We start from the raw sequence: 72089 nt of genomic DNA, 5'->3' as shown, positions 1-72089 counted from the left end.
CAGAACCTCTTTGATTTGTGAAAAAAAAAAACAACAAGCAAACACAAAACCTCCGCGTTTCTTTGAAAATCAGCATAAGGCAATACTGTCTATAGAAATCTGCTTCCTGTCCTTTCAGGTTCTCACTTTTCAGACATATCCATTTGCTGGTATGTAAAACACATGTAAGCCTCCCAGTAACAACTATGCTTTTAGACCTTTATCAATCAGTAGAACCGGGAAATTGGCATATCACAGATCTGAAGGAGGAGGACGGGGAAAAGGTCTTAGGAGCTCCATGAGCTCCAAACCAAGATTTGGAATATCATTCAGGATTTCTTGCAAATGTTGACCAGTTGACCTGCCCATTGGACATGTGCCAGGCTGTAGCCTCATTAAGAGATTCCAGATTAATCATACGCCTCTTAGAAAGGCATCTTAGCGAGCTTTTTCTGCAAAGACTATTGACATGGTTCCAGTTATGTTGGACTCGAGTAAATACAATGGCAGGATTTTAAGCATGTGTGTTACAGAAAGAGGTGAAGAGATATGTCAGGCTAGTTTAAGCACAATTTCAGCACCAGTCTGTCTAAATCTGTTTCTAAATCAATCTAATTCTGCTGCCTCTGTGACCAAACCACACACAGAAAGGCCTTAAGAACTGAAATGATAAAACCCCAAGGAACAGCAGTTTATAACGAAAAGAACAGGGCTGATAATTAAACCTCTACCAACGGTTAGAGTTGGCAGTCAGCTCAGTCAGCAAACAGTAATAGAGAGAGACAGTCCAAATTCTTTACAGTCTGTCTGTGGCACTTATCAGCCTTGACAGTGTTTCACCCTGCCTCTCTAAAATGGGGTGAAAGACTCTATTCAGGCAACAGGCAAAGTTGTTTCCACCTGGTATACTCCTTTCTCCTGAGTTTCCCCCTACTGATTTTTAAGGAGCTGTTTTATGTAAAACCCCCCACCCCATTTGCCTCTGGATTCCCAGCTCATTCCTGTCTCATTACTTCAGTTTTGATGTCCACAAGACATTTTAATAAGTGTTAATTTCCTACCTGAGAAAGCCCTAATACACACTGCACAGTAATGCTAACAAAAAACAATAGGTGTTGTAGCATCTGATTTCTGGGATTTTGTGATTAATCGTGACAGCAGCACTAACAGTAAAAGCAATTATTTTATGTCAGATGCTGATTGACAAAATATTCATCTGTTATATTCCAGTATAGGCCATATGTATAAATCCTCAGGTGAATTGAAAAGTGGCTTCTCTAGCCTACAATTTCTACATGATAAAGTATTCCCATGATTCATTTTTTAAGATATATCCTGTGAACTTCCAAGGTATTTTTGCAGAAAAATTTATTGCATGCTCTGTGTTTCACGGCTCTGCTTAGCAGGCTAGCATTAGTGGCAATTTTTTTTTTGTGACTGGCATTTGCATAACTTGGATGCTGTGACCTCTGTAAAAGTTCTGTATTTCCAAAGCTCTTCTTACCATAGGGATCTAGTATAAAATGTATTGACGCTCTGTGCTTATTAACACCCTTTTAACTTACTGTTTGAGCTTCTTGCAATTCGTAATGTGTTTTATCCTGACAAAATGATAAAGAGGTAGAGAGCAGAAAGGGAGGAACTGAATCAACAAGAGACAAAGTGACTTATAAGTTGCCCAAATAATCAAGCCATATAGCTGACAACCAAGGACAAGTTGCCTTGTGGCCTACGTTGCTGCTCTCCGAGCACTGCACCTTCTTTCCAGTTTCTGTCACAGGGAAAGAATTCTTCATGTGAATAATTTTGGATTTAATAACAGGTTTTTAATAGTTTTTAGCATCCATATTCAGTTTCACTTTTTCTCTTCCCTTTGCAAAATGCCCTTCAAAAAGGGAAGTGCATTAAGATTTCTCCTTCAGTGTCCATTGCAAATAAGGACCTGAACCAAAGACCTGGTTTGATTCTGGAAAGAACCATTTTTGGATAAAGGCAAAGACAATTACTCAAAACATTCTGAGTTGTAAAAAAACCCAAACCAACCAAACAAAAAAATGCTCTCCAGTTTCTTCAGTTCAAGGGGTTTTACATATTTGTGATTTTTCTAAAGCATTATTTTCCTCCACTGTCATTGTCTAAAACACCGGACTCATAACTGTCATTGTGCATTTACATTCTTCTTTGTCGCTGAGCACAGCCAGCTTGAATTAGAAGCTGTTCAGAGCCAAACTCTGAAGTATGAGGACATTAGCTCAGATGCGGCAACGGATCAAAGCAGGGCTGCTCCACCCCTTCTCCTGCTCTCACAGGGGAGGGGTTGAAGGGCCACGCAGCAGGTCCTGAACTGTCACCGCTTCCGACTGACATATTCTTTGCTTTACTGTAACACGTCAAGCTGTCTGTACCCCTCTGTCAGCTCCAGGCAAGGATGCCAGTCTCTAAGATAAGGGCAGCATGATCAGGCAAGGTTGGCAGTTGTGTCAGCCACCCCAGCTTAATCTGCTGCTGCGTGGGTCTGTACACCGCCAAAACTCTGTCATTCCTGTCTCATGGGCAGCAATTGTTTGTAAAACCAGTCTACTGCTTTAGAAGAGTCGCTTCTTCACTCCAGCTTGGGGATTTGTCAAGGTCCTGAGTCACTGAGTCACTAAAAGGCCCCAGAGAGACTTCCTGACTTGGATTGTGGTCCTGCAACCCTTGCCGACAAGCAGCCCTGACTCACGATGTTTGTATGAACAGGAGTGTTTCCTTCACTGAACAGCACTCCTAAAAACAAGGCAAAGGATCAGGTGGGGAATTTAATATTAAGTGCAGAACACCAAATATTACCATTCAATCTAACTCACTGCTCCTCAAAATCTATTTGAAATTTCACTAAAATAGATCATTTTCTGCACAATGCAAGTCAGTGCTCTTAATTGGGATTACATCTGTTATTGCCTAGTACTGTACTGAAAAAACTTTGATTTTAATACACTCTGCAACATTTGTAAAGGCTTAGGAACTAATGTCAGCTGAATATATTCATACTGGATGTTCAATCACTACACCAATTATACTCTGCAAACTAGTTACCTTTAAAATATTAGTGGCACCTTGTTGAATCATTCGCTACCACCAGATTGCATCTACTTTGGGTCCTCTTGAAAGTTGAAAAGGATGGACAAGAACATGATATCATGACAGCAATGCTGAAGTGATTTAATTCAATGTTATTACTATACATTTGGAATTTTTCCCCCCATGTTTTTAAATTTCATCAGGGAACTTTCCTAAATTCCTGCATTCTTCTGTTGGCATTTCTTTCAGTCTTTCGTTTTCTTTCGCTTTCCTTTGTCCCTCTCCTCTCCTTTTCCTCTTTCCTTTTTCCATTCTTTTCCTTTTCCCTGTTTTTCTGTTCTACTCTATTCTGTACTACATTTTGGGTTTACTAATTATTTCAAGAAAATGCTAGACACATGATACAGTTCTGCATGCTTTTGCTCCTAATAATACTTATGGGTCAAATTTTGCACCCTATAAATTTGGGTGGATAAATTTGGTGTAATTCCTCTGATATTAATGGAATTTAAACTGACATCAGACTCTAAACCTACATTTTAATGATTGATTTGCATGGTCTCAGCTGTGAGACAATTTGTCTTAAGCCCCTATTAAATCAGAAAACGAGTGTTTCTGACTGAATATGCCAATCATTCTAGCTTATCTAGTGAGAGATGCCACATGCTTTCTCCTGCTCTAGCCTTATTTTTTGACAGCTACTTATGCTACTTATTGTCTAATTGGGCCTGCCAATCCTCTCTGTACGTCCCAATCTGTCCAGCCCAGACAAGAGTCTGAAACATTTTTAAAATCTGCATACGGTTGTTGATATCAAGAGGTGGGGAAAAAAAAATACAGCCTAGATGTGACAGCATGCTTACTTCTACATGAAACTTAAAAGAAGAAATTATATCTGAGCATTTGGGTTTTCTGACTACAAGGGAAAGAAGGGTACTATAGACAGGACAAAAGCCACATTTTCTTCTGAGGCTTTCACACTTGCAAGGCAATAAGGGCTAAATCCTGCCATTTGTTGCTTGCTGTGCTGTAAAAGAGGAGGCAGCAAGAGCTATTCCCATGTAGTACCAAATGGTAGGAGATACAGCGTGCCAATGTGCCTCAATGGACAGCGTAGGGTTTCTGGAGGAAGGGGATGTCCTCACACATAGCAATGGCTGGGAGGTTAGGACCTGCTTTGCCTCCATGCAGAGAAATAAGAAGTCCCCCGAGCTGGGTCCTGCTGTGAAATCCTGCTCATCAACACCAGGATTCCACCCATGGAGGGTACATCTGCCAACCTCTGCTTAACCTTACGGTTGCAACTCGCCAAACAGCACGCCAGCATTTGGAGTACAGTTTCTCAGTGGGGCTGGCAGAGCTCTGACATCCGCCGGGACCCGATCCAAAGCTCCTGGGATTCAATGGGAAAAAAGAGTCCATTGATCTCAGTGGCTTTGGATCTGTCCTTTTGCTCGTTTCCTTTGATGATTTATACAACACTGACATGCATATCTCACTTCTGAAGCACACAGAGCACATGGTTTTAATCTCACCATTTCCCTGGTGACAGGGAAGGAAGTGTGCTGCCAGCTAAAACACTGAAAAACACTCATTATTCTGTACATTATTATTACTTCTCGCTTCCCCATGGAAGGTAGAAATTACAATAAAAAATCACAAATATTTTGTTTTACAGTCTTTGCCCTTAAAGTTACAGTAAAACATTACAAAGTGAAAATTTTTGTGTGTGTATAAAAATGATGAGAATGTTTATGTATCAAAATGGGGAGTAAGAGAACATCAACAACTAAAAGTCACTACTAAACAAATGACCCCCTTTTTTTAGGAAAAGCTCAGAGAGTGAATCTTTCTGATGTACCATGGAATTCTGTTCTCAGATTACTGGGCGATTGGCAGCAATGCTCTACTAGTTACGCTGCTCAAGACCAAGTTCTACAGTAACAGTGCCTACAAACCAAACTTAAAATAAGTCACAACTCAAGATTCCTCATGTCCTGAAGAGCAGATTTCAGGGGAGCCAGAGGTTGCTATGCTGAGTATCTGGCTGTCAGACCTGGTACCTTGTGCAGTTCTCCAACGGATGGCCCCATAGCACCCAAGTTCGTGCAGCCAGAGCACCTCCTGCCCACTGGAGAGATCCACAAACCAACAGTCACTTTCATAATGCAGGTGGGATGCTTTGCTATATTTTTAGATTTTCATTCCAGTCCAAAACCTTTTTCCTTCTTTGTTTCCTACTGTCTAGTGCAATTTTTTCAGCACTAGATGTCAGTGTGGACTTGCAATACCAGATTGCTCTGCGTTTTTCCTTTAACAAGTGAAGAATTGCCATCCAGGATGAAAACATGTCTCTCCAGCCTCATGATTTGCTTGCTACAGAACAGGCCTTTTCTTTACTGTTCAGACTCCACACGGAAAGTGTAGAACCGCATTCTGACGTTAATTTGGATTAATATGGCTGTTAAAGTGCCCTACACATTTTGCGATCATATCACATCTGCGTTAAAGAGGAGCTACCATGACTTCAGAGGAAAAACTTTGTTTAGCAAATAACAGAGAAAAATAAATGGTTCTGAATTATCTCGATAAGTTGTGACCCTGCTAAGGTAGCGTTGCACAGGTGCTCCACAGGGATGTTTAATCCTGTAACTAACCGTACTCATCTCAACAAGAACCTACTGACAAGCCTGAGTCTTTACATTCCTACAGTCTACAAAGACATCGCATCACCTAGAAATGTTTTGCTACGCCAGGCTGTTACAAGGACTGTTCTAACTCAAACCTGATTTATTATTCACCCAGCATTTTCTGAATACTGAACTGAAACCAGCTTGGGGCAGAGCAACCCATCCAGGAAGTGTATGCTGGCTTTCTGAAGTGGTGAAATGACTGGTGTCTAGCATTCTTCAGGAAATGTTTGGTTTCTTTAAGAAATTTAAGTCTCTCAGTCTAAATTGTGAGTGGACCCTGTGCTGTTATGGGAGGGCTGAGGAAGATGCAAGAAGCCCCCCAACTTCCCTCATTTTCCAAGCAGCAATCTAGAACAAGACACTGCTCCTCTTGCTCCTGGAGAAGAACGAACTGGGGAAGGTCAGAGCGGGGAGAGGAGGAAGCATGTTCACAGTTCTGATTTCTCATCTCTTATTTTCATGGGTTCCGGCTTCTGTCAAGTGGATCTGAGCCAACATGACAGATGGAGCCTTTTACACCACCCTCGTGCTTGGTTTACACCAGGCGTGATGCACAGAAGCCAAGGCAGAAAATGCTTCTGGCAGAGAACGCGAAGTGGAGCGCTCTGACATTCCTCCAAACTCGGTATAGTTGTGGCTGCGATCTAGGCCTTCAGAAAAATCCAGGTTTTGTATTCTTCACTATGCATTAGTTAACACAGTATCACCCTGACGCATACACTGATACACCTTGCTTTTATTATACTTTAAGGTTGTTACTGTCCCTTTGACTTCTGTTGCACAAAGTCACTGCAACACATGCATGACTGCCCAAGCAGCTGTGCTTAAAAGCCCTATGTAACTACCTAGTGTGGTTTTGTTTCTCATTATTTGGCTTATCAGCAGCAGACTGTAAGTAGGAGGCTACAGAATATCAAAAGAATATGGCTTAAAACTATCAATTTAAAATATTAGCAAATACTGTACAAAAATAAGGACAAAGGTATTTTTTCTCCTGGATTCTGAGAAGCTAAGGTAATATTTGGCAGATAATACAGAACCTGAGAGAATACAAATTGTATTTGGCAAATCTAATGTCACATGGCTCTACCACCTGCTGTCATTCCTACATATTTCACTTTGTTATTGTTTCTGTAATACTATGTTCCATTTGCTCATCTCTTTCTATAGATGTCTAGCATTCAAGCAATTAGTACTGCTAATGAAAGATGTATCCTGTAAAAGAGCTTGTCTGCAATCAGCTTCTCAAGACTGATTTATCTGTGTAATACCCACTGTGTCAAGACTTGAAGTGCCTACTTCATTAACTGCCATGAATTGTTCAGCTAAGGCTCTCTGCAAAGCCGGCTGTCTCTCTAGGTGCAGAAGGGCTTCACGGTCTCACGCCCTACATTGCAAGGCAAAACAGTGTAATTCAGGAATATACCTTGAAAGACTATCATTACTTCCCTCTGAGAAATAAAGGGAGCTGAGGCGATCAACAGTCCTCCCCCGACTCCTGAATCCACACTCAGCTGGCATTGCTGGGTGCTGATACAGGAGATCTGAAAACATGAGAGAGTAAACATAGTTCCCATCTGTTAGTTTGTCCTCCACCCCCTCTTCTTAGAAATCACAGAAACAGAAAAATTAGCTGGATGGGACCTTCATATGTCAACTCATCTACCCCGGGCTCCCATATCCACAGATCTGTGTTTCATGCCTTGCCCAGATAAACACGTATTGATGTCACTTCATTTATGAATTGGTGCAAATGCCTTCTGTGTAGATAGGGGCATGGTCTAAACAACTACTTGTCTTCTGTTATTTCTTGAGCATATAATAAAAATGGTCTGCACAGTAGCTTCTGCAGAAAGACAGCGTTGGGGGGGGGGGTACAGCTGCATGAAAGGTCAGGAAGCTAAGCAATGGGATAATTCACGCAAAGCTGCTAACAGAAAAAACACCAGGTAAAACTAACAGAGTTTATTGGAGAATCAGTAACAACATTGGCCTGATTTCACACTAAAATGGCAAATTCATATGAATGGCATTCGGTATTGCATATGGTTACCTACAAAGGTACTCAGAGGCTATTATAATACAACTGTGAATGTGGAACAGCTTAGAAATTACTACGGTGAATACTCTTTCCTATTAAAATTGTTAGCTAAAGTACACTTCTTATGGTACTACTTTATAGCACAAGGTAATGGAGTGCACAGCACAAATTATCATTTCTTCAGGTAAGTTATTTCCAAGTATTTCTTCCTGTACAAAATGTTCAATCAGTAAATCCAATCAAAATGTCAGTTTATTTTTAAGACTATGCTCTCTTTTCTGTGAACATCAGTTCTCTACGGGTAACTCCAGTGTACAAAATACAGCAGAGTGTTTACAGTGTGATAGAAACTTCAGAGAAGCATAAACTTCCAACAAAAGATAGATGGTTTTAAACAGAATTTTTACAAAGCAAGGATCAACGTCCTTATCCTTGTAAGCATCACCACACATTTCCAGAAGAATTTTAGGACTCAAACCTCGAGCTTTACGAGCTGCTTATTTTGTTTTATTCCATGAAGACTGATGACAACGTTGCAGGACTGGTTTTCATACATCAGTGTAAGCATATGCGTAAATCTTCATAGGATTAAAGTCAATATGTACAAAGAGTTATTCAATGCAAATAAAACCCCAAGATACTGGATAATAGGGTCTCCTACATCTCTCGAAATACCAGTTACCATCCAGAGATACACTGATACCAAAATATATCTAAAAAAGGTGCCTATGATAGGTTTGTGTATAATTCGTAGTCACACTGACAGAGATAATACGGGACCTCTTTCCCTTTGCTTACAGATGCGAACATGTAACAGTCTCGTCCGCTGGATGGCTTGCTCTAGCTGCAGATGTAAAGCACGTGTATTTTACTCATCTTATTTTAGAGGGATAAAACAGTTCCCTTTTGCTTTCTCTATGAACAACCAAACACTTCAGAAGTCTCTGTTTTCAGTATCTTTGAAGAAGTGGTGTGCAGCACTACTTATTTTAAAGAGCTGAAATACACAGTAATGTAAAAACTGCATTGATCTCTTCCAGCCACAACGTGCACCTCTAGTTTGTCATCTGCTCAGAAAATCTAGTTGCCTAAACCCTGTTAGGAGCCCACACTAGCTATTATAAAATTAGGCTGTATGTTATGAGTGTGTCCTATTACTTTTTAAACCTCTCTCTTTTAGAAAGGAGTGCCTGATGGTTCTGAACAGCATGTAAACCTCTGGCTGGCTTTATTAATTCAGGGTCAGGTGCTTTCCTCAGAAATGAAACCTTGTTTCAGCATTCCTGTAAAAGCCACCAAAGAAGGTGGCAGGAGGGGAGAGTGAGGGTGATCTGTCTGCATAGCTCGCTGTTGAGCAAAATTCAGACTCCTGTTCCATTTATCAGCACACGTTTTCCCAAACGTGCAATATTACAAGTTTACAGCTAATTTTGCCTGCTTAGGGCACACCTGCCACCTGCTATTTTCAAGGAGACTGGTCAAGAAACAAGTTCATTATTTTCTCTTGCTGATAGACAAGGTAGTGTAACCAGAACCGAAGAGCGGGTACGCAGCTTATAACAAAGAACAGCAAGTATATTTGCCTGTCTAAACCACATTTTTTCCACTATCCTGGACAAGGGACAAGAAGGTTAGTTCCTAATTCGTGCTTATTTAAGTATGACTAAGATTCCCTAGATATGTTTCTACAGGAATAATAACAGCATTCACCCATATCGGCCTATAGAAGCCAATTTTTATGTAACTACCTACTTTCCACTGAGTGCTTGAGATCTGTGGAAATACAGTCAGCAGCAACATGTTATGCTTTCTTCTTGTCACTGGCTATTTTCTGTGCTGGGTAGGAAATTGAAATTTTTATGCAAAGTACTTCTGCAGTGTATTAATGAACAAATGGGTGGAGGTTACAGTGCCAGGTACTTGTCTCTACATGACTTAACGGCTAGTAGACAGCCATTTTTTACAAAAAATGTTAGCTTAAAACCTAACTGTACTGTTGGCTATATAAAGCAAATTTCCACATATAGAAAAATTTCTATTCAACCATTTTTAAGAGGGACCAGGAAGGAGGGAGGGGAGAAAGCTGGCTCAGAAGCATGTCACATTGCTATTCTGAAGATGTAGGTATTCTCTGAGGTACATGTCCTGTTTAGACTAGCACTTGACAGTGAGAGACCTGCAAATTTATGTCCTAGATGCAAAACAAAACCTGAAGTGTCTCCCCCACCTCTCCCCCAAAAAAGAAAATCCCATCACACTGGAACAGCCACATTCTGAGAATGGAAAACAGGCTGTCCTGTTGTCGTGACTTCTTTTCTGTGAAATACTCTGTGCTGTTAAAGGTAATTTTCTGATTGTAAGACTGAGTAACTGTTTGGATGTCTTGAGGGTTTTATTTTTCCTCATAGACTTTATCATTGAATACTAAATTGAACAAAAGGTTATTCACAGTCAAATATAATCTATATTTAGCACCTGCTCAACTCCTAGATCTACTGTAATAAACTACAGAACGTACTGTGGTGCTGAGTAGCAATGCAGTATTTTCAAAACGCCGTTTATTCTAGCAGCTGACCAGCACCACTAGTACTCAGTAGTGGAAATTTTAAAAACTCCCTAATACTCAGAGCATGCTGTCCTCTAAACCTGCTCCAATAGGGCTGAACATGCCACAGGCATTCTGTGAACAGCAGAAATTATGAGTCATGTTTGCAACATCCTTTGCCCATGCAGATTCTTGGAATCTAGCATGATAGGAACTCCTATGGTAGCTTTCCCTTCTGTGGGAACATTAATAGGATCTCTGTCTTCTACACAACCACTTATTTTCTATACTGCTAGTGTCTCTGGGAGATTTGGCTGAAGCTGGCCAAGGGTTTCACAAGTAACTGGTGGTACAGCAGACAGTGTATTCACACTGACATTCTTTCCATAGGAAACTGAACTAGAAAGCTGCTGCCTTGGGGTATCTACCACTGGTAGCAGAGACCATATCTTATAATTCACAAGTGGGGATGGCATAGCTTGGGACGGCAGATTATCCACCCCAGCTGTCTGCCCGGCACCCAGCACACAAAAGACCAAGCTGTTCACAAGACAGCTGTGGAATCACTGCCTCTTACTGAAACTGGCAACAGCTTACAGCAGCATCCTCTAAACGAAGTTCAGATTATTCACAGAGCGTCTCAGCTACCCAGAAAAGCAGTGTCGGAACGAGTTAGGGCTGGTAACCTCCTCAGCCATCCCCAGCTATGGCACCTCTTCTTGCAAATTGAACCAGATGCCAGAAAGAAACCACATGCAGTTATAAAGGAGATGGCAAAAGGAAGGGAAAAGGGAGGCCTTTGTACCTCTTCATTCACATCTGAGGATAAGCATCAAAGATACCACACATGTACATTTGTACATTACATGTACGTAGTACATACAGTAATGTACATGTAATAATTACATGTACATGTAATATGTGTATAGCACAAATGTTACATTATGCTTTGTGTATTAATTAAGGGTTTGATCTGGTTTATTGTAATAATTGTAGAATAGTTTGAGTACTATGCCATTGTGACACAGGCATGAGTGTAGTTGGAGTCCCTGCCTAGATGGTATGAGATGGTATATAGCACTGCTTCATGGTGACATGCTTTATTTTAGAGCAGAGGATAATCCATAAAAACAAGCAGTTTACCTTGGAGGACCGATTGTAGGAATCACAGTTATATAAATTCAATGTACATGACATTCAGTATCACATACCATTAAAGAACAAAATAATTTTATGTCTCTGATCCTTTTGCCATGAGCAAACTGAGCCTGTTACCCACATAATCCACAGGTTCAAAACTTTTGGCTATTAGTCAGTCTTTGTGTAAAGCTCCCATCAATAACAACGGGAGTTTTTCTCAGAGTGGCACACTGTATCGCCTAAGAACCAAAGACACGAGATTTCCATCCTTCTTGTCCAGCCTCTCCCCCGTATATACCACGAGAGCCGAGACTCACGGCAAACGGCCCGGTCGGAAATCCCCAACCCGGGAAAGCTCCCGCCGCGGGTAAGCGGCCCTCACGCCAGCCGCCCGCCAACCCAGGCGCGGGGGACGGCGGGCTGGGCCCCGGGCCCCTCGCTCCTCAGCCGCCGCGCGGCCCAGCCGAGCGGCGGGGAGCCGCGCCCGCCCGGCGGAGCCTGGGGCGCGGACGCCGGGCATCCGGGCGCTCTGCTGGAGGCTGCCACGGCAAACCGGGAAGCGGCGCGGCGGGAGGGCACCCGCCGCCTTGGTCCTGCCCGCTCCGCCGAGCTGCCCTCCGCGGCAGCCGCTCCTCTCCTTCACCTGGCAGGACTCGGCCCCGAGGGCCGCCACCGCCTCCCGCCCCGCGGGCACCGCCAACAGCCGCCCTTAACGGCCCGGCCCGCCAGCACCACAGCTCGCCTTCTGCCGGCGGCAGCGTGGCTTTTAACTCCTTCCTCGTCGGGGCGGCCGCTCCGGCACCCTGCGGGCCTCCCCTTCGGGCAAGCAGACAGACGACACCCCCTGCCCCCCCGGCAGGTTCTCGCCTCAGCCCCGCGCTCCAAACGGCCCCTTCTCGGGGACTCTCCCTTCCCAGCGGAGCGGGGCTGGCAGCCCCAGGGGCGGCCTCGCCCAACGCCCGCCCACCTGGCGCGGCCCCGCACCTTGCGTGAGGAGCGGGGCGGGAGGCGGGGTGAGGCGGCGGGCCCGGCCCGTCTCGGCCTGACCCGTCGCGCCGCGCCGCCGGGGGCCGGTCCCTTGCCAGCGGGGGGGTGGGAAGGAGAGGCGGCTGCCGCCGCCGTAACCGCTCCCCATCCCGCCCGCTGGTGCCGCCCCCAGTATGGCGACACGGTAGAGGAGCGGCTGCGCCGGGGTGACCACCCCCTCCCGCCTCCCTCAGCACAGGGACGGCGCGCCGCGGGCGAGAGAGCGGCCTCGGCGGCGCTGCTGCCGCCGTTGCCCCCCACAGGGCTCAGCGGCGGCGGAGGAGGAGGGCGATGGCGGCGGCGGGCTCGGCGGCGGCGGGCATAGCAGCAGCAGCAGCAGCAGCGGCGGCAGGGCCGAGCGGCCGCGCGGCGGGAGCCAGCACCGTCCCGAGCAGCTCATGGTGGCGCCCCAGACCCGCGAGCAGCGGCCGCGCCGGGGCCGCCAGCTGAGCCGGATCCCGGCGGGCGGCTCTCCCCTCTCAACACCGACCCACCGAGCGACCCGTTCCCCTCCCCCGGCGCGCCCTCTCCCCCCTCCCCGGCGCGACCCGCGCCTCGGATCGCCCCTGCCGGGGCCGGACTCCCGCCACCCCCGGGCGCCGCCGGGAAGGCGGCGGCGAAGGGCAACGGGCAGCGCCAGGCGGCGGCGGGACCATGGGCGCGAAGCAGAGCAGCCCCACCGCCGCCAATGGCCGCACCCGGGCGTACTCGGGCGGGGACTTACCCTCCTCCAGCAGCAGCAGCAGCGGCGGCGGCGCTAACGGGACCGGCGGGCGCTCGGCAGGCGGTGGCGGGCGGTACGCGCACCTGGCGGCGGCGCCTCATCCCGCTCCCGGCGGCGCGGCGGCGACGGCGGCAGGAGGAGCGGCGGCGGCGGGGGGTGCCGCGGGGTCGGCGCCCCGCAGCAGGTCCTTAGGAGGGGCCACCGCCTCCGGGGCCCGGGCCGCGCAGTCCGCCTTCAACATCCCCCACAGCAGCGGCCCCTACGGCTCGCAGGACTCGGTCAACAGCACCCCGGAGGAGGGCGGCCGGGAGCGGCCCGCCGGGGGCGGTGGCGGCGGCTCCTCCGGCGGGCCCCGGCTAGTGATCGGCTCGCTGCCCGCTCACCTCTCGCCGCACCTGTTCGGAGGTAAGGGCCGGCCCGCGGGGCGGGCGCGGCGGGGGGGTTTAGCTGCCGCTGTTGCGGGGCTGGGGGCTCGGGGGCCCGGGCGGGGTGGGGGGATTCCTTCCCCGGCCCGAGGTGGGACGGGTCATGAATCATCACTTTGGGGACAGCGGCGGCTCTTCCAGGCTGGCGTCCGCCGGAGGGGGCATGGTTTGGAGACGGGGTGCTCGGGCCAGCGTCTCCTATTGTTTGTAACGAGAGGGGAGGAAGGGGGAGGTTAAAAACGAAACGAATCCCGCGGCGGTGCGGCGAAGAGGAAGCAGAGCCCCTCCGGCCGGCGACTTTAGACTCTAATAGCTGTAATCAGTGCCTGTGTAAATACTCTTGCCTACTACTTACATAATTAGAATTTAATTGGATCATGTGTCTCCGCCGTTTATTTTAAAATCGGACCAAAACCCTCTTTAGGTACTGATTAATATGTGGCTGATGCTTGTTCCTCTTTCTAAGTGCTCGGGTTCTCGGTTCTGAAAGTCGATTAAGAAAAGCAGAAGTTAAAGTAAGTTTCTTTGTTTATTTTCCCCCTGTATTTTTCTATTTTTACATTCCCCCGGATGCGAGAAGCCGGGTAGCTGTGCGTGCCGCTGAAGTACAGGCTTGCAGCACCGGTACCGTATGGTTTTGACGATGGCCCCATGTGCTCTTGGGGCAGGACAAACACTCAGCTAAACTCTGAATTAACCAGGAAGCTGAGGCCCTTTAAGAGGCATATTAAACGTGGAGAAAGTTGTCGTAGTTTTTTTCTCTGGTGTGATACTGAGATAATAGGGCTGGTACAGGACTTGCGTTTTACTGCCTGTGTTCTTTACCTTAAAGTTAAAAATCTGCCACTAAGTTGCTAACTGCTTTCAAAGTTGCTGACTGATTTCAGTACTACTTATTCTAAAGGTCGTTGTTCGTTTCAGTCAAACGTTAAGGTGCAAGGTGACTTTTAAAATGGATTTATTTTCTTGGTAATTCTAATATATATATGTATTATAACTTGTCTCAATACTAACCAACTTCCCCAAAAGCTTTCTTTTGGGAAAGAGGAGGCTAATGTAAAATTCCTGTCTTTCTGTATTCTAGTTAATTGTTTTGTGAATACTATTTGTAGCAGGCTGGGTTTCTTTTTTGTAATACAAACTGTTTTTACCCGAAGCAGAGCTCTCTTCAAGCCCAGCCCTCGTAGGGTGCGCAAGGTTTCTGTCACATGGCCTGCCACCATATGTTGGTGTGTTGACCTGAAGACTGCATAGCTGTTATTTCCTAGATCTAAAACTGCCTCCTCCCAGCACAGTGGTTGAACATTAACGGAAAGCAGTCAAAGTGTATTGTAACAGGAATATTTGCCCTTATGAAAGAAAACCTGACTATTCTCATTGTACCAAGCTGCTCAATAGGGAGCGCTTTGTTGCAAGGATGCTCATTATACTGTCAGGGTAGCTTAGGGGGGGTGGGGGGGTGGGGGGGGGGTGTGCAGGGAAGAGAAGGTCTATGCGTTTCTTTTAGTGATGAAAGGATGCCCCACCACGGAATACTGTGCAGTTTGTGCTGAGCACAAGGGAATCATTAAAACGTGTAGCTCGTTGTTGCTCAAAGGTAAAACTTTCTTTTTTTTTTCCCCCTCCTTGCTTAAACATTGCCTTGCAACCTGCCTTGCTGCCAGGAGGGACTGGATTAAACGTAAATGCAGTGATGAGGATAATAACCTAGGAAACTGTTTATTCAGATGCAGGAAGGTCTCTTCAGAATAACTGTGAACTTGATCATAATTTTCTATGGCATGTAATAATCTATTAACTGCTGTACCATACCATATTTTGTCTTTTGCAAATCTCTGAAATTGGCATATTAAAGAGGATATAGGCTGAAATGATGCAAAACTTGTTGCTTTTCCCAGTGAGGAAGAGCACCAGGAGGGGTATGCTCTCCTCATCTACTGATGCCGTATGTTAGGGATTTGAGTAGCAAGTTTCAAAATACACTGCCCTTATGTGGTCACAAGATGGTCATGAAGCTACTTGCTTTTTCTCATCTAAAAATCTTAGAATTTCTTACCAGGATGAATAACTGTTTAATCATAATACTACAATGCTTGTGAAGAAGGCCTCACTTGAAACATTATTCTTTTTTTGCAATTTAAATATTCTGTGATATCAGTGATACATTGTACCACATCACATTGAATGTTGACGTCCTTATTTAGTTGGATGCTTTGTGTTTTCTTGATTCCTTGTAATAACTAGATGCTTGGAATGAGTAGCCCCACTGGCGATCACACATTAGTAGCTTCAGCATGGTGAAAAATAACTTGAAGCATTGTTTCTGTCCTGATGGTAGCGAGCTTAAGCTTGTCTAGGTGTGGTGTCTGGCATTTACCTTGTGTATCGTAAGCATGCTTGAAGTCCACTCCCTTGTTTTGTAACTTGCAAATTAGCCGAATTGTTTATTTTTATCTGCAAACTACTGAAATTAATTTTGAGGATTAGCATAGCAATTCTATGAAAATTAAAATAAAAAAGAACAAGAATAACTTACATAAATTGAACTGAATCTCCAACTATTTATGTTTTTAGTTATACTGCTTGGCTTCATCAATCAGTGACATGTGGGTGTTGCATTTGTTAAATTACTGTAATTAATTTGCCATTAGTGAATTACACTCTATTGTCACTTTTACTGAGCAGCTTTCCATGCTTATAGTGTGTAAGTATTAACTCTCTAATGTAACATAGTTAAATCCATACTATGCTTGTTAATACACCATTTGAACGAGAATATAAGAAGTATTATGTTATTGTATGTTAACATATTGGAAAGTATGATTGGTTATTTTCTGTGTTCCTTCAGTAGGAACTGCAGTAACAGCAGCCTTTCCTGACTGTGAGGGTCTGATGTTCCTGTCTGACCTCAGCCTAGCGCACCTTTATGATCAAAGTATACTGACCTAAATACTGCTATGTAACCTTGTGCCTTGCGTCTCATCTCAGGGAGGGTTCAATTCACTGAATAACTGGGGACTTGGTCTCGCCAAAAAAAAAAAAAAAAAAGTTCATGCTGCAAGCATGTTTGGAGTAGGCTTAGAGTATTAAGCAGAGTGAGACCCAAATTCCATAACTGGTGGTGGCACTCCCAGATGCAGAGGCCAAACCTGCGCGTGACGTTCAAGCACCTTCTTGCAACACAGTGCCAAGTTCCAGCTTCCTTTAAGGTGATAACACTGTTATTGGAAATTTTGACCAGTAGTTTCCCGCTCTGTTCCTCAGTGAATGGGACTTCAGCTCTCTCCCAGCCCCAAAGTAAATATTCTTACTTTCTGTTAAGAACAGCATGTAGAAAAGATGGTCCAGAGATCCACGGTTAGTTTTTCAAAACACAGTGGTTTTAGGCAGTAAATATTCCTACCTAGACTTTCAGCACTGCAGCAAAGCTACTGCTGTAGTTACAATATACCTCGTTTTTGTCCATGATGCTTGCAGCAATTGGTTCAGCTAAAAATGGATGATGTTTCAGAATTTTCTTTGCTTTGGGTAACTGCTGATGTGTTACCTCTGTCACTTAACATGTTTACAGCTTCTCAGAACCCACTACATGTTTATGATCCTCTTTCTGTGTGGTCACAACAGGGAGAATCCTTGGTGGAAACACCTAGTATAAATATCCTTCTGGTGTTCAAATTCAAGTCTCTTCTTGGGAATGTTGTTGTAAAACAATAACAAAGCTTTTAAATTTTTTTTTTTTTTTTGGTCTTTAAAAGTCTCTTAGGGAAGAATTTGTAAAAATTCAATTGAAGATAGCAGAAATGTTACATATTGAGTCTTTTAAATTTCCACATCAGTTCTTCATTCAAGTTGATTGAGCAGAGACCATACAAGTATTACACAAAATCTCAGATTGTGTTTTATACAGTCATATACAATTTTATATGACGTACTTGTAGACAGGTTTTTAAATACATAGTGTTGTCAGATACAACTGTTGACAGCTTTCAGGCCTATGTCAGGACTTGGAGTAATAGTTTGGAGATTAACTTCTGTCTATTCAACTTTATTAGGAGAAGGAAGTTTGTTACATTCTTCTCAAGCCAAATAATTATCAGGCTTTTTTCTGAAGTACTTTACAGTGCAGGATTCATTGCCAGCCATTGAATGTATATAACACAGTATGGGTAGAACCTTATAGGTGTGTTATACTAGCGTTTGTTTGTAACAATAGCTGTAGAAGTAATGAATGAATTCTTCATTCTACAGAAAAAAGTTCACGGAAGTGTCATGTTATAACCTGAATTGCTTGTTGGATTGTGGGAAGCAGATATCAGTAGAAGAATGTTGTGAAATCTCAGAGAAGTTTTTTAAATGTCTTCCAAACTGCCTAAAAAGGTGCATCTGATCTGTTTAGTTATATTGTACATTTGAGTATGTTCTTGAGGTTCTCTTCATCTTTCTCACACCTTTTCTTGGAGCATATGACTCTTTTGGTTGCTTTCTTGACCTTCTCTCCCAGTATCACACAAGTACTATTGCTTTGAGAAATCGTGAAACTCTTAAACACTTCAGACTTCAATGCTGCTCCTGTTTTGGCAGACAAAGTTGTAGCTCTGGGTTCTTTGCCCCCTGACTTGGGAGAAGTGTTGGGAAGTGTGCTTTGCAGTGAGACTGTTGGGATATCCTCTGTATCTGAATCATGTTAGAAGCGGTGAAACTTGCTATTGCAGTTTCAGCCTGTATGCCTTGGTACCCCTTGACATACCTTCTCTTCCGGGCCGTTGGAAATGTTTTCTGTCATTTGAAGAAGGCCAGTGAATCTTCGATACAGTACGTGCTTCTTCAAATTACTTCCTAACCATTCAGAATGGGGAAAGAGTGTCAGGATTTAGTCTAATAAAAGCTGTAACTTTTCCATAGAAATACTTCCTTTTTTTTAGAGGTATAACAACACTGCTATGTGCTGCTGTTGTGAACACAAAATATCCCATGTGCATTTTCAGATAGTTCTGCTGTTGCAGTTCATAGGTCTTACAAGGTGCAGGACAGTGAAAGCTAAGAGGCTATTTCTGCTTTGGTGTTTTGATTTGTTTCTATTCACTTGGCTACACCAGCAAAATGTGATCATATCTGTGTTTGTCCACTTTGGAAAAATTAGAGCAATAACAATGAGAGGCTGGCTGAAGTGTGCTAATTGCAGAAGGTTAAAATGGAGACCAGTCTGAAAGCTGAGAGAAATACAAACATGCCTGTACGCACGCACGTAACTTCACAACCACCACAGATTGGGGGGGAGATAGATGTGTGCCTCATTTTCTCTTCAGTTATACGAATGAGTTGACTCCAAAGTGAGAGGGAAGAGTCACTTCTGCAGTCCCTGAAGATATGGGAGGTTTTGAAAATGTATTTGCACTCCATTAACCAAAATACAGATTGAAAAATCCAGTGTGCTAGGAAAGCAGTCCAAGGATAAGTCTGTTGATAAGGAGTTTCAGAAGAGCTGTTCTGACAGATGGGTTTGAGGAATCTGATCCCTTTTGAGGGTCTCACTGTTCCTGTGTTTAGTGGGCTGTTGTTCCTGCATACATACAGTGGGCAGCATACAGTTCCTGGTTGGCAGCAGAGATGTAAATTCCCCTAAGGAGGGGACAGGAAAAAGTAGCAAAAAGTCCAATGCCGCTACCCACTTGCTCCAGCTCAGTCAGGAGTGTGCTTTTCGTCTCAGATGGGCTAAAATAACTGTTTGGATCTTCTGGTAGTGAAGCCCCCAGGAGCCATTTCATTTACTTCGGTTGGAGACAGGACTCTGTGATGATGGGAGGCTTGGGGCACTGGAGTAAAGACTGAGGTGAGCGATAGGGGATCTTTGATTGGCTTCTTTTTCTTCTCCTCCTGCCTAGTAAACAGAAGGGGTTAGGACAAGACAAATAACAAAAATGGCAGCATGGCATTTGAGGGAGAAATGTAGATAGTTAATGGTCTGAAAAAAATTAAACAGCCTCATTGTAATGGCATATATAAATATTTCTTTTGGCTATCAAGACAGTGATAATACCTGATTGAGCCTTTGCAGTGCCAGTTCAAACAAAGGCCTTCCTCTTTAATGTCTTCTGAATACCTATCCAACCCTGATTTTCTGACAGTGTGTCTCCTCATGTTCTCTCACATAATTGCAGCCTAGTCTCCAGCAACCTCCCAACTAATTTCTTTGTCTTATAAAGAAAGCCTTTTTTCGCTGCTAGAAATTCAAAACTATTTTAAAAACACGTTGCCTGCCCATCTGTTCAGGTAAGTTCTCCTCTCCTGTTCTCGCCAGCTGCTCATGGAAAACTTTATCATCTAAATGGTCTTGATTTACTGTCTTGGTCTTGCGTGAAACTTTTAAGTTTTAAATAATGTTATGAAGATTTTTTGGATACATTTTCCCTGCTATTTGCAGATGCATGAACCAGATTTTTAATATTTTCAGGATTTTTCTGCAATGTGTCTACCGCTTATTAATGGTTTGATTAGTTTCAGGACAGACGTATGGTCACTTCCACAAGTTGTGTTCATTTACTCTTGTAATGCAACATGTTCTTGCAGATGTTTAACCTGTGAAAAGAAACAGTGAGAAACCTTTGAGTGCTCCAAGTTTCCATTTTGGAATATCTTTAAAGACATGCATCTTGTCAATCAAAAGAAAACAATTTGTATAAAACCCGCAATTGCCTGAGTAAAACCAGAACAGCACTTCTTAAGCATCCAGGAAAGTGTTTTTGCTCTCCACTCTCTGGTTAGGTATTTCCTAAACAAGTGCTACCTTTCCCAAGGCCACCGTTCTGTTGTAAATTATCATTGTGACTTTCATAAGGTCATCTTGGTGTGCATCCAGAGCTTTTTGACGTCTGTTGTTTGGTAGGCTTGCAAAAATGGAAGGGTAAGCCATAGAAAGAATGAGGCTGGGTCTCACTTTCACTCAGGACATGCTTTGGTTTTCTGCATGGAAGTTGCACAGTATTGACCTGGAGAGATCAGGAAGCACGCAGGAAAATCTCATAGGGCTCAGGATGTCTGACTGCCTGCCAAACAGAATTTGACTCTGTTACACTTAGTCATCTTTAGGAACTGACCTACCTGGGTGTTTTGTTCTTCCTTGTCTGCTCTGTTTAGAAATCAGACCACCACAGCCTGTGAATAGTCCCCAAAGGGTGGGTATGCTGCATACCATTGTGGATATTTTTAGTAGATTCTGTTTGCTGACTGACTTAGTGTGCTATAAATACAGAGTTCTCATCTGGCATGCACTTTGCATGTCTTCTAGTAACTTACAATAAATTCACCTAATGGCAAGAAAAAATGAGCTGTTACAATTTATTTGGCTTTCCATACAAAGTGTCATTTATATAAAGCAGTTATTTAGCAACATTTTAACTGTAAATGGCTTTTAAAACTAGTGATGTTCCAAAACAATTCCTGGTTGGGCTGCCATGGTTAGCGCCTATGTCAGATTGATTTATACTGCAATTTCATTACAGTTTTAAAAATTAAAGGTGGAGTTTTTAGATATGAGGGGTTAGTTGAGCATCTGGAGTAGTATCAATACTAGTAGATTACATTCCTTGTTATGTCAGTACTAGCACGTTGCCTGAACATGCTTAAAGGTTATTCTGGGGGAAAAAATGAAGCTTTAGTTACGATTCTCCTGGAAATTTTTTTCATAAAGTGTAGATGCATATACATTTGCTTGAGTTGAAATATGGTTAAGGCACCACAGTTTTAAAATTATTAGGACTCAATGCAAAAAATGGAGGGACCCACATCTTTTTAAAATACAGATGCATCTGTCTTTGAGTATTGAATTTGACACAAAACTGAAGGGTGGGTTCTTGCTGAATTGTGCTAAACATAACCTAAATGCAGTTCTGTACTGCTAAAATAAAAACTGTCATAGTGTACACTAACAGATGTGGCCTTCATCAAAGAAATTTAAAACTGGTGAAGTTTTCCATGTGCTGCAAAACAAAGGTCTGCTTAGAAGTTCTTGCTGTGGATTGCCTGAACACACAGACAGTATTTTGAGAATCTTTAAAAAAATTTCTTTTCTAATGAAATCTGGACCGATCTGGTAATAGTCTTTCAGAAAACTTACAAAATAAGATGTCTCCCTGCCAGGAATCCTAGATAGTTCCCTGAAAATCGTGTCGCTTTTAAGCCCTAACTTCCTGCAGTTATTGGGAGTTTTACTTCTTGTGGACTGAAGAACATCACTCCTCCTTGATTCTTGAGCATGAATATGGATTGAAGTTCAAGTATGGGGAAAGATCTTGCCTGTCTTGGGAAAATGCTGTGGCCCTACCAAATAGAGCAGAGCATCATCTGTTAAGCAAACTTCAGAGAGATAATGGTGGACGATCTCCAGAATATAGTGTCAAATACTGTGCAACGGTAAAATGCAGTTATCTCTGGTCATTTGACTGCTTTCACCACGAGGCAGTCTTCTTTCTTCTCATTGCCTTTGCTGCATCAGCAACGATGACTAGCGTGGCCTAAAGCAAGGATGACTGAAGTAGCCCGAGATGCCAGACTTGAGGATTTGCTGTCCTTTGGGACGAATGAGTTTAAAATCACACTCCTGCATTCTGATTGTAGGAAGGCACGTTATGCTTGTGCAGCAAGTGGCTCAGGGCTCCTATAGTCTCTTAAACTGGATTGGCATGATTCATCTTTAGAGGTGATTTTGATGAAGTGTCCTGAAAGGTAGTGCTACTGAGTTAGGGTAGGAGGTGCCCAAATACAGAGTTAGCGATGCAACTTTCTTCTAGAGCTTTTTAATTTTCCAGTGTTGTGATTTTGCAACCCTAATGATCAGTCAGGGTTCGTTTGAGCGTTTTGGATTGGTTTTTTTCCCCCCATTGTTTATGTGGATGTAGTTGTTAGAGGTAGTCCAATCAGTGTGGATAGATACTTGTTTTATATCTATATTAAGAGTAATACTAAATATATGACAAGTAGATTATTAGAGTTCAGAATAAAAAAGACCCGACTTTTTGTTAAAGCTCTATCAATCTATTAACGAATTACAATTCCAAAATAATAAAACATAATTGTAAAACTGCTTCCATATTTTTAAAGTGCTGCATAAAGAATTAAAATACTTGCTCCACTCATGCAATAGAGCCATAAGGCTGTTGCTGGCTGAAGAGAAATGGTCTGTTAGAACAGCACGTGAATAAAAACAGCATGAAATTCACATATGTAAAAGACTGCATGCTATCAAAGAAACACCCTTTGAATATCTAATTCAGCTGTCCTGACATTTGGATACTGGGTGGCTAACATTCAGATACTAGATGACAAGTGTACAGGCATTGCCTCGCTTCTTAAAGACTGAATTATATTACTTTTCAGTTAGCTTCAATTGTATGTTTGCTACAGCTCAGCCTTGGATTAGCTTGTGTCTGAATGTCTCATATTCGTGTATTTGTGTTTTGTAAGTGATAAACATTTTCAAAGACAGATGATACAGGGCTTCTTTGTAACCACAGTTATGAAAAACTGAAGTGCTTTTGAAGTACAATACAGTACTGAAGTAGCTTCTAGTTTGGTGGAAATACCGATTCCATTGCTAGCATAATAAACCGTGTACTAAAATAAACTTTGTTTTTCATGTGCTTGGTAAGATCAAGATCCAGTGACAGCATACAACTAGGGAGTGGAGGAAATGTTCCTTGCAAATGTGGGACTAGTTCTGCTGCAAACAAACGAGAATGCCAATGCAAATAATGTATTTTATGTTGTGCAAGTGATGTTCAGTCCAGATTATTCACCTTTGTGCCTTCACTGTGCCTCTCCAGTTGTAAAGCACGCAGTTGTGTTCAGCTGATGAAGTCAAAAGGAAATGATGGACACATTTGGAGCTGGAGGGCAAGAGTTCCTTCTAGTGGGCTGGGTGGGTATATATGACTTCCCTCCACAGGTTTGCAGGCAACCAACCCTTAAATGTATTTAGTGATTGTACATTTTGCTTTAAAGCTTTATTCAGAAGAAATGATCAAAAGAGCTTTAAGCTCGGATGATGTAATTTGTTGATGTGAAACAGTTTAATATGTTGAGGAAATCTGCTGGTTTGTGAAACAAAAAGTGGGCTAGAATTAGGCTTTATGAAGACCACTTGCGCTGACAGTGATGTTGAGATTGTTTGTTTCTATCCACACAGATAAAGCAAGTTTATGCTGTCTTGGAACCTGAGGTCATGGAGTGGTTGCCAAAAGCATTCTATTTTTAAAATTCTGGCCAGTATTCTTTTAGAGATTGGCTCGCTCTAGTCTTTGATCAAGGTAATTTTGACCACTGGCTAAATAATTTTTTAAAAAACTTGTTAAATATTTGACTATTTATTTATTATGAAGTGACAGAGGACAAAATTTCCAGGACCTCTGCTGCAGTCCTTGCTTTTGGTAGTGCTAGAAAAGTCAGTAGGAATTAATTTCTATACTTTCTTACAACTCTTGGGAAAGAAAATACTCTGAACAGTCTTTAGCAATGCTAAGTATGACTTGCCTTGTATTTGTTGTCACAGACATGGCAGTCTTTCTCTGCAAAATGCTCATTTATGGCTGTTGTCTGATTTTTTTTTTTTTTTTTTTTAATAGTGGGTTAATGATACTGACCTCCATTTTGGCTGAATTTTAATTTACTGATGAAAACACTGGCATACAGATTTTGTATGTTATCCTGGTATTTTATTGATGAAAAACATGTACTTAGCAGCAAAGCTAGAAGTAGCTGAAAGCATCCAAAAATGAAGTGGATCCCTGTTGAAGTGTACTGGAGAAATGTTTTTTTGTATTTTGCTATTCACAGGTTGTCCCTTCCATCTCTGCCATCCCAGCAATTGTTCGTTAGTTAACTGATGAAAATGGCAGGTGTAGTGTGTAGGGCGTAGTGTGGTATTGAATGAGGGTGTAGCATGGTGTTGATGAATTTCGGTGGCTTTTTGAGTCTGAAAGGCTGTACAGCCATGTTGGTTTGGTGGTGCGTCCAGATTGATAACTATGAGGAGAAACAGGGTGCTGGGCTGATGTAGCTATACTACCTTTTAATAATGGAAATTACTCTTACCTACAGCTCTGATATAATGAGCTGGGAATGGGAGACTTGAAGGTATTCTGGCCTAGATGAGATTATATCAGTTTGGGGATTATTCTCATCTTCCTCTTGTTTTGCTCAACAAATACCTTAGCTTGCAGGTTAAGTATGCAGAAGGGATGCATAATTTATTAACATGAGGAAGGCTCTCAAATGCTTGCAAGTAGTCAAACACCTCTACTTTTATTTAGCTGTAATATTTGTAAAATGTTCTGCATTTTACAAAATGCTGCAAAACACTAATTATAAGATGCACCTCTAGGGAGTCTTATTTTTCTTCCTTTTCCCATCGTGGATTTGGACTGTTTCTGGCTTGTTTAACAGCTGTGTCCCGTGGCAGCCTATTCTTAATTGAAAAACTTTGTTAGCTGTAGCATGCAAGCATTCTTTGAAAGATGTTTAAAAACAGATGTTTGTATTCATCATGTGGCTGGCCTGACACTATCCACAAAGATGCAGAATTAAAATGAGTGAAAAACACAAGCACCCCAGGAGATGTTAACCCCAAAGGAAATCCTCTGAAAAGGCTGCCAAACTTGTGAGCAAGAGAGAGGAGGGGGAAGAGTCTGTATGGACTGGTGGTGGTTGTTACATTACTCCTCCTTAGAGGGAATCGGGATGCACGGACATGTGTGCCGATACAGTTGTTTTCTAGTCTCTTAAACGGCGATCCTGTGACACACTAAAGCTGTGTGCGTATAGCTTATTGACAGCCTCTCTGCTTTTCTTCCTTTTCTCTGCCCTGTCGCTGTTTTCTGTGTGAATGAGTCATCTTACTCACAACACCTGTATTAGTAACTGAAGTGCTCTTGGAAACAAAAATAAATCTGCAGAAATACTTATTTAGCTGGATCTTAAAAATATCCCGTTTAAATAAATAATCAGTGTCGTGTCTTAGTTTAGGACTTATTTTTTCCTAGAAAGATGTAATTTTGGGTGTTATATTTAATTTGGATTATAACATAGTTATCCTCATTTTACCTAGCAATAGTTATATCTGTAATGTTAATGGAGGAGTAATGCTGAAGAGAAATACACTGAGATAAATAATTAGTTCTATATCAAAGAGAAGAGAGGCCATTTTGGTGAAATTAATGTAAGGTATCCATTTTTAGGTATTTTCTTGTCTCGAATTTTTCTAACTTGCATTTCCCCAAACTTGAAAATTGTGATGGAAATTTTTCTTTCCATTAGCAGTGTTTTGAAGAACACACAAGTTAAAAGTGATTAAGTGCACAAGTTAAAACTTGCTTCCTCAAAGATCCGGGCAAATGTGCTGTATGTATAGCAGAAGACATTAAAGCCTGGAACTTAGACATCAACATATTAAATGCTAATCCTATCAGTTTTCTGTTTATGACTTACAGATTTGTAATTTTACAGAATTACACACTTCTAATTCAATTTCAGACATGAAATTTTCATATAGAAATAGGAGAGGAAGAAAAGCTTTGGATCAGTACCGTGTTTTTCTTGCCTAAAACAAAAACTGTAGTATCCCTCTTGTCGTATTTAGCCTTGTGCTCCTTCAGGCAGTGATGATAATGTACTAGGTACAATGTTTTTAAGCTACTGGTACAGCTAAAACACTATGAGGGCAGCTTTACTCAAGTCAGTGAGTCTTGCGCGTGCAGAACTTCTGATATCCTCGCACATCTGCCTTGAAGAGCATAATGCCATTTGTTGGGATTGTTGTATATAACTGACAAGGATTCCTTCCTCTGCTGAAGGAAGGGAGCTCTTTCTGTAATCTCAGTATTCACATCTTTAAATTGTTAGATTTATAGCCCTCTGCAGAAACTCCTAAACTGCAAGCTAATTTTAATGGTATTCAGCTTGAAAATCAGCGAATGGTATGACAGTTGAACCGTATAATTGAGGATTAGGAATATCACCACAAATACTTGTCCATAGAGGGGTAAGGATAGAGGAAAGATACTTTGTCAGCTATTACAGTCAGTTATTGTTGTATGCAGTGCTTAAACATTGAGTTTTCCTTTCTCCCTTAGTGTGTTGGAAAACAATAGGCCTTGCTCTTGACATTATAAATGAAGTGTCATGTTTATTTTTAGGTTAGTAGGCAGGCAATGTCTTTTTCCCCAAAACTTTACACAAAAGGGATTACAAGAACAGATTTAGTTCTAATGAGTGATGTGTGGGTGAAAGTCTCTTTGATGATCATAGCATTTGAAGGCACCTTGAGGTTAACAGTTCCTTCCTGGCACTGGAATGTGGGATCAGCTAGGTTTAGCCCATTCTGAGCAGGTGATGTTCATCTATTCTTTCTTGATTTCTTAATGGAAAAACATCTATTTCCTTGAGTATTTTATTTTGACAACTAATTTTACCATTGGAAATCTTCCTGCTAAGCAAATTACTCTTGCTATTTCAAACTGGTTCCCAATTTTGAATGCAGAAATTTGCGATTGATGCATTTTTATTAATGGGTAGTTCTTTCTTCACTGCAAATGTGAAGGACTTTCCCCCCCCCCCCCCCTTTTTAATTGTACTTGAGTCTTTCAAGCTATTAGATACAATCTCAGCAATGTCTATAGCCTTGAAACATAACTGAAAGGGCATTTATTGCACTGTTTTGGTTTAATATCTCTCAATTTTTGTATCCACTTACTTTGAATTTGTCTTGTAGAAAGCTCTAATTTGCTAGATGTGCCTGACAAAAAAGGACCCGTGTGGCAGTGAAGCAGACAACATTTAACAATAAAGTAACTGTCTTAAACTTAAGTTGATGTTTCTGTCAGTGACTGTCTGCCTAGCCATATTCAGGAGGATAGAAGGCTAAGAGAATTCATTAAAACCAGAGTTATGTAGAAAGTTATGTGGTATTAGTATTTGTGTTAGCTAGTAAACTTGAAGCTACTGCTTCCTTCATAAACAAGAAAGCCGGCTGCAATTATTCTTTAAAACTGAAAGCGTCTGATTGGGCTGTGAAAAGCCTTTCCGTAACAGACAAAAGTACAGTTGTGCCTGTGTATACAAATTGGCACTAGCGCTGTATAGATAGAGGGAGATTTCAGTTATGCCTCAGCATCCTTTACCCAAACTGAGGTTGGCATCTTTGCGTCTTTAAGCCCTGAATCTCGCCTAAAGGCCGCGAGTAAACCCCGTGAAGGGGCTCACTCCTGGCCCGGCTGCAGAAGGCAGCCCTCGTGCGCTCGCAGACCTGTCCGTGTGCCCGCGGTGCGCTCGGCTGACCGCACGCCGTGGCGGGACGAGCGGCAGGCTGGGCACCGGGGGCAGTCGCCGAGGTTCCGCGCGGGCTCTGCAGGAGCCCCAGGGGCGAGGCCGAGCCCGAGCCCGAGCCCGAGCCCGGCCCGTTCAGCACCCGCGGCCGGACAGCGCAGGCGGGGCCGCGCCGGGCGCCCGCTGCCCCGCGCCGGGGGCTCGCTGCGGCCCGCGCGGCGCTGGGCCGGGCCGGGCCGGGCCGGGCCGGGGCCTTCCGGCGGGCGGCCGAGCTGCGGGGGGGGCGGCCGCGGGGCCCTCGTGTGCCCCAGGGGTGCGGCGAGCAGCTTGGGCAGCCGTGGGAGCAGGCCGGGCAGGCTTCCCCCGGAAGGCTCTCTGTAACCCTTTCTGACTCGCGTACCTACGGTTTCTGTGTGTCGGGTCTGTTCTGTTCTCTCTCTTTTTTTTTTTTTTTTAAATCATGTTTGGGTTTACAGAAGTTCAGTCTTAATCTACTTTATCCTAGAAAACACATTTCTTGTCACAGCTTTCCCAAACACTGGTCAGCTAGCTTCCTTGTTCTTAGTTTCGTCTCTGTTTTTCACGTGGTTTGAGGACTTCCCGGAGCTAGTTCTCATTTTCTGCTAAAAGTTTTGTTAGTCTTGTAGTTTCAACTGGACTTCTCAGCTTGGTTCCTTCCAGTAAGTGGAAGCAGAAGAAGAAAAAGCAGGCTGTACAGATCCTTTCTGTTATCATTCTGTCTGTTCAGTTTTCTTGGATGCTATGTGACACCACTCTTTTAAAAAAGAGATGATTAAAATATTTGACCTTAAATGTTTAAAAACCCGGAGAAACTTCTGATATGTTTTGAATTAGTATTAGAAAGACGCCTTAAGCGGTAGGAGGCTCACTGAAAGATTAACCTTTCAAAATAACATTAGTTTTTCTTGACAAGAGGTTAAAATCTAGAAGGTGGTATTCTGAAATATTTACTTTCAAAAAGGGATAGTTTTGCATCCAGTAATGCTGAGGTAACAAGATAAGATCCATCTTTTGTGTGGAGGAAAAAGAACAAAACATGTAAATATTTAATTTCACTTAATGGCTTTCAAAGCCAAGATGGAAAACAGAGTAATACTTTGACTCATGTGTGAAAACAGCGTTTGTAAATACTTCAGTGACCTTTTCCCTTTCTTTTTATGACCCTGCTGCAGAGTGCTATGTGGTTTGAATATTATTTTCCCTATTGTTAAGTGCAGTTTATTTAAGATAGTATGTGCTTTTTTTCCTACTTACTGTTATCTTTTTACAAATGTCTTGCAGGATTTTCCTTAGGGGTGGAAATCCTAAGTAAATATTATTTCCTTTTTATGCTGAAGATCTTTCAGTGTATCATACCGTTTGCTAGCTTCTGTAAGAACATCGGCAGCTTTATTCAGTTCGCTACTAAACAAGTAAAAAAGGAAGCCACGTGCATTTCTTACTCTCCCTCCCTACTGGAAAAACTAAAGTGAATTTCAGGAGGAAAAGAAAATAAACTGGTTTTGCTATTTCAGTTGTTGGAGTACAAACATTTAAACTTCTAAATGAAAAATGGAATTACCATCATTAAACAAAATTAATATTAGAGTTTGCTCAGTGTTGTGGAAAAGCTGTGTTTCCAAATCAGTGGTCCCTAATTTATGGGTAACTTTGCTTTGTTTAGATTGGACTTCTGCCATATATCTGGGAACTGTAGCAAGCTTTTGGGTAATTTGCAGGGTTGCATTCCGCTTTTCAGTATTTTTTTTCCTCCCCTTAAACTTGCTTCATTGAAGAGATGATATATAACATGATTTTGTTTATAAGTCAAAGGTTTTTATTGAAGTCTCATTCTAGAAGTTACTTCCCTGGTATTCTGATTTCTTAGGTTTGGTATAAGAACAGTTTGTTCCCTGAGCAGTTACAGAAACATATGGTGATTTGATAGTGATTGAAAAACTATGTATGTTTGCTTGGATGAGGGGGACATGGTCGGGGGTGGAACCCACCATGTACATTTACATTTAAATAAATTTAAAACCTACTTTAACAGATTAGCCAGTGTAAAACAAAAGCTAGTAGCTTTATAAGAGGGTTTTTTTTCCCTTGCCTCACTTTCAATTTCTTTCTGTAAAACCGTCCCTGAGGGAATAGGAATTGGGATAGATAACAAAAGTTGTCATAACTGGTACTTTAAAAGTTGTTCCTGTATCTTTTATAAATGGCTTGTGTACAAGCAGTTTGTCTATTAAAAATAAGAAAAAAGCTTTGTAGCTGTCCATATGAATACATTTGAGATCAGAATTTTTGTCTAAATTGATTTTAAAGGCCAGCTTCTGGACAGTTTTGATACAGTTTTAGGTAAGGACTGGTTTTACACCAAGATCAGGATTTCAGTCTGTCCTACCATGTTCTGTGGAAAGTACGAGAGAGACAGTGTTAGGCTGAAGTCTTCTGCTCACAGAACAAGTTCAGCATTCACTCATTTTTTCAACCTAGAGCTGCAGGTTCTCCCTGAAAGATTAGACAGCTGTTAGTCTTCTGTAGCATGCCTACTGTCCTGTGGAGACTTCTTCCAAACCAGAAACTGTTGTAGATTATAGGATTAATAGAATGGATGGTACAATGTACACAGTTCTGGAAAGCAAAGTTTAGATGTTTAAATGCCATTCTCACTGCACAAAGCCAGGAATTGTATTGAGTATTGCTTCTTCTCAAGGAAAAACCAATAAAAGTAGGTTTCTTTTACTGGCATATCTCCCAGTTTACTGATTTCTGATTTGCTACAGCTGCTATAAAGGATAAGTATGGCAATACCTCTGCTAGAGAGTGGAAAGAGTGTGATTTTGTATGACCGACAGGAATGTCAGGCTTTCTTTGGGAGCTGTTATTAGGTGTTCCTGAAAATGGTAGTTAAAGGCAAATTTAAAAAAACCCAACAAACAGTTACTTGATAGAACAACAAAGCCTAGAGGCAGAGGCTGTCCTTTACATTCCTGTCGCTTACTTCGCGGTAGTCTTTAATATGAAGAGAGTTTACTGTGGAAGAACTGGAACAAGTCTGTCTTTTCACCAGAGCTGGTGACTTAGGCCTGGCTTAATCTTGCTAATTTGTTGGTGGCCATACTGTGAAATTTATCACAGTTGCTGTTACTGCATTGACCTGTGTGTAATGGACTTGCCTTCTGAGGGCTGCTTCTTCAGTGAAAGGAGTGGATTTAAGCTGATGTCCATGTGGGAAACAGCTACTTTGACGTCTCCTAAAATCCAGAATAAGAAAGCCTTCTAGCAAACTGGTAACAAGGTTGAAGTGCGAGAGGGTGCCGTGGTTTAAGCCAGGTAGCAACCAAATGCCACGCAGCCGCTTGCTCGCTCCTTACCCCTCCCAGTGCAATGGGGAGGACAATCAAAAAAAAAAAGTAAAACTCACGGGTTGAGATAAGAACAGTTTATAACTAAGAGAAAATATAATAACAATAATAAGAAAATATAATAATAATAGTAATGAAAAGGAATATAACAAGAAGAGAGACAGAAAGAAAAGACAAGTGATGCACAATGCAATTGCTCACCACCCACTGGCTGATGCCTGAGCAGCAATCCATGCCTCCTGGCCAACTCCTCCCAGTTTATATACTGGGCATCTTGTTCTGTGGTGTGGAATATCCATTTGATTAGTTCGAGCCAGATCTCCTGGCCATGCTCCCTCCCAGCTTCTTATGTGTCTGCTTGCTGGCAGAGCATGGGAAACTGAAAAATCCTGAACTTAGGACAAGTGCTGCTGAACACACTAATGTTTTAGTTGTTGCTGTCAACATTATTCTCACACTAAATGCAAAACACAGCACTGTACCAGCTACTAGGATAAAAACTAGCTCTATCCCAGCTGAAACCAGGACATAGAGTTATACTTCAGGATCATAATGGAGGTTTTTATTTTCTAAGATGTTGAAAGTACATCTTCCGTCTACTGAAACAGAAGTCTGTTTGAGGGACTAGTGTTCCTCTTAAATAAAGGAGGAGATCTAATTTGTAACAGAAAAACGCCTATAAATGAAGTTAGCTCTTTGCAGTTCTTAAAACCTGTTCTGTGAAAAGTAACAATGTGATCATGCAGTACCCAAATACTTCGCAGTATAAAATCTTTCTTGCTTGGAGAATGGTTGGTTTAACTGAAAGTGCCTTTTAAGAACTATTGTGTCTTTCACGGAAGATTTTGGGAAGTTCTGATTTTTTTTTTTTTTTTTTTTCAACCTAGAATGAAAGGCTACAATGGGAAAATAGATATAAATCTGTGTCTCTGATCATTTTGGCATTGGAGTAGTAGTAGTAGCCCTGAGTAGTCTTACCTCAGGACTCCAGATGTCTAAAGTGATGGAAGATTCATAAATTGTTTTTTTTTTTAATGAGTGCCTTACATTTCGAAGAAGTGGGAATCGGAAGAGAATTAAATCGTAGTTGTTCGAGAAGGGCTAGGTGTTGGTTATTTAACATGCATCATGAAAGTTGGTTGTTTTTTTTTTTCTTTAAATAAGTTGTTTGCTGCTGAATTATGTATATAGTACACATTTGGGGTTCATCTTTCATTAGCTTGTCTCTTGTTCTGGAAGTCCACAGTTTTTTGATGTGGGGTTTTTTTGGATTTTTTTTTTTTAATTTTGGTTGTTTTGTTTATATCATGGAAGGGTTTACTTAAATGCATCTTACTGGTCTTTGCCCTTTAGCTCCTGTTTTGATCCTATCGGTTTCTGAATTGTTTTATACGCTGCTGGCAGGCTGGCTAATGCAGCAAGATGCAGTAGGCTGCTCCAGTGTACCACTGGGAAAGCTCAGAGTCCTGCTTGCTTGGGCTGGTCCCCACCAGTTGACACGCACATGCAGGAAGGGACAGCAAGAGCAAAGGAGGTAGCGCTGCCAAGAGGCAGAAGGAAGGTGAAGGGATGAACATGTAAACGAGCAGAGAGGAGTGCAGGCTCAAACTCTGGCATTCTTTATGCTGCCCTCAAGAACTGTTCTAAAGAGCTTTTTTCTTCTCTCAAAGCTAGTTTTTTTTTTTCTGTTTGAGCATTTTATTTATATTTTAATGCTCAGTCATGGGTTTTAGGGATATGTGGTAGATAGAGCCTTGCTAACTCATTAGGTAAGGCTCTGGTTAACAAGGTAGTGCTACAGGGAAAGGCAGACCAAATTTATGTCATGATTTACTTTTTCTGTGACCCTTGTCTCAATGTCATTGTGGGCAAATAGGCATTTTTTACATAAGGTGACACCTAGAGACTCATGAGAATTGTTTAACTTTCTGTGTAAGCTAGGGCGTTTCTTAACTGCCTTTCTAAAGTATATAAATGGAGACGTTGGTCCCACTGTAACAATTGCTTTTTCTTGTCTATTTTAGAGTGTAAGCTCTTTGGAGGAGGGGCTAATACATATATGCAAACAACTATGATCACTCTTCAGTCGGTTTTTAAAAACCAAACAACCCCCCCTCCCGAAAGCCTCCACAAAACCCAATGTCCCTTACTCATTAAAATATAATTTATTAGCATGTTGCAGTTTCATGCTATCTCAGTATTCAGACAAACTAAAGACAGTGTCTCCTTTTTTATGTATAATGATCATATATATCCAATGACAGATCATGATTTTGTTTGAACAGTGAAGAATGAAACATACTTTTTAAACAGTTGCAGGTTCTCTTACCTTCAGTAGCGTTACGGATGACTAAAGCAATGAAAGCATATGCTTCTTTACATAAAAGCTGTAATTCAGTAAGTAAAAGCATTTGAGTTACGATGTCATTTTTCAAACTGCTGAAAAATCAAAATATCATTAACTAATTTGTTCCAACTGCACATACCTGTTAAAACTTATTTACGGTCTATGCTGTGTGTGTATGCGTGCGTATGTGTGTCTTATTAGCATGACCTGCTTAATGTAAACAAGATGTTTCTCTTCTAAGTGTAGATGTTTAAAATAGGTAACTAGTCAAATTTATCAACAATTTCACTGATAGAGCAATGCTGCTGTTGTAAACAGTGAAAAATAGAAAATGCTTAGTAGCATTCCCTACAAAGATCATTTTAAATGTGAGTGATACACAAAATATTTTTTAATAGTTTGTTCAGTCAGTGGCATCTTAACAATGAAAAAACAAGAATTATATTGCTGACAGTTGCTGTGGTAGGAATGATGTGGCATGTCCTTTGGAAGTTTGGTTGGTTTGATTTATGGATGTTCTGTAAGATTTTGCAGAATATATGTGTGCTGTATACTCCTAATAGAGGTAAAAGACTAAATACAGATGAGTCTGTCGTGATTGATATGTTGTAAGTCAATAGCTTGATTTTCTTCAGCTTTTACTGACAATAGTTAAGAAAACTTGGTTGGGGGATTATCTCTTTATGGGTTCAGTTCTATCTTTTTCTGAACTAATTATGCATCTTCTTTACTATTCCTCTTATTAGGCATTTTGCATGCTTTCTTCACTGTGGCACATCCCCAAATGTTATTGAAAGATTCTGTCTTAAAAATAGGAAGTTTTGCAAACCCTAGTCATTATAATACATAAATGTGTATCATTCGAACTTAAGAAACTGCTCTCACATTTTACCAAAATTTGTACGTAACAGAATTTAAGTGTTTAACATGAATTAATACTGAAAGATTTAATGATCTAATTCCAAGGTACACCTTTCTGAAATTATGCGGTTTGTAACCCTCAGTCTTCTCCCCGTTTTGTAAGATTCTCTTTAATTATTCTGTTAAAAGTCTGGCTTCTTATGAACCTACATCCTAGTTTCTGCAATAGTCCATATACTAAGGTAAATATTTTCCAAGCTGGTAGAATAGAGGTATCAACGCAGAGTTAATTTCACATAGTTGAATTTTCCATTTAAAAACAAAAGGCTGCTGTATGATAAGCAGAGATGTCAGTACTTTTTAAAAGTTATTCCTTAAACAAAATGCCTTAAACAGAATTCAAAAAAATCCATCCAGAGGTTGAATTATATTTTTCAGCTTGGACTTTTCTAAGCTCAGTCCTTATTCATAAGTTGTATCTTTACTCTGGAAAAGACAACCAAACCCAAACAACCAACTAACCATAGTTATTCTACTCTCACTAGTTTAAAGGGAGTGAAAGTAAATTAGTCCATAGGTTAGATATTTCCCTGCAGAATTAAGAAATTGGTGTCCTCTATGGAGGACTGCTAATTTGAGAGCTGAAGAGCTAAAATATAGAATAGAATAATTCAGGAAACTGCTGTTGTGCTTAGGTAGTAAAAATTCTTGTATATGCAATTGAAAAATGAGATGAAAAGTATGCTTTGAAACATTTGTCCTTGACTTTCTTGAAACTGTACTTTTAATGGGTATAATTTTTCTGTTACACTGAATGATAAATGTAAGTAGAACTACTTTTGATATATAATTTAATGTTGCTGTTGAAAAATGAAACATTATGTTTAGAATTTTAAATCCTGAGAACATCCCACATAATAATTTAACTTTTAATTTACATATAGTCTTCCCAATTGTAATCTTTAGTATTTTGTACTCTTGACTTTTTTGTCATTGATTGGTTTTCCCCTTTTTTCTTTGTCACTGCTACCTCTATTTCTGCAGGAACAAGTAGGTTACTGGTAAGTATTTCAACTAAATCAGACTTTACAAAGTTTTACCTTAGTGAGGACTTCTTTTTTTACCCTCACTTACTTTGGTAAAAACTTTGTAGACAACAGACCAATTGTCTGTAAATGCTGTGCTTTCTCAGGTCTCCATTATCGCCTTGTTTGTGTAGTAGAGTAATAGTTTTCAGATTCTCTGAGAGACTTTGTCTTCTGCATGCTTTCAAGCAGCATCATTATCTGTGCTGTCTTCTAAGATGCTGCCTTCTCCTGGGGCTTGCTCCTTTGTTCCTGTCTGCTGCGTTTCAAGTGCAGTGTTTACTTTGTCTCTCCCATTTCTTTTTTTCGTAAGACCTCGTATGCATTTTGGCCAGTTTGCTCAGAAGACTTCTCTGCGTCCAACAAGATGCTCTGTTTCACATGTTCAGTTTAGTCATCCTTGTCAACCATTATTCAGCCGTTTTCACATCATACCTCTTCCCTTTTAGCTATCATTAAATATACTCTCAGCATGGTATAGCCACCTCTCCTCTCTTATTATCATGCTTCATGTAATTTAAATCAGATTTGTTGCATTATACAGTACAAGTTTTCAAGATATTGATGTCTGTGCATTTTCCAAAAGTAGGAATTCATTCTTTCTTCTGATCTTGGAGCAGCTCTTCCTATACTTCCTTTTAAATGACATGACTTCTAATGGAAACTTTTTCTTTGACCCTGATATATTTTTGAAAGTAATGACTTCACTGGCAGTGTGAAGAAGGGGAGGGGAATGTAGACAGACTGGTCCCCTTATTAAAATTTTGTAGTTGTCTTTCCAAATTACTCAGTTACTCCAGAAGAGCCTACTTCTGGCAATAGAACACCATTACCCTGTCTGTCTTCCCCAACTTTCATTGTGAAATGATGAGTGGAAAGACCTTTTTCAGGTGTTTGAGGAAAATATTGCTCCAGGCAATAAGAGAAAATTGGGGGAGCAGGGAAATTAAGGAAGAAAGAAAAAAATAACTTTATACGTTCAGGAGATACTAGGAATGAGAGAGAAGAATTCTTCTTCCTTGAACTGTGATAGGTGAGTTAAGAAGGAAAAAGCAATGGGAATATGTAATATCTCTAAAGTAAGAGTTTTAAGGCCTTTGTTTTGCATAAAGTTTTCAGACCTCCAAGCTGACTTGCAGTGAGTTATTTGTCATCATCTGGTAATGCAAGAACTAAGCTTTTTTTGACAGGTTAATCTTGCCTGCTGTGTGTAAATAAAGTACATTTGTGCCCCAAAGCATTGACCGTGCTTTCTGGCTACTTGCTTTCTGAATAAGGTAGTTGACTGGGCTCCAAAATGTGTCCAACCTGGCCTAACTGCATATTCAGACAACTTTGCTGTCCTCCACACAGTTAATTCCACAAGACTTCTCCAAAGTGGCAAGAGCCCCACTTGTGAACAGAAGCCTCTGAAATAGTGATAGGGCTAGTTTCTTCCCATACTACTAGTGTTACTCTGCCAGTGTGGCTAGAAGGGTGCCTTGCTTGCCAGAGGTCTGACAATGAACAGACATGAGAGAGAAAAGTTTCTTTCCTTTTATGCCCTTTATTCAGATTTTGGAAGGGAGTCATCACATCTATATGAAAGAGAGAAAGTGTGTTCCCTTGGGTTCTCTCACCTGCCTCCTTCCCTTGCAAAAGATGCTGTGGAAATTAACAATATTCTTCTGGAGAAAGTCTTGTTTATAAGTGGAGTTTTTGGTTGCTAGTTGAAAATATACTTCTCAAACGTAGCAAGCTAAAATCATCTGGATTTAGGGTGTGGGTGGAGCCTTTATTACAATAAAACTGAGGCTTGCTTTTTACCTTTAAATCTAATCTAACAAATGCAACTCCCACAGAAGTTTATCTTCACAGTCATCTGTCTTCAGCTGCTTCTGTTCCATTGAGAAACTTGTGGTATGGATCTGTGCTGAGGGGGGTGACATGTCTGAAATGCAGTTAATAAAGTAGTAAGTTAAAGAATGAATTAATAGCTTACAAGTCACTTAAACAACTGTTCTTTTTTGTGTGCTTGTCAGTTTGGAAGTGCAAAGAATCTAGGGGTTTGGACGAAGGAGACTTGGGCGGTCTTGTCTACCTTGACTACAGATCCGTATGAATGAAAGGGGGTGGGGGGATAACACCCAGCCACAAATACAGGTGGAGCTAAGAAGGTCTTTCCTCCTCCCTTTGTCTGGATGCTTTCATCAGTCTAAAATGTCCCTCTTAAAAAGCTGTTCCTCTAATAACAGCTGTTCTTTTTTTTGTATTAAGAGGAAAAAGCAATCTTTCCACAGGTCTTTACCTCCTGTAATTTCATCTTTTGGTTTGCAAGATATTTTAGCATGGGGCTTTTTTTCTCACTTTTAATGGTTGTATTTATTGTTCTTCAGTTTCTAAAAATGTGCAGCTGTCGATTATAATCATCATCACACGTTACTTTTACATTGATATTAGACATCTGAAGTTGTGCAGTTGATAAAGGCTTTACTTATGAATAAAAATGTGTCTTGTTCAATTTATCTTCTTCATTCTGTACTGCGTTATTTTTCAGTGATTGCTACTGAAGATCTCACTTTCCCAATTACCAAGATGAAGGGAGCTAAAGAAGTTATGTAGTAACAGTCTGTCTTTCATTAAGTTTTTGCTTAGGAGATGAAGTATTATCCAAACATATCTTCTCTAATTATTCCATGGGCTCCTTAACTGAAATAAGTTCCAGGTTTTTTCTTGTTCCCCGTTTCATATGTTCGCCTTTCCCACTGAGTGCTGTGGGAGCTTTAAATTGGAAAATACAAGAGAGAATCCCTTGTTTTCCTCAAGGAATTCACAAGTGTGTTTACTTCACTTTTGTGGCACGGAAGTGGGGAAGAAGACCCCTTTAGATAATGAGCATGAAATCTGTAAGTGCTGACAAAAAGAAATTATTTGTGCTTATCCTGGTTCAGTTTTTTAGAAAAGACAGGATTTGGAATGTTTGTATTGTGTTTCTTATTTCTATTTGATTTCCTAGTCTCTCCCAAGTTGGGAGGAGTATTTCTTTACTCCTTTTCATCTCTAGAAGTCTTTCCAGATGGTGCTGTGTTCTCCTGGCTTAGGCCATTGACAGCATAAGGAAGGATGGAAAATAGAGAACTAGCTGTATCTTTCACCGGGACATTTTCTTCCCTAATAAAAAACTTCTGTACCTAAAATGGCAGACTTTCTCTGAGTAGCCTAGAAATTCTTTGGTAGAGCATTCCCTGGGAATCGGTGGTACTCTTTTTTTTTTTTTTTTTCTTTTACCTTCTAACTTAAACACATTTTTAAGTGTCAGTTCACTGTTCTTGAATTTAGCATGAAGTAATCTTCTTACTCTTTTTGATGGTAAGGGTAAAGTTGCCAGGTAGGATGTTAGCTGTGTTAAAGCAATATGCTTTCATGTACAAAGCTTCATGGTTTTGAGCTTAAGGAATTACTCATTCTGTCTTTCCATTTCAGCTTTCTGAGGAGAAGAGATGGGAGAATTCTGTGGTCACATAACTCTGATAGACTACATAATCTTTACTGGATTTTTTTTTTTCCCTCAAGTTTTACAAATTAGTTTAGAGAAGGGAGTAACAAAAGTGTACTTGACCAGGACTACTGTTACTTCACCGAGAATGTGAATTATTTACATCTTTTTTTTTTTTTTTCTGCTGTTCTTACAGTCTCATTTCATAGTCCTCTACATAGTTGAATATAAAAGGAAGAAGTAGAAGTAGAGGCATTTATACTTTGACTTTGATAAAATGTTCATGCTTTATATTCTCATTAGCAAACTTAGAGAATATGGTCTAGGTGAAAAAGTAGGTGGATGCTGAAATAGTTGGTAAAAAATCCTGTAGCTAGGAGAGAAGTTCAAATCAAGTATCACTGTGGTCTACTTTGGGACTGTTTTCAATCATTTTTTTTGGAGGGTGGGCGCTTCAGAAAAGGAAATATAAGGCCAAACTTGTAATATTCAAAAGCACTGTGGAGGGCAAACTTGGAGTTCATAATTGGTTTTAATATGTTAGAAAAGTGTTCATAATTGATTAAAAATTACAAATTATAATTACTAAATGTGAGGAGAAATAAAACATACCCCTAAAAATGAGGACCTGGCTAGTAACAGTTCTGTTGAAGATTTAGGGATTGTTATAGGCCATGAGAGGAATAAATCAATAATCTGTTGGTTTGTTTAAAATGTACATGCATATACCTATGGACACACACATAAAGGCAATGTCTCCATGAACAGATAGGTCTATACATAGATATTCAACACCTGGTGTGACAGAAGGATGTGATAGCTAACTAATAATTTCTGCTTAGGACTTGTGAAGTCTTAGTCTGAAATCTCTGCCCAGTTCTTTGCAATGCAATATGTTAAGGTTGGAGAGAGTCCAGAGGACAGCAGTAGGAATAAAAGGTTTGGGCATCAGGGCCTGTGAGGAAAGATCAGAGTAACTCTTTTTTTTCAGGCTAGAGGAAAAAGATAAAGGGCACACATTTTCCAGTGTGAACATGTTTTTTATACTGAGGGCAGTTACCAACTGTTTCCTATGTCTACTGAACATATATGAAGTAATCAACCTTTTCGGTAAGTGAAGGCTGCCACATAAGAGGTAAGGGAAGATTTTTTGAACTCCCTAGGAATAGCTGATCAGCATTGTCGGTTGTCTAGGATGTCAGTAAAATCTTTCACTAGTTGATTTTTAAGGGCAGATTAAATCCTCTAAGTACGTTCAACCCAGTTTCCCAGTATGGGATAGGCTTGGTGACCTCTTGAGGTCCTTTCTGACTGTTTCTCTGAATATATGAGGTCTTTTCTGTTTACTGAGGGGAGGGGATTATTTGTGTTGTTTTGGTTTAGCATCGTTATGCAGGCTTTATTTGTGTGACAGTAATCTTGCATAACACCCTCGTACCATCAAACTTGGTGGATGCTGTGCTTCCAGGTTGTCTATACTTATTTTTCTAAGTGCTGAAGAACAAGTGCAAGTACGTAAGTAACATTTGTCAGGCTTCTTATTGTCAAATACATTTTAGAAAAGTATGTGTATGTAAGAATTTCTCTTTTCTTATGACTTCTTTAAATGTAAACCAAGACGTATTTATCCATCTTATTTGAAAACACAAGGGTACAAAACCTTAAAATACTAATATGTTATGTACTTATTTTAAAAGAACAGCTGATCTTATTACAGTTTTAGTTTGGTTTTGGCAATGTTCCAGTTGAGAAGTTTTCTACTGAAAGGTTACTCTGGTCAGGTTGATGCAGTCTTTTGTGTGGTGCAGGTTTTATTCATGGTTACTCCTTGCTACAGCTGCGTAGTATTGACCAAAAGAATCATCTAGTCTTCTGTGCAAGTGTAATACCACTTTAACATGTTTCCTTTATATGCAATTCTGTGATGCTCTGCACTGTATTGTCTGGAAGCTCTTAGCTCTTTTTTTTTTTTTTTTTTCCCACCACAAAGCAGATATTCCAGAATGAGTGCCAACCTGATTTTGCAGAAATTATAGAGGTCCAGGAGTTTGTTATTTGTTGGATGTTTTTTGTTTGCTTTGTAATGCACTGAACTGCAAGTTAAACAGTCTGATGTTTGCAAAGCAAGGCAAACACAGTAAGATAACAATTGAAATTGGTATGGATAGAGTGAGTGGCCACCCATCAACCTGTCCCTGTGGATATGTTCCAAGCCTAACAGAGATGAAAGTTAAGAGTTTGCTAAATGGGTGTGAGAGAAGATTGGATTTCTTGGCTAATTGGAGGTTCATTTGCAAAGGACAGTGGAGTCTGAAGAAAGTGATACGTGAGAGAGAGAATTCACCTCTGAATATTTAAGTTCTGCTACTTACACGTTATTTAAAACTTTCTATGAAACCTTGGGATTTTCTAGTAGCTGTACTGCAACTTTCTGTTCTGTGTCTCTTTTCTTGTAATTGTACTTTTTTCCAGGATTATGGTTTTGTTTTAAGTAATTTGCTACTTTCAGTATTGTAGTCAGGGTTGTGAAACTAGATGACGGGAGCTTGTAAACATTTGTCTCCCTGCGTCTTAAGCATGCAGTTATAGAATTCCGCTAAAGGCATGTGCTTGCTCAGTTCTTTCCTGCTGTGCAGAAAGAGAGTGGGGTGAGAAGTTGTTCTTCTCCTGTCTTAGATTGCATCATAGGGAATGTCCTCTCTACTATGGGAGAAAGAAGGACAGCTTTGCACTGGTATGCTGACAAACGGCGACGACCTTAATACAAAGCTAATAGTTCCTCATCTGGGATGAGGATAAGGGATGCTGTGAAACCAACACTTTCATAAGAGCTGGATTTTTACTTAGAACTATACATTATCTCCTGCCCTGTCCTTGTAAATAGAGTGAGAAAATAGTTAATTGAGTTTTGTAGTTTTTAGAGGACACTTCACATGATGCCGCCTCACCTGATGACTACTTTGACTTTGTTGTCCAAATGTCTGTGAATGCATTGTTTATCTGCAAAACTCAGTAAAACAAGTCATGTAGAGAGCAAGTTATTTTTGACCTGTTGCTGATTGTTAGTCATGTGAAACTTTCTTCAAGTTATCGGAATTGTTCCTTGAGACTGGTGGTAAAAACAAACATAGGCTATAAATGTTGTTAGCCTGCTGGGCAGTGGTACAATAGAGTCTTTGTTCTTACGGAGTACTTAATTCTAAACTGGGTCATGAAACTATTGCCTTCTGATTTGAAGAGAGGTGGGAAAATACCAGCTTTTTTAAAGGACCTTTAGCTGCCTTGTGGACAGTGTTGGTTGTTCACGTATTTATATTTTTCAAACACAGTTAAAAATAAAGTAAATATTGTGTCTAGAATCAAAATAATTTGTTCTTTGCCGTTACTAAAGGAGTTGGAAATGGTAATTTCCTTCACACAAAACATACGCTGTGCATCTCTTGGAGAAGATGGCTAAATCCAGGAGCTGGTTATTGCAGCAGAATGTTGTGAAGGAATGAGGTTAGATTTCACTTGTATTTGAAAAATGTTTCAGCAAGTGTTGCGAGCTCAAGGCTCTTTCTGCTGTTAATGCAAGTATCTGGCATGCAGCTGATGCTGGTCACTGGAAAAACATGTTTTCCAGAAATATATCTTTACTACTGGCAGCTAAGTTGGTCCATAAGGCTTACTTAAGTGTGATATCCTTAGCTTCTTGGGTTCTTCAGTGTACCATTTTGCACACTAAGTAGAGCTACAGCAGTTAGATATCCCAGACTTGCTGTATCAGGAGAATGTTTGTAGTAGTTTGACTATTACCTTCAGATCCCCCTTGACACTGGACAAGCCACAGGATACTGTAGTGTTAAGATACTTACTATATTGCTACAATGCAGACTGTTTACTAGGTTTAGGGGCAGGCACATGGTAGTGTAAGCACATTCAGCTGAATACGTGGATAACCAGAAAAATTTTTCACAGCTGTCTATCTTTAAGTAAAAAAAATATTATTATTATTATTGTCATCATTATCATCATCATTATTATTTACCCAGACTCAGACTACTGTTTTACTTGGATTTAAGTATTGCCTCCAAGCATTCCTGGGATATGTACCTTCTTGATAATACTGTTAACTTTAGCAATGGTTCTAAAGATCTATTAATGGCTTTCCCTGTCCTCTGTCACTCCCAATTAGATGTGTTGATGGCCATAAGCTGGAAGGGTTCTGTCCAGAAAGCAGAGGGAACCTGTTAATGATTGTCCTGGTGCTTAAGTAGCCATGAACATAAATGTTAACTTGCTGCAATGTAAACACTTCCTTCTGGCACAGCAGGACTCAGTCTGCAGTGTATAAGGAAGTTACATGCTTTTTCACATCGATGTGTTGTCAATTATACCTTATAGAAGCATATAAACAAGAATAATGCATGGGTCTTAGTAGGTTTTGTCTAGACTTGGGAGTAATCAGCTGCATTAGGCTGGTAAATATTGTGAGAAAATTTGCCCCGGGTCAATTTTTGAAGACAACCATAACAAAACAGTTATATGTGGGTTTGGGTGTTTGGAGGACTGAGATACTAATTTAGATTTTAGTCGTGTTGAGATGCAACCTTGGAGAAGGAGGCTGCACAGTGGCTGAAGGGTCATTGACAAAGCTTTCTACAAGTAAATTAATCCTTTCAAGTTGTTTTTTACGAAATACATGTTTGGCTGTTCTATGGTTATTAACCTGTGGTTGTAAATGTTGTTCGTAAAGATGTGGGTTGGGGAAGGACGATTAAAAATAGGAGCAGCAATATTTAAACTGAAGCGTAAGACTGACACAAGAAGAAATAGATATGAACTGCTTATGACTACAATGGGAAGAATCAGAACTGTACTTTTTCTCAGGAAGTGGTTTCCAGTACATGTTCGGCTGCTGCTCAGAGTTCCTCATGGGTGTTACCAGTTGTCTGCTTTGACTGGCTTCCTGTTAGCTGCACTAAAAAATAAAAATAGTTGTCTTGATAAATGAAGTACATTACTTCTGTCAAGTGCTAATGCTTCAGGTTAGTTCCTTGATCTACATCTGGATAATAATTAACAGTAAAGATCAAAATTCTCATGTGTCAGTAACTTGAAAGTGCAGCATCAAGTCGCTTGTCATCCTTGACTGACTATTCATTGTGGACTCCCAAGGTTAGAAGTACAAAAGTAAGGAGCAACAGCCTAAAACATGTGGGAGCAGGCCCAGATGTGGATGTTGGTAAAAGGTGCAGTGGCCTTTTATACATGCCCACATTATTACTTTTCAATGGCATCAAAGAAGTTGCTCCTTTGCAGTGAGCGTGGATTTAGATATTTTTGCAGTATATTGTCCTTTAGGTATACTCCTTAATAGCTGTTACACATCAAGATCCCTGTTGGTGGCTTTTTTTCTCACACTTGAGTGTTAGTTATTCAGCAGATCAAAATCAGTCAGACTTTTCTCAGACTTTTCTGTGTACCGTAAAAGTTGTTCAGCCAATCTTGTCCTTTAACTGAAAGACTGCTGTCTTTGATAATGTCATAAATTAAAGTATTAAGCAGTTTTTTCATGGACTCTTATGCAGTTGCGTCACAATCCAGGCTGTCTTAATTATTCTTTACCCCACATTGCCTCAGGCTGTGACCTCACAAGCTAAACAAGGTCATGCTTGGCTAGGATGAGAAGTCAAAAACAAATTCAGTGCTACAGGAAATACTAGTGATTCAGTAGGTGGGGCGACACCCCTTTTCCCTGTGCCCCAGACTGGTAAAAGATGCTGTAGTTTGCATGATGAGATGTAAAGCTTCTCAGCTTTACATGCTTTGTTAAATTTTCAGGGCTATTCCTGGTAAAAATGAAGATGTTATTTCAGGGTTCCTGCCCAAGTTCAGATTTTAATGGCTATGTTCTCTACACATTTCTAATGTCTGTTTAGTAGAGTCGTCTTATCCTCTCGCTCCTGTCTTAAACTGTTCTTAGAGTTATTGGGAAAGTTTGTGTTCCAGAGATGTTGACATGTTTGCAATTGGCAACAGATCAATTTGCAGAAACAATGATCCATTTTGAGATCTTTTGAAATCAAGGGGATTATATTAATGTAAGAAATGTCAAGCAAAAACTGAAAAGCTTCCAGATTTTTATTTCTTTCTTTTAATGTGTGCAGAATATGGTTTTGGCTTGAATGTGCATATTTGCAACATGGTTGAGTGTACTCACATGTTTGTTTTCCATAGGATTCAAGTGCCCTGTATGTTCAAAATTTGTATCTTCTGACGAAATGGACTTACATCTTGTGATGTGTCTGACAAAACCAAGGATAACCTACAATGGTAAGAAAGAAGTAAGCTGATAATTATTTATTAATTTTAAACATTAGAGTGATAATAATTCTTTATTTAATGAGATACGCCAGTAACTAGTTTAGTGGACTCAGAAATGATGTATGTTTTCTGCTTGTGGTTTATTTTTTCAAATTAATTCGTAGGAACTTGGTCTTTTTTATACTACATGCCAATATAATTTACACTGTTGACTTGTTCTGCAAATATAAAATTATTCTTATTTGAGTGTGTTTTATTCCACTTTTTGACTACAAGATCGGATACGGGTCAGTGTGCATTTCGTGTCCACTTGAGATATGTGTGGCTTAAACATTCTCTCATCAAATGACATGAGGTAGTGAGGTAGATCAATCAAGTCTCCTTTTGGGGACATTATGAATGACTGTTACTTGACACACTGTGCATTTGCACGTTGTTCAAGAAAATGACCCTTTCTTGAAGGAGCTAAAGAACTTCTTCAGCTGATTGCGTATGTGATACTTCATAAGGACTGATACATATGTATGGTTTTGTTATTTTAGTGAGACTTGCCAATGTCAAATGAATCACTGGTAGCTCTGTTTTTTCCCTGCTACTAAGCTCTCCTAGGCAACCTTCGATGCAAGGCAAACAGGACTTTTACCACTGTTGGGATCAAATCTTTCTGTCACTGTGGCTTAGGCTGACACTCAGTTCTATGGCAAACAAAAAGGTTTCAGAAAACTTGGAATCAGAAAATCTTACTGAAATCTTAGTGCCTACTTTGACAGAGCTGCGCTACCACCAGGAAATCTTATGGTGCCTCCTGAATGAGTTTGTTGCTCATCAGTTATCAGATGTGGAATATGTGAGAACAGAGCACGATTAGAAAGAAATTGTAGAGGAGAGGGAGTCGGACTCTTTTTTGGAGGTGCACAACAGAAAGTTGACAATCAGTGGTCACAGGTTGCATCAGGCAAAAATCTGAATCAATGTAAGGTAGAAGTGCGGCATAATGAGGGTGGTCAAACACAGTAGCAGGCGCCTGAAGAGGCTGCGCAACCTCCATCTTTGGAGATGATGAGTAATTGACTGAACAAGGACCTGAGCAACTTAGTCTAACTTGGCCCTGCTTTGAGTGAGGGGCCAGACTGGAAGACCTCCAGAGGTCCCTTCCAACATGAGTTATTTATTGCATAAATAACCTGCAGTTTTATGGGCTCTTTGACCCTCCTGGCACTTGCTGTTATGATACCCTATACTGGATATTTTTATTGGAACAAGTTTTGAAGGATGGTTGGGCCCACCTTATTCTTTGTTTGGATAGCAATATTTATTATATATAATATATTTTTTATATAGATTATATATATAAAAATAATATACATATATTATTATGCTGGCCCTTAATTGCAAAAGTAATTTGAAAACATATACTTGAGAATTGTGAAATCCATTTCGAAGCACAGCACTCAGGAAAAGTAAATATTTTTTTTTTCTCCTGGTGTTACCATATATATATTTGAGAAGGTTGACTTCATCTAACAGAAGGGGCTTTGTTTCTCTTTGTTTTACCTTTTTTTAATTTAGGACTGAGCACTTTCCAAGATAAGTTGCTAGAAATCTGTGTACTGAGGGATGTTGAACGTTAGGGAGAAGCAGGCTTCCTCCAGTCAGGGAGGAATAATGCACTTGGGATCAGTTAGGGTGGAGCAGGAGCATGCAAGCTGGCAGAAAGCAAGCTCTGGTGGTAATCCAACTGATGGAATGTGCACAAATTCTGAGCTGACTGACTGAAATCCTTTGCCCCTGCTGTTCCTTACATGTATGTATGAGCATGCTCAGCTGACTTTTCTTCCAAAGATACGGCAATTACGTAATGTAACCTCTCGGTATCGTTTGTGATGCTTGTTTGTATCACAATGATGCCATATTCAGACTCTTCCCCCTCGCCACCCTCCCCGCACTGTTTCTCTCAGCTGGCACACTGCTGGTTGGAGCTCCTTTGGGCCATCTTGTTACCTTTGCACAGTCTGTTAAGTCAACAAGCTTCCATAAATGAGCAGAAGTGAACCTGTGAGTGGCACCTGAAGCCACTCTCTGGGTAATCTGCCACATGACGAAAGCAGTAGCAGACAATGCAATATGAGTTATTACCAGCAACATGTAATTTGTCAATTTAGGAGTATGTCTGCTGTATAGAGAGCCTCAGAAGCTCATTCTAGGAAATGATTATATAAGCTTGAAAGGAGAAAACTACTAAATTACATAGAGCGGTTTGAGAGAGACACTTAGAAGTATGGTCTCATTCTCACAAACACTTAATAGAAGTGTGCATTGATTCTTGTAACTTCAGTTGGTTAGCTTCTGGAGTCGTGGACTAAATCTTTAATTATAGCCTATAGCTGGTTATTTAAATTACTGCAGCACAAAGAAATTGAGGATATGGCTTCAGAGTTGTGCAGAGCTCAGTTGTTCCTTTGTGGTGTGATTGTGATCCCTTTAATGAGGCTAATGAAAGAGAAGTAACTAGCAGATTGATAACTTAATGCTGCCATGATTACAGGCCCAGAATTGCATATGAATGTCTATATGCACGCTTTTTTTTTCTTGTATGTTTTGCTATTTGCCATGATAAGGAGATCCTTGATGGCTCTGGCTTTTTGTCATAAGCCATAAGAAGGGCCTCTCAAGTTTTGCTTGAGAAAAGATGCTACTATCAACTTTTGATACCTTCTCCCAAAATGGAAGGCATCTCTTTACACTTTACTTTCTCTTTGCTGTCTTGGCTTTATGCCATACATACTCAGATAGAGCTTCAGATAGGCATCATTCGCTTGCGTTGGTCACTGGTGCTTTCCAGTCCTATTACCACTAGCAGGAAAAATGTATTTTTTCCTTTACCTTTTTTTTTCTGTCACCACCTTTTCTCTCTGAATTTTGTGTTGCAAGTAGTTGAAGGGAGCCTTAGACTTTGCAGGTGCCGAGATGTTTAAAAATGTAGCAGTTGGATTGAACTGTGCTTATGTCTAGTTCTGTTCTAGATGTGTTTTCTCATGATACTGTAAATGTATTAGTCGTACTTTCTAAGAAACAGCAGGGAGCAAATTGTGTGTGTTTTGTCATTCTGAGAAGACAAACCTTTCTTTTTAAATGTGAGTCCGAGGCATACAGTCTTCCCCTAAAAAATGTTATAAGACTGTTTAGTTGTGGTTTGCAGTTTAAAAAAATTAATGATTCCTCCCAGCCAATCTCTAATTGCTTTTTGAGCTACTGTTGTGCATTGCATTTGGCAGTAGGAAGGGTCAGTGAACTGCAAACTCTGGCAGCTGTCTGATTTACATGTGTCGTCTGAAAGAGTGATCACAAATTTGTCCCAGTTCTATGCTGGGAGTTGTGCTGATTTTCATATAAATAAATCAGTACATTTTATTAGCCTTATTCTTTCAAAATCATGTGACTTGCCTGCAACAGAGATGTCATTGCTGACTCAATTTGGCATGGAAAAAGAGCTCTTTCTTTTTTATGTGGAACTTTGTTCCACTTCTCTTAAACTACTTGTGGTGTTCACACATGAACCAATATCTAGGCATTTTGATAGAAAAGCTGGTTAAATGAAGGGATTGTACAAAAACATTGTGGTGTTTGGTGTTACTGTCTTAAATAGTCTTGCTTTTTTTAGCAGTTAAAAACTCTCTTCATACTGTTACTTGCTGAGTTGCTGAGGTGCCAGCGTAGGTCCCGTGCACTGGTTAGCCACAGGTTGCCAAAAGCCAGTTTTATGAAGGAAATGGGTTACTTGCTATTTGACAGATTTTTTTGAAAACCGCTGCTAAAATACCATATAGCCATACCTATTCCTTTGAGCTTCTCCAAAGTGTTAAATGAGGCCCCTTACACTGTCTCATTCAAGTTTGCCATGGTGAGTTACGCAGGGAGCCCACTTAGGAACTACTCTGCAAAAGCTGATGCTTACAAGGTAGCCCTGTGTTTTGGTCAGGCAGGGGCATTTACTGAAATTTACTCAGTGCTTTAGAAGCAGCTTGCCTTTTGACTTCTTGCTGATGATTAGACCTCTCTGGTGAAGTTTGGGTTTTGAATATAATTATTGTTCATTTTGTGTTGTTATAGTATTGATGCTTTTTTCACTGGAAGGTGTTTTGTAAAAATTGAGAAGACGCAGGAGATACTTGTGACTTTAGGGGCACAAGTTTTAGATTCTTTTCAACAAATGCAACCAATTCCTCTTGAAGAAACCTTGCAATTGGTTCTGAAGTAATTATGGTTTTCATTTTAAAATTCCTTTGTTTCTCAAACACTTTGTAAGACTTTATTTTTATTATTAAAGGGTCCCTCTGAGAGCAGGACCCAGCAGGCTGGCACCAGGCCAGACAGGGAAGCCAGTGACCCCAGAGGGCTGGGGGGACCAGTCAGCTCACTAGACTGGTTGGCTGGCTCGGCTAGCCAGCCTGTCCTCTTCAAAAGTTTTGACTGAATTAGCACATTCCTGTGGAATATTTTGGGTTTCGTCAAGTCAGCACTTTGTGTTGGAACGCTGTTCTACTGGAAACTTTCTAAGCGGGTCTCCTCAAAGCCGCTTGCTCAGGGGTGGTACTGCTTTGCCATCAGTGCTGCTTTCACTCAGACCGCTTTGCTCTTAGTTCAGACGCGGCAGTGGGTCTGATCATTGGCCAATATATTTACTGTGTCTCATTTTAAGGGGAAAAGCTTTTGCTAGTGTAATTTCAAAGAGGGAGAATGTTGAGACATCTAGTGCACAAGCTGCTGGAGGTTATTTCATCATTTAGTTGGCGACTTAGCAATTATTCTTTTTAAATGACAGTAAATTAATTTCTTTGCCTTATCACACCAAGAAAGAGGAGGGGATCAAACATCACAGCAGGGATTACATATATGATTTTATATTTAAAGTTTATCCTGCTCTGTTTTGAATGGAGGACTAGTATATGGAAAGACTGTTACAGTTACAGACAGAATATTGAAAATTAAGGTAGGTGTACTGGAAGGAAAACACGAGTGAAACTCGATGTGCTCTTTCTGTCCAGCAATGTGCTTGTCTTCTGGGGTGTTGGAATCTGACACCAAGCACAGATAGCCAAATATTCCTGTGCTGTCTAACCAAATTCACAGTGACTTGGGCCACAACAGTGCAATTGATTTAGATGAGCAAGGGTGCAAAGCAAAGTTTTGTCACAAGGATTTAAATACACTGTTTATTTTTAAATCAGTTTGAGATATTGGGTTAAGTTTTGTCTTGTGAGGAAAGAGAAATGCTAGTACTGCCACATGCGGAGGCCTGTATGCGAGTCAGAATCCTGAGCTGCAATCTGTATGAGCAAAAATCCTGCTAGAGGAGTTGTCAACATCTAAATGACAGCCAGAACATAAGCATTTTGATCAAAAGTGGAGACTTGGATATTGGTGTGAGTCACCTAAAGGACTAAATAAAAATACTTTGGCAATGTTCTTTGTGAATGAGACTGACCTAATTTTTTCTAACACAAGTTATAAGCTTTGATTGGTGGCTGTTTCAACCTCTTCGGGGCAAGCTACTTGTGCTAGAATGAACTTAGGTTCTATTTCTCAGTAGAAGGGAAGAAAAATAGCGCACTTTAACCTGATGTGCGCACCACTGAAATACATGAGTCTGGTAGTTCTGCCCACTGCAGTGACTTGATTTCCTTGGTCACTTCTGGGCACAAAAAAAGGGGGAGTATTTTACTCAGTAGGGCTGATGCTGTCACCATTTTGACTGATGCACTCAGAACTTCAGTCTGGAATGAAAAAAAAATTACTAACTTCAAGTTCACTTCTCTGCCAGGGTTCCTGAGATCATACCCTAAAAGACCTTGTAAAAGGGCATCTTGCCAGTCTGCCTGGAAAAGCTTAAGCCTTCCTCCTTGTCCTCATCCTTTAATAGGACTAGACTTTCAGCGAAGCAGTACAAAATAATACTAAGGCAAATCAGTTCTTTCATTCCACTTTATCTGAGATATAAAATTCTCTGTAGAATTTCTCAATTCTTCCATTTTTGGAGTTTAACAAGATTCTTGGCTAAAGCTTTCTAGCTTCTTGCTCTGCCCTAGATGTTTCTGTGCTGGGGAGGGAGAAGAGAGCATACTTTATAAGGTAGTTTAACAGGACATGTAAACTGTGCTTGCAGGTAAAATAGTGGTATTTACTCATGTTTTGATCTTGTGTACTCGGGAACATCTTCCAGAGTATGTAGGAGGTTCATTCAGTTTCCCTAATGCTTTAAAACTGTATTCTTCAGTAATTCTTGAAAAGAATTAGAACTGTTGAGCATCTGTTGAACTTTGAGCTTTTGCTTAATGTGGTGAGAGTAGAATATTACTATAGTAAGTAAAATTTTAATCTCAGACGTTTGCACAGCTGTTATTCTGTGAATTGTTATAATATCAGATCAGACTTTCCATAGCTTGTCTTGCAAATCAGTGTTTCAATTTCAAGGAAGGAAATAGTGTTTAAAGAACTTGATTAAAATACATTAATTAGTTTGTACTTCCTCCTTTTGGGAATTGTTGGTAACGTTTGAAGAAGGAGGAAACTTTCATTGGTGTTCACCAGTGTAGGTTGTGGGTAGCTACTTGTCCAAACCAGAGTGCTAAGAACAGTGGCAAACTCCAGTTCTTCATTCCTTTTGTTCAGTAAAGCTGTATTTACTTCCAGTTGTCCCAAATATCTTCTTCAACAGTTTTTGGTACCTCACAGAATGCATCACTGCAAAAGCAGCCTGTTACGGTTTGGGTTTGTTGGGAGGGAGGTTGTTCATTTTAAAGAGAAATCCTGACAAATGTCACTAAATAAAACCACACTCGAGTTCAATGTTACCTACCTCTTAAAGGGGGTAGGACCTGCTTCAGTGACCCCATTTCAGCCTCAGTCAGTGGATGAATTGGGTCAGTCTGTGACAGCAGCGAGTTGCAGCACTTTTAGAGGTTGCAGTGTCTTATCTTTCCTCCACACCCACAAACTGTCAACTCTTTGCTATGGAGTCAAAAAAGTAAGCTGTGTATTTCTAATGGCGTAGCTGTGAAGAAAGGTCCTGAAAGGGAACATGGTGTAACTGAGAGGGAAGTGCTTCGAATGTCTGGAACAGCAGTTCCCAGAACTGCAGACTGCCCCATTTATCTTGGTAAGATACAATCTCGGAGGTTTAGTGGTGGTGGTTGAGGTATCAATATTGCTCATTATTTTAGTTTTCATGTAAGAGAAAGGGAGGCATAGATTTGTAAAGCAGCTATGAGAGCTCACTTTCATGGTTCAGGTTGGGGCTGCTCAATAGTTTATGTGGAATTTTCTTGCTGTAATGTCGACATGCTTGGATCCTGCTGAGGAGGATACACTGCAGAGAGCACATCTCTTCGTATCTTAAACTTTTCTCTCATTTGTTGTGAATGTGACTTACTCTTTTAATGAACCTTTGGGGGGAAGGATATTTGGTGGGCGATTCTCTGCATACTTTCCTTTGAGCCAGGCCTAAATCTGCTAGACTGAACTTCCTGTGACAGAGCCATTGCAAATCACTCCTGGCCAAAATAGCTGCAATTTCACCTTGTGCTTAATTCAGTTCTTAAGAGTGGGACAACAATTCTTTTTTTTCTCAGTATGTTGGAATTGCCTTTATATAAATGCATACATGTGCCATGGGAATATTTTATATGCAGCACTGGATAAATACAGTAAAGCTTTTGACAACTATAGAACAAGCCTGCTTGTTTCTGAAAGAAATAGAGAAAATAGGATCATTCATGTGCTGAATAGCTCAAGTTGTCTCTTTTCCTTATAAGCTACTCCTAACCTCAGATACTGCCATTGTCTTGCTTTGGTACTGACAGTGCTGCTAAAGTCAAGTGACAATTCTTGTCCTAGAAAATTACAGATACACCTGTGAACCAGTGCTTCAAAGAACATCTGCGGGTGACATGAGGAGTGATTCAGATGGAGTTAGAAGAGGACCCGATATATTGCGCTGTATGTCATTGTGTTTCTGTTATATAATGGCAGCGCAGTGCTGCATGCAGTAGAAAGCTAAGGGACACTTTTCTTCGCTTGGTAGCAAATGCTCACTGTGCTGTGACTGCATCATGTGATGTGGGCAGACAGAAGCTACCTTCCATGTCTTACACTTAATCAGTCTTTAGCTTTGAGAGGTCATTCGGAGGATGTCATAAATCGTGTCTGCAACTGCTGCAGTCTTGTGACTGCTGGGAATTTAGCTTCAGGGGAAATAATGTTCCTAGTTTTGTATGGTAATTCTGCAGTCTTTAAAGCTGATACCACTAAAACCTTGAGATTTTACTCATTTGTTAGCAGTAAACTGACTTATTTTTGTAGTTGCTCTGTGGAAACAAACCCCTTGAAAATACACAGCTTTTCCTAGTCTTAGAGAATAGGTTTTGTTGGCTGGATTTTGAAATAAAACTAACTGAAATCTTCAATTTTTTAAAAATCAATGCTGAATTACATCTCACTGAGATTGAGTGATCTGTGTAGGAATTTAATGATATCTCCTTCCCTAAATTCCTCACTGTTTTGCAGGAACCAGAACAGATTATTTACAGATCAGGATTTTTCCTAAAGAAATACAAAAGAATAAGAGGCACTCTTTCTTGCTCAGAAACTGCCCCAAGGGCAGATCAATTGAAAGTATTGCCTGAAATGTCATCTGTAATTTATTTTTTTTCTTCATATTAAGATCTTGCTTTAAAACCTGCTACCCTTTGATTACTTAAATAGTCCTGTGCTTCTGAGTTGCAGACTCAACCCCTCAATGACAAAAGAAGTCAGTCCAGCTTTTACAGGGGGGTTCGGTTGTAGAACAAGTTGGGTGAAAAAGCACTGTTGATGTGATAGCGTACTCTCACTTCTAAACTAGGGATTGTTATCACTGCTTACCCAGGAGAAAACATTACTGTTTTTTAGTATTTTTAACAAAATCTAGTGATTCTAGAATAGGCTGTAAATTGCCTGTTGACAGGAATTACATTGATTATATACTGACATGGGAACGAAATATTGGATTTGCCTTTTCTATCCTCCCTGGAGGAACCTCCTTGCTCCTTGAAGTTTACGTAACATTGTCTGGTGTGGCTACAGATTTGTTCAGCTACAATAATAACCCAAAGTTCTAATAAACAGCTGAAACATAAAAAACTTCACTATTGCTAGATTTAGTGCTATATTAACATTTAAAAAACCTTGTTAAAGTTTCTTCATAAAGCCTCAGAGAACTTCCATTTTAACCCTAGTAGATATCCATAATTTAAAGCTGTATCAAATTTTTTCATTTTACCATGTTCCTCATCCCTTCCTTTCTTGTGCGAAGTTTCATTAGATAGTCTCAATGTATAACATTAGATATTGGATAGCCTTCAATTTTTAGCCCATAAATAATGTTTGTTTGGAATGAAGAGATAGTGAGGAGGGATGGTTTGGTTAACACTTTTATCTTTTTGCTCCCTAGTTCCAAGGAAGTCTGTTTCAATCTGTGGCTTTATTAGCTGAAATGCCTTGTTGTCATAATGGTGTCCAATAGTTTTGTTCACCTGTAGATTTAAAAAATGAGGAGAAAAAACCCCCCACTTTAATATGGTTGTAGAAATATACTGCCAGATTATGTGTATAAAACTTTGAAGAAATACTGGAGAATTGTCTTTACACAACTCCCGTGTTAATCTTTTTGTATTCTTATTTGTGAATCATCACGATTGCTGAATACTATTGAATTTATGTGGGTGTCTTATTTGGCTTAATTGCTAGGATCTAGAAACTGATGCTATTTGCTTTAAAATATAAAGAAGGGTTTATTGGTGTTTTGTTGTTCGTTTGTTGTTTGTTGTTTCCCCCCCCCCTTGAAATTAAAGATCCATATACTTGGTATCTTACTGGGATTGTAAAAAACTGTAGGTGCCTGTTAGTACCAGAAATACTGTACTCTGTGCTTGCTGGAATAAATTATAATACTGGATTTTGGGCTAGTGTAGAGCAGAAAAATTGAGATAACTTTGAAAACTCCGACTCAATATTTGATGTTATCAGAACTTTTTGCATTCAGACATGTTTTGCATTCCAACTATAGCACAAGGATAACTGCATTTAAAATACGAGTAGCTTATAAGAAGCAGTCTGTCTGCTGTGAACAGAAAAGACAGACAAGTAAAAATTATGCAGTGATTTATATCCCTGTCCTGTGTGTGCACGTTGACACTAGACAGTTTTAACTTGGAGAAGGCTGGTCTTGAGCCTGCTGGGAAAAGCAGCCTGTAGGCCTAGCACCTGGCACTGAGGTTAGTAAGCCAGACTTTGTGCACACTGAGTTTTGGCACCAGTGTTTTCATTGTGTGTGGCTCAGTAATGCATCATATCTTCCCTAAGAATAGTGCCTTAGTCTAACACACCTGTTTTTCTCCCCGCCTCCTGTTTTGAGATTAGGCTCATAGTTTCATCTTTCGTGCTATCTTCCTTAGTGCTCCCTATGCATTCATTTTGCATCAGATCAAACCAAACTCCTCTGCAAGCTTGCAAAGAAACGAGTCAGTTATTTGGCCAATGTTAAAAGACTGGGAAAAAGACTTGGAAAAAACTAATTGTGCTCAGGGCATATGTAAGAAGCCTGAAATAGGAACTTGAAAAAGGACAAAGTGAATGAAATACTAAATCAAATCCTACATCCAAGTTCAAAACAAGTCACCATTAAAGTAACCCATATTGCCCAGAGTAATAGGATAGCTAACTCTGTCTGAGCCTCTTCTCTTCATTCCCTTGCTGCCTCTGCTCTTCAGGGACACTGTTGCCCTGCCATTTCCTTCCATGAAGGTTTCTAGTAAGCCCTCTTCACCTATGTTGTGTTAGATGAGAGTTCTCATAGATTTAATTAGGCCAGCATGTCTCCATCATGCTCTCAATTCATTGCAGACCATTACTAGAATGAAACTTCTTAATTGAAAATGATTACAAAGCAATTTCTCTGTCTTCTGACCATAGTTTCAGTGATGGTGAATAGTTGAAGCCTTGCCATTTGGAAAAAATGTGTTCTGCAATCTTTTTGGTCTCCTTTTGTGTTCAGGATAAAATAAGCTCAGTCACTTTAAAAAACTGCCAAAGCAAGAGGGATTTCTTAAAGTCAATGGGGATCGTTTTGTACAGTCACATCAATATCCTGCACTTGCAAGATCTTTTCCAATTTAGTTTTTTTCCTTCAGTGTGATCAGTGACAACCATCTTCTGTTGTACCTACTCAGCCACATCCACACTCTGCTTTACTTTCCCAGTCTTTGTGAGCACTGTTGGTGACAGCACCCACTCTTGATTTGGAAAAGTTGTTTATTTTTACAGATTTACAGTGTCGTCGTTAAGTTTTTCTTCTGACCATGAAGCTAATTGAAGAGAACTGTCTCTGCATGGTATATGAAAGGAATTCTTCATGCTTTTCCTGCCCACAGTGGTATCTTTTCCTTATTAAGTCATTAACTGAGATTCCCAAGTGATTTACTACCAGAAGCTTCTGTAGATAAATACTCTTGAGGTTTTATGCCTGGTTGATTGTGGTGGGAGTTTTTTTGGTTTTGGTTTGGTTTGGTGTTTTTTTTTTTTTTTTTTGGGGGGGGGTGTTTCTTTGGTTGGTTGGTTGGTGGGGGTTTTTTGTTGTTGTTGTTTTTTACCTTTGGTAAAGAAGTCATCTGCTACACAAGGCAAGCTGGACCTCAGGCCCCTCTCATTTTTCTTGAGTGTGCCTCGCTTGGTGACAAGACTTCATTTCTGCCCATTGCTTAGGGGGAAGCCTTATGGTTTCAGCCACCTTTGGGCTGGATCTCTGGATTGCATTCCCAAGTTCTCAACAGGCCTAAATTTGTTTTTCATCTGTTATGGTAGTTTCTTAGTGCTGATACAGATTGGCAGGTATGTATAAGTAGCCCTTAAATACTTCATTTTGTTTTACTCCTCAAAGATAAGCATTGTTTAGCAAAAAAATAATAATAAAAAAAATTAAAGATCTTTGTGCGTGGATCCCGCACTGGTATTCTTCTTTCTTGCCTGCTTCTCTACGTTTCCTTCATCCCAGCTATCTCCAGCTCCCTGTAAGAAACAATCCTCTCTTAACAGCAGCAGACTCCTTGTCAGCAGCACATGCTGGTTGCCCCTGGCTATTTACTCAACGACTCCTCCTTTTGTAGCATATTTGTGGTGTAAGATCCTCTTTGATGGTAAACTCAGCCTTGGGAAGTGTAAATCATTCTTACTTGTTGGAGCCAAGGAGGAGGTATCCCAAAAGTGATAGTTCCTTACACTGTTTCCTAAGGAGTCTTATTTTGCTGCTATTTTGCTCCTTGTGGGTTTGCCCCTATACGTGCTACTTTTGATTTAACTCCTGACATTCAAGGTTAATACCTGATAACCTAAGAGGTCATGTAATATTGATTAAAACCCAAGAAAACAGCCTAAAAGCAGCTTCCTTGTTCCATGTGCTGCAATAAGCAGCTTTTGTTTCAGATGGTGTGTGCTGGGGTACACCATTCATGATGGACTTTCATGGTGGGGCACTGGTTTGGTACTGCTGCATTCAAGGCTTTTTCACTCAGTCGCCTCCTGATGAGACAATGTTTAGAAGTATTTTCATCTCCCAGGAGTAGTGTTTCTGAATGGAGCAGGGGAAGCCTTGGGACAGGAGGAAGGAAGACTATTCAAGAACAAGTTACCCTTTGGGTCATTCAAACCACAAATATGCATCAATTCAGTTGGAATGGGTGCTTAGTTCAGCGTGGGTAAGGTTGGCACAAAGCTCTTTACATCATGTTCTGGAGGACATGTTTATTTGTGGTTTGTTTCTGAACAGGTGCAGCTTTTTGGCCTGTATCTAGACTAAAATTTGACAATTTAAGGACATGGTACTTACAAATGTGGTGAATGGAACTTACTTTTAGAAGTCAGTGCAGCACAAGAAAGTTGTTTAGCTATCTCAGGTGATTTAATGTTCAAGGGCATCTCAAACTGCAAGCAAACTGATTAAACAGAGGTTGGAAAGACTGTAGCTTAAGCAGAAGTTTCAGAGTCAATCAGATAATTGTCTCTGTATCAAGAGCAAATCTTGAATCGTAGTAGAAATGCATAGTCACTCTGGCAATAAATCTCAGGACACAAGCACAAGATGTTCCATGTCCAATTGATTTGATAAATTTTATCTTGTATGAGTACATATTTCACCCCAGTGCTTTCTATCAGAAGCATAAATATGGACCGAGAAAGTTGGTACACTGATCACAGTAACATAGGAGCGGCTGTGGATACTGTTGCTCAGAACTGAGGAGCTTTATTTCTCAGGCTAACTGGCCTTTTTTCAAAGTCTAGCTCTTCACTGGGAGTCCTGGGATGCACACTTGACTTTGTCTATGACCAGGATATCTTAATTGGACGTTGTATGAAAGCTGTGTTAAAAAAAATATTTTTTTGGCAGAATTGTAGCTTGTATTGACACCATGTATCTTAGAGTTACAGATAGATTTCCATTGTGGCCACTGAAGCAAACCTCTTTACAAAAGAACTGTTCCACTTGGTGCACAAATCCTTCTCGCCTCTATATTATTTAGTTTACCTGATTAGAATTGTATCCAGGTAGCTAGGACTATGCAGGCTTTTATACTCATCCTGCTCCCAAAAATTTATTTCTATTGCTACTATTTCCGTTTTTATCTTTATTCAACAAGAAGTAAGTATTTTTTCTCTACCGTACACCTGATCATTATCTGTCTGAACAGGAAGCATCTAGCTATTTCTCAGAATTAGCTTCTGAAAGCTGAGAAGGTCCTGCTAAAATCTAACTCCAGTTCTTCAAATGTTGGGTTAGCTGAGAAACAATGAAACTACTGCAGCTACCTCCCTCTAGCTCAGGGTGATGTTGTGATACAAGTGTGGCCAGTTAGGCCTTATTCTGCAAATATTTTTTTTTTTGTGCGACTTTCACTTTCTTTTGTGTGTTCACTCCCCTCTACCTTTGTTTTAAGAGGAGGGAGCACCAAAAGCTGTAGGCAATATTTGTGCAGGAAGTCTTTCATGATGGGTATCTGTTTGTATACAGATATCTTGGGCTTGGACCAACACTGAGCAAGGTGAGAGGGAAGGGAAAAACAAGGATAGTGCTTGGACTTTGAATAGGAAATTGTAACAGGCTGCCATGTTGCAAGGGGTGAAGGAGTGAGATGCCAAACAACACCCCCCACACACACAGGCCCACCCTCACCCCCCAATTCATCAGATGCTTTGTTAGTATTTGAGGAAGTGTCTCATTTGTTATAGCTGGTTAGTTTGCTTTAGAGAGGTTATGGTTTTGTGCATTGTGGTGGGGAGGGTGGTTTTAGATTGCTTAAGTTCTAGGTGTTACCACATGAGTCATGTAATGGTTTGGGTTATTGTGCCTGTTCGAAGCACACAGAAAGTTGCAACATGTGCTTGTTTGATTAGCATATGGGTATTAGTTTTTTCAGCAGTATAAGAGGGAATTTGGATTGAAGTTCAGGAGAGCTGAGTTTCCATGTGCTCAACTTTCTGGTATTATGGGTCCTGCAAACCAATTAGCTGTCGTTCAAGGAAAAACACTAGATGTTAAAAATCTTCCCTTTTGAATCTGATCTAGAGGAGGTTGCTTGTATTGGAGCAATAAGAAATGTTTCTGGTCAAGAACCCACTGCTTCTTCAGCAGGTGTGTTCCTCACTGAGGGCAGTGCAAGTGTAGCTTCTGGCTGTGAAGGTGCAGTCTTCCTAGGTGAACCAAGCTAATGGCTTTAGCTCTGCCTTGCTCAATCTGCTGACAGACCCTGTTCCTTGGAAAACTCTGAGTGGCAAGAGAAGCATCTTCTGCAGAGATAACTGCATGATCTCTCTTCTGCTGTTGAGGACTCTGAGCACTGAAGAATCAGCTCTCCTTCAGAGTGTCTTTCTGCCTCAATTTTTGAGCAGCAGCGGAGGGCTGACCTGGGCATCCAAAAGTGATCCCTAGCTGGAGCACGCTGAATCAAGGATGTCCCTCTTGTGGCAGCCTGAACACTAAAAAACAGGTCGAATGCCAAAGAAACTGCTTGCTCTTCTGGTGCTTAGGATGGACTAGGAGAGAAAGCTATTGCCTGCAGCCAGTACCAGGTTGCAAAGACAGTTACTGAGCTATGCGAGAGAAGCACACCCTGCATAATGGTCCCTTTTCCTTCCATTCCAGTGTCTACTTCTCCCAAGGCTATTAACCCCAAATATGAAGGCTGTCCATATTATTCGTGTCAGATAGAGGCTGATAATGTTAATCTCTTCCTCCTTTCCCCAATGCCTGCATTGCAAATGAAATTAGAAGGTTAGGGGTAGGAAGAGTGGTAGAAAAAGTAGGTCTAGAGAAAATGGTATTTTCAGGGTGTGAAGAGGAGGAAATAGCTGGAAAGGAATGTAGAGGGAGAAAAACGAATGTGGCAGAAGCTGGAAAGATTTAGTAAATCAAGTCAGTAACATCAACACGTACTTGCTGGCCACCGAATACTTAGCTGTGGAATGTGCAGGTCCTTCTTGTCTACTTGGTTTTGTAACAGTGTAAGGAAAAACTTTGGATCATCCCAGAAGGTGGTATCAGTAAAAGTGTAGAATGAATTCTGCAATGTGGATGAATTTATGCTATACATGTGAAGAAATATGTTGGCTTCTAGATCTGTAGAGCTTGATGTACACCGTTTAAATACAAAGACAGTCTCTAGTACTTAACTGGGTTTTTATTGATCAGCAACAAAAATTAATGAATGTGTAACAGATATAGTTACTTGTACTGTTTAATGAAGTTTCATCAATATTTCTTAACCTCTTATGTCTCTTATTTTACCAATTTTAGTGCTGATAAGATACTGCTCATAAGGTAGGTTCCAATTAAGTTTCAGTTGTATTCCTGAAAGGGTGCGCTTTTGTGGTATCCTGCACTGTTAAGCAAGCTGCAGTGGCAGCTTGCACAGGCATTTAAGAAAAAGCTTGAATTGGCAAAGTATGTGCAAAATTGTCAGGGTAATTGTGTTTAAATTCAATAGTACTTGTTTTGCTATAAATGCAGGAGTGGAATAGAATTTATTTTTCGGTAAAGATAAAAGCAGAATTTTAGGAGGAAAAAAAAAATACTGACAACCAGAAATTAAAACAGTGGTGTTTACTAGGGATAGAGGAGAGGAGGGAGAAGTACATCAGCAGAGGAGGGAAATACTATGCTCTTTTGCCAGATTTCATCTTTGACACCAGTCTGTGGCTAGTGAGTACTTGTTCAAATAGCTGGGAAGGTGGAGGAGTGTTTACCTCCTATTTGGTGCAAGGCAGATGGATGTGGGGGTGTGGGGAGTGTTTGTGTATGTACCCACGTGTGGGCGAAATGGAAAAATGTGGCCTCTGCTTATTTCCTCTTCCTACTTCCATTTAGGTAATACATGCATATAAATGTTTTAATCATAACATTGATGAAATCTCAAACTGCTCATTTTTTAAAAAAAAAAAAAAAAAGAGAAAAGGGAAAAAGAACAATATATACCTGCTGAATCACTCTGCTGCAGGAAGATATGAAAACAAAAAAATTGTTCAGACTGTGGTGGTTCTATGAAAAGTGGTTTACACATTTTTCCGTAACACACACGTTTAAAAGTCAGTGTTAAATACCCCTTAAACTGACGTGAAGGATTTGATTTTGCTGTAGTCGCTCTATATGTGTAATCAATTATGAGCATAACTACATGGGTTTGGAGTCAAGTTGCATGTGGGCATTTATAGCAGTTGGGTATTTCCTACTAGTTCTTTCGGTATTTATGCTTTTCTTTTGCATGAGAGCCTGGCAGGATTCATAAGGCTAACACAAGTAGGGAATGCCGGCTCCTCACTATTGCAAAGGAAGAACAGCGTTGAACCCTGTTAGCAGAATCTCTTCTGCAGGGGTGGCAGAACTCCACCGCGTTTCTGAGGCCCCATCCATGGCAGCCGTTCACACCAGCTCCCTCTGGCACGACTAGGCAAAGTCCGGTGTGTGCCCGGCGGGGAGGCCGGGGGTGAAGCCAGGGAGGGCGGCAAGGTGTTTGCCTGGAACTTGTGCAGTAGGGCCCGTGTTGGCAAGAGGGAGGCTGATGGCAGCTGGGACAAGTACGGGAGTACTGGAGGGGAAGAAAAGGGAGTCTCTGGCACTTAGGCCAGGGCTGGTGGGAGATACAAATGTTTAAATTGGCATCTTGCCCTAGTGTTAGCCAAAAGGTGCAGAACTTTGTTAAACTGCTCAGCGGGAGTTCAGAGCCAAGTGTTATTCAGTCTGGAGAGCACACGGTAAGCCAGACGTGTACAATAGAGAATGATGGGAAAGCAGCTCACAGGAATATTTTCTTTTATAAATCATATTTTTATTGGACAGCTTTTTAATTTTTGTCATCAAAGCTTGACTAAATGCTTCCCTCTCAAGAGTGTTGAGAGAGGGAGGCTGGGGTTTAATTCACTGAAGGTATCTTAGTGCCATTTTGTTTTGGTCTGATAAAGTGGCTTCATGGAAAAAAATACTTTTATTAAGTATACTCTGTGTAGATGATACATAGATTATTAATGGCACTTCTTTCTGGGAAGAGAGTAGATCTGCTCATCGGAGTTTTGGCAACGTGCTTGTGCCAAGAGGCAGTCTAGGGGGGTAGTGTCTGGGAGCCTCAGGCAAAGATTAATATCTCTGTAGCAGGACAATGCTGTCTGGAGAGTTTTTGCCTCCTAGTGTTAGATATTAAAGTATCTTTTTATTAAAAAACAAAACAAAACAAAAACAAACAAACAAACAAACCCCCAAAAAAACAACAACCTCAAGGAAGTATTTATCCCTAGCACCCTCTTCTGGGCAAGTCCTTAGTGTCAGGATTTTGGAACAACAGATAAGAATTCTTAAGATCTTTTTTATTGTTTTAAATTGCTTTGTCTCTTAGGTACCTTTAATGTTCTTAGAAGCTTACAGCTTCTGATAGAACAACAGAAGCAATTTCTTAATGTGATGCCTAACAATAATGTTACCATGTGTAAAATACATTTTTTTTTTTGTTTCCCTCATTGTGGTTTATTATTTTGTTTTGAATATTTTTCTTTATAACAGTTCACCTCGTGTTAGGTGTTCTTCACACCCTCACAAAGATGCCACACACGTGGCATTATACAGTATTTTTAGCATAACCAATTAATGTAGCAGAGCCTGAAATAAGCACTGTTTTAGAAACCCAAGCACCTGCAAGACAGTTCACTGTCATTCTAAGTGAAACAAGATAGACCTAATTTCATTTCACTTTTTGCTGCTGTGATAGCTTTTTAGTTGTCTGCTTGTCACGTTCTGTGTGTTTAGAATGCCATGGTGATGAGTATTGGAGCCACTGGAGAGAATAGTATAGAGCTGGTGGTTTTTCAGTCATACCTGGGAACCGTAGTCACCATAAACAGCTCCTTTTGGTTAAGAAGGGGAAGCTTTTCCCATGAAATTGTGGAAATTTGAACACATGGGCTTTACTTCGCCAGGTGTGCACCTTTCTGATCTGCCCTGGAGGTATAACGTACCATCTGTATCAAGAATCCACCTTCTCCAATGCTTAGCTCTTGGGGTCGGCAGCACAGCGCGTGTGTCTGCTGTGGCTGCGTGGTTCAGAGCTCAGGTTTCCGAGGTCAGATCAGAGCAGCCTGTGTGGTGGGGTATGGATCTGCTGGGAGAGTGTAAACTCCAAAGGGATACTGGCTGTTGACTATGGCTACCCCCTTTCTCCATATGGATGTCTTCCTACGGGACTTCATTTTGAGCTACGGCTGTGTTGTTCAGGCAAGAAACTGAATCATAACGATATTTTAATTTGAGGTCTTCCATCGGGACTCCAGTCAGCTAGCGTGTGACTGATCTTCACCTTGACAGGGCTTTCTGCAGGACAAGAAGTATCTTCCGTAGCTGTCCTTAATGTTCTGAATAAAGAACATTTTGCTTGTGGAAGTCTGCTTTTTAACCGTTTAACTTTGTGGTCTTTCTTCAGAGGATGTGCTGAGCAAAGATGCTGGGGAGTGTGCAATATGCCTGGAAGAGCTGCAGCAAGGAGATACTATAGCACGGCTGCCTTGCCTCTGCATATATCATAAAGGGCAAGTATTCCTCAGGATGCACATAAAGTCCTAGAAGGTTGTATTTGTTGGGTAGCCCCTCTAAGGGGTGCTTAAAGGGGTTCTAAAACTTAGTTGCTTTTTACATTTAAAAGCCAAACAAACAACAAAGAAACAACAGCAGCAGCCCTGAAGATGTCTTTAAAATGACGTCTTGCTGCATCTCCACTGATGTATTTGAAGTCAGCTTTCCCTACTATGGTCTTAGAATCATAGAATCATAGAACAGTTTCGGTTGAAAGAGACCTTCAAGATTATCGAGTCCAACCTTTGTCCTAGCTTTATCAACAACTTCTCCAGCTTGCATGAAAAGCCCCCAGGAAAAAGAAGGCAAAATCACCTGTATGGGGAAGGAGTGCGTATCATGGCTTGAGAGCTTAGGTTGTGTTGATTAATTTTTGTCAAATGCTAATAGACTTGGGGGAGAGAGGGGAGAACGCTTTTTAAACCTGTTTCATATTTGGTTTCATAAGTTTAACTACAGGAAGTAAAATGTCAATGAATGGTATAAGCAAGATGATAGTGTTAGTGAAGTAACCTGTGTATGAAAGCTGGATAGTAACTTGTAAAATGTTTCCTCAGAAAATTTTAACACTTAAGAAATTTAGTTTTTCAACAGTGTTTAATATCCAAATATTACTGTAGTCTGGGGTTATTAAATTTTCCAGTGATGTGGGTATATACAGATACTTCTTTGTATAACACAAAATCCTACTAGTCATTGAAATTATGAGAAACCAATTTATATTCATATCTTACTGCTAAATGTTACTGAGGTATTCATGTCAATTGTTTTCATTTTTGTCTTGCATCCAACAGCTGCATAGATGAATGGTTTGAAGTGAATAGATCTTGCCCTGAGCATCCATCAGATTAAGACAAGATTCATGTTTTTAGGTAATATTTATTTTTAGACATGTACACTTCAACAATAAATATCTTGATTATCTGAAAGAACTGCTATTTTTTTTAAATCATGAATTTGCTACTGCATCTCAGAACTGCGGTATTAATCAGTAAGTATTGACGTATCATGCAATATGTAAAAGGTTTCTGCATCCTTACGTGACATGATCTGAAACGATGTATTCCAGTTTTGGTACTGGAAAGTAGCAAGTCAGTGCCAATAAAGCTTTAGCATTAACTTTTAAAGAGTATTTTTTCCATGGAAATAAAACAAAATTAAAATAATACAGTTATGTGATTTTTGGATTGTTCCATGAGTACTGGCATTTATTTCCAATGGAAAGCTTTTGGAATCATATGAAGAAGTTGAAACTAGGTATTTTCAAAACCATTTTCATGTTGAGGCATTCCAGAACGTTTAAAATATATAAATAAATAAAAAATGTTAACATGTTTCTACCCATCCCATCTCAGAGGTTCACATTTTTCCAGCTTATGTTTTGCGTTAATGATTGCAGATCTGCAATCAGTGTCAAGGGTTTAAAGGATAGGTTTATTATTTTAGTTGACTAGTTTGAAAACTTTATCTTGCATTAAGCTGCTGCCCTGAATCATTGCAAAACACACCAACAATCATCATAATTCTTAGAGAAATGGAAATATTTTAAATTCTGGCTAGTAGCTGAGAGTTTGGTTTTGTTGTTCTGATGGAAATTTAAAAACCCACCAAAAAAAACCCAAAACAACAAAAAAACCCGCAAAAAAATGAACTTCATAATTGGCATTTATTTATTCATTTGTTTCACCTTGCTTCATGAGTCTGCATTGCAAGTGACATTGCAGTGCTACAGCTGTTGCAGGGGCAGCAGCGAAAACCTGAAGGAAGGTATCCTGCTACAGGGATAATTGTTTTAACCTCAGGGCAGTGTCAGCTGAAATTAATAAACAAACATGTTTCCTATATTGCCCCCAACAACTGAATTGTGGAAGAGCCCGCATGCTGTTTATGAACACATTTGTCTCTGTACATGCTCATGGGTCTCTAGCCTTGTGTTGAATTCTGTTTGCTTTTTTTCACAGCAGAGATGGTGATAACTGGGGGCTTAGGGAAAATGGGAAGGAAAACATGGTGGTTGTTCTCATGCGGTTTTGAGTGTGTTATATACTGAAATAGCTGACCTGGTGGGACTTTGTCTTCTGCTTTTTCAACAGCTGCTTCCACTGATCAGAAAACATAGGAGACGTGAGGTTCCCTTGCTGAACACAGCGTGCCTGGCTTGAGACTCATAGTTCTTTGTGGCTGAAAAAGGCAAAGGTGGACAGTGACATGGAAAACGCATTGCAGACACCGGTTGCTTGCCAGTAGTGCTCGGTATACCAAACACTCATGCAAAGGACACACAGGGATTTTGAAAATGCTGCACATTCTGTAACAATCGACTCCCCACAGACATTACTGACACTATTTTCTATCAAAGGCCAAAGTTCCTGATTTCAGCCTAACTTGTGGTTCTGTGAAGAAGCAGGTTATTGGACATGTTTCCTGCTGCCTCAAGTGGAAGTGGAGACGTTCGATACATGCTATCTGAGACCCTTGCAGGAGGATGGCCCCGGTTTTGAGTGGGAACGTTTTCACCTTCTCCTTGGCTGAAGAAGAGTAAATGGCAAACTAAATATAATCTAACAGTGTGACCTTAATTTACTGAATTTACACCCTGTTTTATGTTCTTCACTTTTTTCAAGAACAGGAAACATAAACTTCTCTGCATAGGAATACTGTATTTCAATATTTTGTAACTAAACCTTTGTCACAATGCAGTCCAAAGAGTAAAACCAAGACAGGTAACTAATTTATATTGATCAAGCTATAGGGATTGTTGAAATCTGCACATTGTATTGCTATTTAAGTAACTAAAACTTCTCTTTTACTGCTTGTGAGTAAAAACCACAAAAAAAAAAAAATGCAGCAAAGCAAAATCTTACAGCTATGCAACTTTTTTTTAAATAGGAAAAAAAAAAGAAGAATTACCAATTTTAAGTGCTGCCAGTTAAGGTAATTTGTTTAACGGGTATTTTTTTAAAAATGTTTCAGGTAATTATTTTATTGTACTACTCTCATCTCCAGACTGCCTCCCGAGGTGTAAATGAATAACTTCAAATGTGGGCACAGCAAGAGGTTTTTATAGGCATGGGTGAGATAACATCGAGGTTGGATTTGTGTTTAATTTTTAAAACACGCTCAAGTTTTTGTTTCCTTGTTTGAATGGTTTTTTTGATGGCAGGATCTGTAGTGCTTTGCATCTAAATCCTTGGTCTCTTCATGTGGAGACCGGCATTTGACAGCGTGGGTTTTTTGTTTCATTTTGTTTTTTAAAATGTACCTGCATTTGTTTAATTTATTATTATTTTACTGTATTATATTGGTATAACCAGGGCTCCATGAAACACAGGATGTCTCTGGGGGCATACACCAAGTAAAACTGTGGATAAGTATTAGTTCCCATAAAGTATCACAGTTAAAAAAAAAAAAAAAAAAAAAAAGACAGTAAACTGGAACAGATATCAGGGCTTAGAAGCATGCTTTTTATATCAAGAATTAATCGTAGTAGTTTCTGAATTTCACAGCACAGGGAAGAGGTTATGAATATTTATTAGCAACAGCATTTTCAGTGCGTTTCAATAGTGAAATTGCACAACACTTTGAACATTTTTCTTGTACATAAATAATTCTGTTTTTCTTTTTTTGTTTAAGTACATATTTCTCTCTGTTGCTACTGTGATTCATATCAAAAAGGGCAAAGAACAGGAGCAACTGCTGCTATCCGGAGAACAAGTGCAGTGCATGTTATTAAACTCTCCTATCTTGCTTGCAGAGCAATTCTTGCCTGGATAACATTTTCTCCTGAATGTTGCTCTGTAAAATGCCTTTGTTATGCTGCAAATCTAAAGAAGTCCAAACTAGGTAATTGTAATTGTTGGTGCGGTTTCTACATTTTTGGGCTTGCGTCACTGGTTTCAGCTGAACCTGTAACTGTGGGGCCCTGTTGTAGTCTCTTTTTCAGTGGGAGCAGAATCATTTTGTCACATTTTCAATTCTGTAGTCACATCAAATGTACAGTCGTTCCCTGTACAGATACCTTTTTATCTGAGAATATTTGTGTTGCCTTGTGTTGTCATGGGGGGGAGGGAGGGGATGAGGAATTACAGCACCCGTCATACTCCAGTAGTGGTGTTGCCTGCAGGCCCGCTCTTCCGATGTTTTAAATTCCTGCTGTCTTCTGAAGGTGAAGCTTTTGCATTTGCATTGATTTAATGTTAACTGTTGGCTTTGTGCCTACAGAAACTCACCTGTAATAATGTAAAGGGGGTAGGTAAGTGTTTTGGTGTTCTATGCTCCGAGGTCATAGATAGCCTTTGGCTTGAGGGTTAAGTAGGTAAATGTTATAAACCTTAATCGGTTTACAACTTAAGCCCAGTTTTGGTAGTTCATATTTCTAGTTCATTTACTGTTTTTTCAAAAACCTTGATTTCCTGTATTCAGATGCAAGTAGCTGGTTTAAAGACCCAGCAGTTGTCACTGCTGTCCTGCACCTAGGAGCAGTGTTTGAAAAGCATGCCATCGCACTGATGTGTGGTTTTGCAGGCAAGAGACCATTGCTGCTTCCGTTGGCACAGTAGAGCAGCAATACCTTGAATTATTTGAGGAACTGATATGAGGTCAGCCTTAGATCCTAGTTTGGCTTTCTTGGTATCCATAAATCTCTTCTGAAAGGCTATAGGAGGTTTTCTTGTACCAAAACCTGTAATACAGACCAAGCCTAGAATGACCTTGGAAGCATGAGAGTGATGCTTGGGTTGAAAATGCCTGTAGAAATTCACCTATGTAAGCTTTCTATCACCAGCTGTGTTGGTCAGCTGGCGATGACCATGCTGTAGACATAGCTCTAGTCATAGGCAACACCTTCATTTTAAAAACGTCCTCACAGTGGTCCTGAATCATTGTGCTTCAGAAGGGAAAAATAAACACCAAACAAGCCCTGTGTCTCAATCAAGGAATACCACACTTGTCCACAAGAAGCAATAACTTAAATTACGGTGCAATGTGCTTCTTTGCCTGTAAATATGTTGAGATTGCCAATTGTGTGCTGTTTCTGAGTATTTTCTGTCATCTGGCCTATATCTTCCCTAAGTATGTAAAGGTGTGAAATAATTCCCATACTCAGGTCTGCCATAAACATGCTGCTTGCCAGAAGGGGAAGAGTAGACTCAACACTGTCTTGAAATGTGAGATTTTTCTGAACTTGTAACATACCCATGTATCTTGAGTAGCAGCTTGTGTTTTGAAGTTCATAGTGGAGGTGGCTGTGAGTTGGATTGCATCTAAGCATATCCCATATGACGCCAAGAGAGCCGTGCTACTGTCAGCACAGGGCATTGTCCTGTCTCTTCTAAATCAGTGTCTCTATAATAACACTTCCTTTTGAAGGAGGAGGCTGATTTTCTTTCAACGTGTGCATTCAGTGATGGGTTCAGTGGGATGTAAAAGCAAAAATACAAAGCACGCTGCAAATTTGTAGTATTTTATTTTGGGGAAGAATAAAGCCTAAAACAGATGGTCTTATTTGTAATCAGTTTAACTTTCATATTCAAGGGGAAACGTACTGCAGTATTTTGAAATGGAAAACACGTAGGTGATGTACAAAGATGTGGGTGGATACTGGTGACCTTTTTTTTTTTTTTTCCCCTGCTCCCCCACTTTATGATGCAAAGGGAGTTTTATGAACGAATCTTGAGATTTATACATTTATCCAAGTTCTTAATGTTAGGAGCATATGCTTTTTAATTAAGTCTTTGCTGAAAGGCTGCAGAGCTGGTAAAACTGACTCCCAGAAGACTAAAATCTCAGCAAAAAGTGGGAAACACAATTTTTATTCAGAAATGTGGATCTTTGGTGTTTCTGGATGGATAATGTCTAATACATGAGATGTTCTTAGGGATGCTTTTAGTATGCTGCCTTTTCCATGTGGGCGCTTCAGAAACTTGCTCCATTTCTTTTGTGTTCCACCAAAAGCAGGGAACTTGGTACCTGAATGTTACTGCTATCGCTACGTAAACAGCAACAAAGCATACATTGGTTTTGATGTAGGCCATGATCTCTCTGCATTTCTGTGAATTTTAGCTGCTTTCCCATATTGAAGGAGAATATTTGTGTGCAAATTTGCTGTTGCTGTTTTGTACCCACCAATTGTGCTGTACAGTTGGGAGTTTCCTGCCGAGAGACTACTGTATTCCTGGGAGTGCAGAATTGCTACTATGGATCTTCCAGCTCACCTTTGCCAGTGGAGGATTATCTCATTTTTTGATGAGTGCTGTATTTTACAATTCACATTCCACCCTTCAAAGCTTAGAAGTCATTTTAGTATCAATTTCTTCTCCTCTTCCTGGCTGAAGACATGATACGTTTTAGGCTATATTCCCCTCCCTAAAGCCCTGACAGGCTTTCCATTGGCATCAGCGAAAGTCACGTAGGAGGTTGTAGCTGGAAGTGGAGGACTTGTTACGGGTTTGCTACAGCCCATCCAAACATGGGGTTTTTTTTTCTGCAGCAGTGTCATCAGCTTGTACCACTTAAATTCTTGTCGTTCAAAATATTCTGCATGAGAATGAACTGTGGCCGGGATATTTTTCCTGAATGTAACACTTACAGTGTTTCTCCATATAAATTAACCTGCTTCTAAAATCAGGTTAAAGATGTTTTAGCCTGTTGGGGGGAAAAAGCCCCGGTCCTTACTCTCAAATTTTCTCGAGTTGCGTTTGGTTATCTTACTACAGAGTTTGGCTGGCTTCCCAAGCTGCTGCATCGTGTTCTGTAAAGTCATTTCTCAATTAAGTATGTGAGAGCTGATGATGGGATAAACTGTAAAATGACCTCACTGTGGGGCATTATTAGTTGCTGAAGACTTGCTCAGGTAAACCACCGTAGGAATATCCTACCACCTGAAAAAGGTTGGACTTGGTTCTGTCTTTGAATTAATAAGTTGCCAGTGTTCAAGTAGAAGGCAGCAAGCCCGCTAGCTGATCTTTCTGGCAGCTTTTAATCTATGTATGTTTGTTTGAGAGACTTTTGCCCTTGGGTGTGCTTTGGCAAAGATTTTGCAACGATAAGTAGGATTTGCTTGATTCTGGCAGAGTTTCAAGTGTAAGTAACCCGACGTTGCAAGAACATAATCTGTTACTGAATCCTGTTCCTCTTGTTTTCCCTCAAATCTGTCCCTTTTATTGCTAATTTGTTATATTTAATAGTAAACACTTCTCAACATGACTGGTCACAAGCTCTCAAGGTGTGAAATGCTAACAGGAAGATACATCAAAGCGTGATTCTGTGCTTTTCCTGTACATATTAAGACGAAGCTGAAGTATTCGTTATCGTACAGTCAAGAATTCTCTCCTAGCTGATATTGCCAAAGCGCTATAGCTTTCAAGGAAGAAGGGAGGTGGCTTAGCTGTAGAGGGGGTGTTTTAATGAACTAGTTAATTTTAAAAGCTGCAGCATCACACTGAACGAGTGGTGATCCAGCATTGACCTTATCACTTGATTGTGAATCTCACTGTGGCTCTTCCT

The 72089-nt window shown here is 40.4% G+C and overlaps 1 protein-coding gene across 1 annotated transcript; it reads left to right on the top strand.

Moving 5' to 3' along the window:
- The first annotated feature begins 13138 nt into the window (after nt 1-13138).
- Nucleotides 13139-65438, top strand: ZNRF2 (zinc and ring finger 2). The gene is made up of 4 exons (XM_086468396.1): nt 13139-13613; nt 45308-45403; nt 64438-64543; nt 65381-65438. The coding sequence occupies exons 1-4, from the start codon at nt 13139-13141 to the stop codon at nt 65436-65438; spliced, it is 735 nt and encodes a 244-aa protein (XP_086324522.1).
- Nucleotides 65439-72089: the final 6651 nt, after the last annotated feature.

This window comes from Leptosomus discolor, chromosome 7, assembly GCF_034619465.1.
Source record: "Leptosomus discolor isolate bLepDis1 chromosome 7, bLepDis1.hap2, whole genome shotgun sequence".
In the NCBI taxonomy this organism is placed as follows: domain Eukaryota; kingdom Metazoa; phylum Chordata; class Aves; order Leptosomiformes; family Leptosomidae; genus Leptosomus; species Leptosomus discolor.
This window is presented reverse-complemented; position numbering and strand designations above follow the sequence as displayed.

Excerpts from the sequence above, each read along its gene's own strand:
- ZNRF2 (XM_086468396.1), top strand. The coding sequence starts at position 13,139 with ATGGGCGCGAAGCAGAGCAGCCCCACCGCCGCCAATGGCCGCACCCGG. Across the intron at positions 13,614-45,307 it reads CTCGCCGCACCTGTTCGGAG|GATTCAAGTGCCCTGTATGT; the intron begins GTAAGGGCCGGC and ends TGTTTTCCATAG. Across the intron at positions 45,404-64,437 it reads ACCAAGGATAACCTACAATG|AGGATGTGCTGAGCAAAGAT; the intron begins GTAAGAAAGAAG and ends GTCTTTCTTCAG.